Genomic DNA, 57,105 nt, shown 5'->3' with positions numbered 1-57,105 from the left:
AAGCTGGCCCTTTCCCCTGACGCCCCCTCCCCTGACGCCCCTCCCCCGTTGGCCATGCCATGATCTGAGTGCATGAAATAATGAGAGTAATCCGTGCACGGACATGGCAGGTAAGGAGGCATTCATGAAGCTGAAAATAAGGGTGGTACTGTTAAGGTGCATGTAGCTCAAAAATGTGTTTAATTACAGAAACTAAATTTTGTCACATTCACCAAGTTTGATGGCAATCCAACAATCTATACTCGGATGACCTTGACCATTATCGGCACCCGATGGTGGTCGCATCCACCAAGTTTGATGGCAATCCAACAATCTATACTGGGATGACCTTGACATGACCTTGACACCGACTGGTAGTCGCATCCACCAAGTTTGATGGCAACCCAGCAAACTATCAATTAATGGGAACATGCACCTTTAAACATTATAACTCCCAACATTTTAACTCCCACAGCTTCCTGAAAACTCTCTAATTCATAACTCCAAACTTTTCTGTCTTTTCTGTCATTTCTGTTTTCTGTCTTTTACAGCTGCCGGTGATCGTGCAGGCCACTCCACAGCATGAGCCATCCCAACCACGCTGTTTGCTATCCGTGGACAGAGTGAAAAACAGGTATAGGGTCTACTTTTATTCAAAAGGGCATAACTTCAAAAGTTGTGAGCCGATTGAAATAATTGTTTCGGTTTATTAAAGCTAACGATTAAAGGTTTCTTTACAGAACAAAATATATTTAATCAATTTGTCAGAAATAGGAGAAAAAGAGGGCGCAATGAGGGGCCTCTTTTTTTTTGGGACACCCTGTAGTTAAAATGTTATTTATATATTAAGCACTTGTTAATTGAGAACCCGGTATGTGGTAGAACTGCATTATTTTATTAAGCACTTGCTAATTGAGAACCCGGGATGTGGTAAAACTGCAGCTACATTACGTTTCATTGAGCATCTACTAATTGAGAACCCGAGATGTGATACAATTGCACTAGGCCTATGTAATATTAAGCACTAAATTTGCTAACTAAGAACCCGGGATGTGGTAAAATTCTTTTATGTTATATCAAGCACTTGCTATAACTGTAAACTCGCTGGGTGTGACAAAACTGCATTATCTTTTATTGAGCACTTGACTGAGGATCGACCCGGGATGTGGTAAAACTGCATTATGTTATATTTAGCACTTGCTAATTGAGAACCAGGGATGTGGTAAAACTGCATTATGTTATATTTAGCACTTGCTAATTGAGAACCCAGGATGTGGTAAAACTGCATTATGTTATGTTTAGCACTTGCTAATTAAGAACAAAGAATGTGGTAAAACTGCATTATGTTATGTTTAGCACTTGCTAATTGAGAACCCGGGATGTGGTAAAACTGCATTATGTATATTGAGCACTTGCTAATTGAGAACCCAGGATGTGGTAAAACTGCATTATGTAAAATTGAGTACTTGCTAATTGAGAACCCAGGATGTGGTAAAACTGCATTATGTTATATTTAGCACTTGCTTATTGAGAACCGGGATGTGGTAAAACTGCATTATGTTATATTTAGCACTTGCTAATTGAGAACCCGGGATGTGGTAAAACTGCATTATGTTATATTTAGCACTTGCTAATTGAGAACCAGGATGTGGTAAAACTGCGTTATGTTATATTTAGCACTTGCTAATTGAGAACCCGGGATGTGGTAAAACTGCATTATGTTATATTTAGCACTTGCTAATTGAGAACCCGGGATGTGGTAAAACTGCATTATGTTATATTTAGCACTTGCTAATTGAGAACCCGGGATGTGGTAAAACTGTATTACCGTATATAATTATTATTTTGAGCACTCTCTCCAGACGTAATTTTTAATTGATTTATTTTACTATTTTATTTATCTTATACTTAATTACTGGATTTGGTATAATGAGCTTTCCAAATCATGTGTCAATTCAGATGAACTAATGTACTTAGATCTGTAGTGTATATTATTTATTTATTTTATTTTATTTAAGTCTTTATTTACTTATTTAATTATCATAGATTCATTCATTTATTCATATATTCATTCATTCATTCGTTCATATATTCATTCATTCATTCATTCATTCATTTCTATAATTATTTCATTTTTCAGACACCCTCTGCTTTACTTTTTGAAACGGTGCCTCGTGCTCGTGCACGAAATATAAGCGCAGCTCCTGAGTGGCGTACCTTATTGCTTATTGCACATAGGCCTAAATAAAACGTGTCTTAAATAAATAAAACAACAACTGGATTTGAAAATTAGAATTAAAATAAGAATTGTCCATAGCTTTTGAGAGCATGATATTTTACTTCCTAGATTAATGTGTTCATATAACGTAACCATAGAGATTAGACTGTTGTATTTAAACACATGCAGAATCGTCGTCTGACTTGCCGAATGCCCGGGTTTTCGGCACGGCCGTGTACTTCTGAAATCCCGTACAAACGGCATGAGGCTCTTTTGGTGTAACATTATCTCCCACATAGTTGGATTTGACCTGGTTTGACCCACATTAATGACGCACATATGCGGGCACATAATGTAGCTGGTCTATCCTGACATTGCTCTTGTTGTAGGCCTATATTAAATTGAGTGAAATAAATTTGTAAACATAATAATTAATTGTCAAATAAATATAAGGGGTGGTGCAATAATTATGTGTAGCCCGGGGGGGGGGGTGAATTCTCAAAATGGTCTCCCAAAATCGCTTCCCCCCCCCCCCCCTTTGGCCGTGCCAAAAACCTTTGCCCCCCCCTTTCGACGTGCCAAAAAACCTTTGCCCCCCTTTTGACGTGCCAAAAAATCTTTGCCCCCCCCCCCTTACACATGCAAGATTTTGGGGAACCCGAATTTAAAACCTTAAATTGCCTTAACATATAGGTAGGCCTAATGCGAGCGCAGAGAGCAGGAAATTTTGCATATTTGAACGTGTTCGTAACGTTTTCCTACGCCTTTTAGGGCGTAATATAGAAACAGTGCCCAAAATATCTGTGCCAAAATTGCTTGCCCCCCTTTCGACCTGCCAAAAATCGCTTGACCCCCCTTTCGACCTGCCAAAAAATGCTTGCCCCCCCCCTTTTGGCCTGCCAAAAATCTTTGCCCCCCCCCTATAATTCACCCCCCGGGGGGTACACATAATTATTGCACCACCCCTAAGTAAGCCTATAAAACTTGCAGCTTAAAGTACGAGGGGCGTTCAATAAGTTCGTAGAACAAGGTAGGCCTACTTGAAAGAGTAGGCCTACTAGCCAATTTCTTTCAATCTATCCCTTGAGCATGGTCAATACATACCTTAATGTAGGCCTACCCGTCGCAATTTTTCTTGAAACCTTCTATGTCAACAAAATGGAAGTCTTCCGATAGCTCCTTGAGCCACTCTTCAGTGAAGGCTCACCAGCATTGATCACTAGCAAACCTGGTATTATGAAGGTAGGACTTAAAATTCTAAAATAGGTTTCACTAACTGAAGGCCATACCTGAACCACAATATGGTTAGTTTAATTAACTGACCCCTCTGTCGTGAATGGCAGCTTGACAAACTAAGAATAGCGTACAGGACACAATCCGAGAACAGCCACATTCCTACCATCAACCTTCTTCACACGATGGCTTGCCTCAATTTTGCTATAAAAATTGTATGATATATGCCTATAGTTGTACTTTCATTTGGCAAATGACCTGTCATCAAGACTATCCCTGGATCTCAGAAACAGCGATGAAGACCTTGCACTACGGTGACCGAGTGATGATCTTCTTAAGGGTGTGAGATCCAGGTGCTTCCACTAAATTCACCTATATTTCCAGTGATTAATGTATGCCTTATCACCTTTAGCCACATATAGATTAAACTTGCCTTGGTCCTCATTCTAAGTGTATAGAAGGTGTGGACCTGAATATGTCAACTGGTATCAATTTTGTACATGAAGATTCTGGGACCCCATCTAGAATACACCCTGGGATACCCAAATGTTAATGGATTAATATTGAAAACACATTCATCAGAGTTGTCATATTTTGTAGCTATCTCAACTTTCTTATTTGGCTCTTTATTCATTATCAATGCCACTGTACCAGCGCGTATATCATTAGTGGTGGCGTCAGCAAGTCTTTTGGACCTTGGATGATCTTCAAGGACGCTTATTCCATTCTTGAACTCTAAGAACCATTTCGTTGCTGTTGAATACCAAGGACTTCATTAACATTTACAAAAACTGTACATTGTTAAAGTTTATTTGAGTTTTCACCACCGTCGGGAGAAATTTCCATGATGACCCTGTATTCACTTCTGGTAGTAGGCCTACCTGTGAATTCATGGAGGTAGGCTTCCTCTGAAGAGCGTCCTGCTCATATACAGTGATGCAAAAATATAATATCTTTGTAGTCATGTTTTGAAGGAACAAGCTTTCAAATGAGACCAAATTCAATACCGTGCGACAAAGTAACATACCGAGTTCTACGAACTTTTTGACCGGCCCTCGTACGTGACTGCCGAGGTAAAATTATAAACAGACCTAGGCCTAGGCCTATATCTTCTTGGTTTAGTGGGCGATCCCCCGGCGATCGTTATTTACGACAGGGGAATGTGCATTTTGAGGGGGAACCCGAAATTTTGTAGGGTCTTGATGGGGAACGCGAATTTTTCGTTGAACCAGGAGGGGATTGTTAAGTTTTGAATGGAGAAATTCGGGAAAACAAGGGATTTTGTCGATATTTTTCCAAAACGCCCATTTCCCCCTGCCGTAAATAACGATCGGTCCCTTAGTTACGGAGTTTTCAGAAATACTTTAGGGACCGTTGCATATAACGCCCATGGGAGTGAGCTGGAGCATGGAGGGAGGTTTTAAGGGGAATCCGAATTTTTTTGGATCTTGAAGGGGGAATCTGAATATTTTTACTTAAAACATGAGGGGAAATGTTCCCGGGAAATGTTAAGTTTCAGGCCTAAATGGAGAAAATGGGGAAAACAAGAGGGGATTTCGAACATTTTGAGCGGACGCGAGGGGGGAGGGGCGAATTTTTGGTCAAAACTCCCGGTCGATCCTTCGTGTAATTATTTCGTGTTTCTGCAACAATTTTGTGAAATTTTGACAAAGTTTAGGCAATTTTTTGCAACTTTGGTCACTTTTTTGACAATCCAATTTCATCTATTTTTTGATATGTTACAAACAATAGTTACAAAATTACTTACACCTTAACTCTTTAAAGCTACAATGTAGATTAATGTGTTTAATTTTTGACTGTGATGTTATACACGTCCCAACTTATACTAAGGGGCTGTGCAATAATTATGAGCCCCAGAAATTTCAAAACGGCTCGCTAAAATCGCTTGCCCCACCCTCTCGGCCCGCCAAAAATCGCTTGCCCCCCCTTGCACATGCCAAATTTTTGGGATCCCAATTTGCCAACCTTAAATGGTCTATATACATGGTGCGAGCGCAGCGAGCAGGAAAATTTGCATATTTAAGTGTTTCCGTAAGATTTTCCTAAGCCTTTTTAGAGTGGTTTATTTAAAAGCCGCCCCAAGAATGTGTGCCAAAATCACTTGCCCCCCCCTCTCGGCTTGCCCCAAGAATGTGTGCCAATCCCTTGCCCCCCCCTTGCTTGCCAAAAATTGCCCCCCCTTTCGGCTCGCCAAAAATTTCTTGCCCCCTCCCCCATTTTACCCTCCCCTAGGGCTCATAATTATTGCACAGCACCTAAGAATCGGCCAAATTTGTTGAGCTGTTTGACACCAAGGATGGAAACAAGTGCACATGCCTGAAACTGCCAACATGACATGAAAATGTGTATTTCCCTATATAGGCCTACCTTTACACTAGTACAGAGCGCTATGGGTTTTGGATTTTATATTCCTATATTAATGGAACCAATGTTTTTTAGCATCTTTAAACCTGAAATGATAAAAATTTGTTTGGTTTCATTTTTTTTTCTATGCCCCCTGTGGTTCGCACGAGGGTCGAAGGTCAGAGTGGGGTAAAAACTTACAAATAGTCCCATCATGTTAGCTCATGTTGTAATGTATCTAAATTGTTCCTCTTATCACACGGAATAAAGCCAATTTCCGCACCCATGACATACCCGTACCCACAGCTCCGGATCCAAACCCGTACTCGCATCCTATTTTGAGCTCGGACCCGTACCCGTACTCATGGCTAGGGACCCGTACCCGTACCCATGGCCTGGGACCCGTACACGCACCCCTACCCATGGCCTGGGACCCGTACACGTACCCGTACCCATGCCCTGGGACCCGTACCCGTATCCCGGACCCGTATACCCGTACTCATGGCTCGGGACCCGTACCCGTACTCATGGCGAGTCCCAATACTATAAGTCTGCAAAAGAACAATGCGTTACGTAATCTATTGCATCTCCATGATTATTAAATCCTCCTTGATCGCCACTAAAACAACCGAGATAACATTCCAGCCTAATCCCATATGCATCAAACCCATTTGATTTTATTGAATAGGCCTATAACCATGATAACAACATATTTATACTGTGAAGTAGTTAATTATAGAAAGTGACAGATAGACCTATATACCTGGCTGCTATGGCACTTTGTTACGGGTAATCGATCAGCAACTCTATTGAATTTATTTAAATGAGGCGCCTAAGTTAAGGTGGGTGGGTAAACAATAATGTGCATTAACGGCAAAGTGTGCTTTTGTGTGCTGGCGAAGACTCAGTCACACCCGTGGGTTGTGTGAGAACAAAAGGTACCTCTCACTCAAGCGGGCGCTTTCACATGACAGTCTTTTGATCAGATCACGTATTGACAGTAGCCTCGCTGGTAAAGCATTAATACGCTGTCAGGTTAGTTACCGATTTAATGGCGGAACCCTTTTGTCCGGAATAATCTCGATGAATAGCTTGTCGGTAAATCAAATCGGCACAAAGGAACAATGCGTTACGTAATCTATTGCGCCTCCACGGATATGATAGCTCCATGCGTATAAGGATACTGTACACCAGTGCATCGTTAGTCAAGTTTGTTAGGTCTATATTTCAGAGTGTCGCATATTATAGCTATTTGTAGCACCTGGTGAGTCGTCTCGCGTTGTTCCTTGTCGAGTGGTTCATTGTATGTGCACAAGTTGAAGGTAGAAGATCCGATTGTTTTTCATAATGGTGGTTTGTACCTTACAGAGTTTGATGTTAAATTGCTCCAGTGCGTCAAGAGTGACTCACATTGTTATGGCTCATACCAGAAAGGTAGCATACTGGGTAAGGGTGCCGGCCGTACAACGCCATACTAGTACATCGGGATGAGGCTCCGCTGCAAAAACAGGTTAGCATTTAAACACTTTTCAAAACACATTCTTGCTTTCACTTTGTGATGTTTAGCGATTGAACAGAACTTGATACGTAATTTTTAGCTTCTAAACAAGTTTACAAAGTGAAGACAGGCATGTGTTCAAATTAAGGCTAAACACCGCAGTTTTTGATGTGTATCCCTTTTATCATAACAGATAAACGCCTAAACTTTGTTGGGCACAGATAGGAGTATAATTACATTTTACGTTTACAATAAACTTTTAACTTTCATTATCAATAATTACATCCCAGGAATTACATGCATTTACATTCCATCTGAAAATAAAACTTTAAAAATTAATTCACATACGATTATATTTTCAACAATATGAATGTTATTGGCCAACTGCACAATATACCTTTGTAACTGTTGTACATGTATGTACATCCGACCCCGAATTTTCCTGATGGTCAGTATTCAACTGTCTCAGAAAACCGTCATTGGGACGGTACGGTCTAATCTAAGCCTGAGTATACTCTAGTCTTATACAATTTATATAAAACTTTAGGATCATACATGCAGGGTGTGCGGGGATGCGTTGAAAACAACATTCAAAAAATTAAACAAAAACTGCCTCATTCATGCGAAATTGCCTCGATTTGTGACTAACAATGACCAAAAGTGCACCCTCGTACTTTTTGGCCCTCTTATACACATGTCCATATACTACACGTAGTAATGCTATAAGCCTTCATTATATTAAGGCAGCTTCCCACTCCCAGACAATCCACTTTTGGACCAAAAACTGTTCCCCCTTCTGATGCAAAAAAAAAAAAAAAAAATCAGCTTTTCCCCAAATCAACACCCCATAATTCCCTGAAGAATATAATGCCCTGAAGAATATACTTGTAGTCCATCATTAGTCGAGTTTGTTGGGTCTATATTTCAGAGTGTCGCATATTATACAAAATGCGTTGCAAGTTGTGAGTCGTCTCACGTTGTTCCTTGTATATACACAAGTTAAAGGTGGATGGCCCTATTGTTTTTCATAAAGGTGTTTTGAACCTTATGTCAGTTATTTCCGGTGGTTTAATTTCAAAACCAAAAGCGTGACGCACGACATACTGTAGTGATGGTACATTGTCATGGTAGATGAGGTACTATATCGCTTGTGTTTCAAATATGCTAAAAGAAACATATCTCCGGCCTAATGATATTTTGGGTAAAAATGTGCGTGTGGGGATGATGATTCTGTCGATGTGCTATTCTTTTAAAAGTCCAACGTCCCTTGTGGAAGAATTTGGAAATATTTTCCACGGGGATTGTGAATTTCAAATTGAATAATTTTGTACATAAAGCAGCTCCATTTGAATTTGATACAACCTATGAGAAATATTCAACCTGAATCTTCCACAGAGGGAGGGTGAGTTTCAGATAGAGACGGTTAACAGGCAGATTCTATTTGAAATTCATACTCCCCGTGTGGAAGTTATTTCCAAAATCTTCCACAGTGTGGACTTTAAATGGTTCAGCTCAATCTGGTAAGCCACCTTTAATCAATTTCAAAGGTTGCGTTTGTAACTCCTTCCAAGTCTCTTTCATTCTTCACAGGAAAGTTGCTTCCATTTTGCTCCTTCTGAGTTGGCGCATTCTGCCTTTGGAATTCTGTCACAAAATAGCCACTCATACCAACACCTATGAAACACGAGAGTATTAACATTTTTGTCCATGTACATAGGAAATTGCTGTAGGCAAATGACAGAGTGTAGCCTGCGGACTCCCACAATCGGTAGTTTGAAAAGGCTGGTTCTTGGTTGAACGGGAAGAGTACACCATAGTACGCTGAAACAGAACGAGAAGAATATTCTTATGTTAGTAAGTGTGTCTCACGCATGCAAATTAATACGTATGTTATGTTATCATGGTTAATATTTTGGGAATTTGCAGAAATTAAAGGGTGTCTCCGGCAATCACAATATTAAGCCTTATATGTTATAAAAATAATTATCAAGCACGAATCACATTTTTTAATTTAAAACAAACTCATATTGACCATAAAAATGAATAAAAACAGCCCGCTCTCAACATGCGATATTCAAAATTCCCGCGCCGAAATTATCTAAGTGCAATGACGTAATGGTAATTTGTGCTCAATTGTTGTCAGTCTTCATTGTATGACTGGGACGTCATTGTACTCGACAATTTCGGCGCCCGGGAATTTTGAATATTGCGTGTTGAGAGACCGATGTTTTTATTCGTTTTTATGGTCACAATAAGTTTGTTTTAAATCAAACCACGTGATATCGGGAGCGCTTAGCTCTTAGAAACCCTTTAAGTTTCTTGGAAACGGCTAGAGACCAACCTGATCAGATGACGTCAAACTAGCTGACGCCACCGAGTTGGAAATTTCTGTTCAGGTGTTTGATCAGGTTGTCCCACACATGAAATAGTTCCAATCCCGTGTTTCGGTTCGATGTAGGTGCTTGTTTACTAATCTGGATGGCTTCCAGGACCCTCGTGGGGAAGTCTTATCTTTCCTTAAACGTTTACGTTTACTTTACGAGACACATGCAGGATTGGATTTAGATCCTGTGTTTAAGTTTGTGTTTGGATATGCAATACATTATACAGACTAGAATTTTCTTAAAATAGGAATTGAATTCTTCTGTTCTCCAGAGTAAAAAACAATGGAATGACAATTATCTCGTTCACGAGGTTCAACATTTGTTATTGAGGTAATTGAGTTTTTCCAAAGAAAGTAATGTTTCTCTTAAATTTTCCGCACAACCATGATTTAAGTAAAATTGAGACATTGATCTTCGGGTTTTAACTAAAACTGTTTACGACGGAAGTATTGAGATATTAATATAAAACTGGTTTGGATTTACGTGGTAGAGCATCTGCCTTTTTCAGAGTCAACAATGACCAAGTCAACAGTATCGCTAAGATGTGTATAAGAAAACCACATTGTGAGCAGGATATCGTGGGAGTTCATCATCTACTGCTTCCCAGTGTCATTCGCTCAAAATCTTCAAGCTGTGGCTACACGCTCAAGAGATGGACGAACAGGCCTGCCGAAATGCGCCAACCCCTCTATTTTCGACAGAAAGAGAGATAACAAGGGCCTCCAACTGAAAGCTTTAACAACGCATTTCAAATGTATGCAGTTGGTGAAGTACCACATCATGAAATACTCTGTGGACGAGGAGACACAGTTCATCTACATGATCTATGGTCACATAGAGCAGAGACAGAGAGGAAAGGTAACAGTGTAATGGTGTAAAAGAGCTGCATGAAAGAGAAAGACATCTTTTTATCAACGAGCTACGCAGAGGGCAACATGGTCGCCAGGGCATGGGCTAATATCCAGGGTCAGAAACGTCAAGAGCAGATGTCAAAGCAAGAGCATAGGAGCACACTATCATCCATTACCAAAGATGTTTTAGAAGAGCACTTACTTGTCTCCTTATATGGAATGCCAAAACAAGGTCGCCTCCTCGGATGGGAAACAGCCATGCACATGGACACAAGATGAAATCGTCTCCTCTACTCCTGGTCACCTGAGATGCTGAAATTTTACCTCAACTCAATCCAAGACACACTACCCTCACGTACCAACAAACACCCACTAGGTCAGTGTACTCTTTGTGGCTACAACTGCGGCACAATGCTGCACATATTCAACTGCTGCCAGTACTCTCTTAGAACAGGCCGTTACAACTGGAGACATGACATGGTACTCCGAGAGATAGTCCACCAACTAGTTCCTGCTGTTTTGAAAGCTAGATGTGGGACAGTAGGCGACGGAGATGAACAGAATGTCACCGGCATTTCATTCAGAACTGAGACTGGAACGTACAGAAATGTATAGCACAGAATGGCTTCCAGCAGCTAGGTTTGTGGTTAATAACTATAAAAGAACCGAAGGTACCGTAACTAGCATTCTAAATGAGTTAAATTGGCCCACACTACAAGAACGGCGAAGAAATATCCGTCTTGCAACTATGTATAAAATTCAATCAGAGGATATAGCAATTCCAATTCCTGGTTATATTCACAGGCAAACCGTCACAAGCACCAGACAATATCATCCTCTGAAGTTCCGGTCCATGAAAGTATCATCAAATGTGTACAAATACAGTTTCTTTCCAAATACCATATCAGAATGGAATAACCTACCATCATCTGCTCTAGAGTCTTGTAGTATTCAATACTTCAAAACTGCACTATGTAATAATGTAATGTAACTTAATGTTTAATCTGTATTCTCGTAAAAGTATTTGTGTTTTCATCGTAGGCCATTTTGCTTCTCAATTAGATGTCGCTTTTGCGATTTTATTGAGTATTTGTTTAGATTTAGATTTAGATATAGAACCCAGAAAGACAACATCATCCAAAGCTGTGAGGACTGACAAGTAGTGTGGGATGAAGACAAAATTCCCAGCTATGTTCCCACCAGAGATAGTGAAAACATCGAAAAGGCCAGATATAACTATTTACTTACCATCAGACAAGCAATGCATCATAATTGAACTCACAGTACCTGCTGAGGAGAACTTAGCACAGGCCAACCTCAGAAAGAAAATGAAATATGAAGATCTAATCCAGGAAGGACAAGCAGCAGGATGGCAACTGAAATACCTCCCAGTAGAGGTGGGATCAAGAGGGTTCACAAACAACACACTTCGAACCTGCTTCAAGTTCTTTGGTCTTACAAACAAAGAAACCAAAAAGGCACTGGATACTGTGGTGAGAACAGCATTAAGAGCAACATACACTCTATGGCTTGCTCGCAACAACAGACCCTTTGGAAGCTGGGAATTGGTGAATCGTCCGTATATGCCACCGTTCGACCTACCTGAAGTTGGATAAATGACCAAGCTTTACTTCCCTACATAGGCCCAGGATCCTGTGACCAGCCTAATCTCTAATGGAACTTACACACATCAAGATGTTCCAGCAGTGCAAGTCATGCAGATCCATGACAAAGGGTTTACTTGGTATACTAAGGGATGGTGGCTTGGCAGGTTGGTTTCAACACCTTATACCAACAGTTCCTGGTCTCACGATTGTTTGAAGGGAACGTTTATAAGTTTTTCAAACAAAACATCATGTACAACCAAATGTTAGTCTTAAACAGCTAAATGTGATATCATGCTATTACTTTAATTTCCCCTCTTTTACAAAATTATTCAATTTTAAAGCATTTTTATAGCTTTTTCGGATATAAAATGACAAAATTGGTGGCGCTATTTAGTTACTGGAAATTACTCTTTTAAGCTTTTAATACATATGATTCCTTCTATTGTTTGATAAAATATGTATATAAAATTTCCTCGTTGCTTGTTTCCCCGTAAATATAGAAATATGATTTAGGATAAATAGCGCCATCTATAGTTTGCATTTAGTTAATAATGAAGCCAATTCTATATATATCAAACAACCGTGGTCTGCAAGAAGGGAGTAGCCACTACTGTAATGTGATTCCCTGATGTCAACAGTTGCTGCACTGGTGAGGGAGGGTTCCCGGGACCAAAGCGCTCAACCCACCACCGCCCGTCCCAAGTCGGGGGCAGTGCAGCAAGCTGCAGCAGAATGTTAGATTGATGGAACAGGATTAATAATATGTCTACCTGGGCTTGATACAGCAAACAACAACTTGCTTCATTTGTACACGTCCTTAAAAAACGTCGATCGTAGATCAAGCCAGGAAGCAGCCACTCCACGGCTATGGAATTTCACATTGTGAGGCCCATGTCACATGGGAAAACGGTGTAAATCGAACATTATTTTTGCTAAATTTATCGCTATCATGTAGATTTTAAGCTTTCTTAGCAGCGTTGGTCAAAATTTGAAACAATTTTGTAAAATTTACCTCAATTTGCTGCGGTTGATGAAAATTTAGCACGATTCGTACTGATCGGTCAGAATATAGCATAATTTTCGGCAATTTACTGTAACTTCCAGAAATTGGCCATTTCCCGTTAATTCCAATGTGACACGGGGCCTATTGTGGTTTAATATCATTAATACCTACCATTCAATTGTGTTTGCCATACGGCGTCTGCTAACCCCCAAAAAGCCGCAATGACAAAATACACCGGTAGGTCTTCAGTTGGCTTCCAAAATGTCATTGCAATCATGAGAGCGATATTGATTAGCGCTGCCATCGAGAATTGCGGTATTCTACCTGTCCATTTCTCAACACGACCTGATAGGTAGGATGAAGAGGCATCAACTACACCATAGCAGATCATGACGTAGCCCACCCACTGCACACCAATTTTACACGTCACAAACGACTGGTATAAAAGTAAAATACAAGAAAACCAAATCATTAAAAAGAACTATGTCTTAAAAGGTCGTACATCAAAGATATAGTGGGAATTATAACCTCACTTACATGTCATCACTATACACGTAGTACGTTAAAAGCCTAAAATGTTGTCATATTTTACCAAAAAATAACCCATTCAAGTATTGGGTAAAAAGACTCTCAGCATGGCAGCTGTTACTAACATAGTGCCATTACCCCGATATCTTCATGGCAGAAATCAAAAAGATTACAATGTTCTTTCAACACATATATTCAAGCGCAAGCCTTAGAATTGTTTTATAGAAACCAAGAATAACAGGAGATATTCATGATTCATGATTTTCTACCCCGGTATTCAAAGATCTATCATCTGAACTCTGAATATCAAATAACAGATACAACACTCTACGCCATGCCATGCACAACTCGGCTAGCCTAATTCCCCTAGCCCACCTAGAAAGTACAAAAGAGCGAATTGGAAAGGCAACTCTAACTGGCGATTAGTAGTATGATAGCAGATACACGTGATTTGATACAGGGCGTATTTCTATTGGTTAGTTTCCCGCCAGTACTAAAATAATTATTACTATGCTTCTACTTCTATTGGTATTCCGTAGTACCTGGTATAGCGCCTAGATTGTCCTATGTCCTATGGGACTAGACCTTTAAAGCCACACATAACAATAACAGGTGTGGAAATAAGAGTATAACCTGACCAGTTGATACCAGTATGATCAGAAGATCAATGCTTTCTTTTTGTTAAGCTTAAGAAAGACCCTACTAAGACCTACCAAAATACTGAAAGACGGAGGGTAATCTTTCAGATTACAAGTATTCTATGCTATACCCCTAATCATCCCATTTAAGGGCGGTGCACCGTATCAGAAGCGGAGTTGGTCCCCTTTCTCTTTTCGATTAGCTCGAACCTGGCTTAACGTGTACAAGGATGACTTTTCTGTACACGGGACCAACAGCTAATGTGAATTCCGATCTATGAGACGAGCTGCACATACCCAACCTATACATATTTTATATATTACAACAATTTTGCGGGATTGTAGTTTTTTTGCTTGTTAGGTTACCTTGGTAAAATCTCCTTGCATATAGGCTTGCTCCAGACCGCTGACCATTGTTATCGGAATAAGCAAGAGGAGCCGTTTATCCATCATGAGACGAATGGTGGCGCCAACTAATTCAAATGTGCTACTCGATTGATTTTTCTCGCTTGGTTGTATGGGAGTAAGCCCGAAGAGTATGATGCATACTGCACAAGCGCCACATGCTGTGTATATACCTGTAAATCGATAACGTTTTAGATTAGAAACGTAAAACAAACATAAAACATGAAGGACACTGCTCTAATTTTTGTCAAAAATTGAAGTATTGTATTTGGACACTTTTGCTACAAAAATTACGATAATGCAAAAAGTTATTGAGGAAGATAACTTAATCAGTATCTTTTTTAATCATCATTATTTGAGTGACCAATGGGAAAAAACCTTCTGAGCGCAGAATGTATTATAGCAACAAAGCATGTGGCTCGATTCAAGTCTGCAACGTTTTCCGGAATTCATTCCCTTTTCCACACAAGCACAAGGACTATCAAATCCGAGTCCACAATGGATAGCTGTCAACAAAATTCGAAATATGACAAATATGAGTTGGAATTACAGTATCTGTTGGAATTGTATTGCGCGAGGTCTATATTAGTGCGTATGCACCAATTTTATGTACATACTTGACATTTAATATGGACGGAGTCTGCATAGACCACACGGGCTATTGGGGTGTGTCGGGAGATGGTGTAAAATAATTGTTTGATAGAAAATGTGCTTTCGATATGTTAACATTATGGTGCTCGTAATGTAGCAAATCAAATTTGCCTAAAATGGCGGATTTGGGGATGCTGAATTTCAGCTTTGTGGGGGCCACAATTTCGGACTTTATGCAACGTGGTTCTGCTATTATTAAATTTAAAGGGGTTTGAGGTGATATTTCTTAAACTTCGTCAGCAACTGGCATTCATGATTCATCACAGCTGAAATACACTTTGCCAAGTTTTTGAACAGGGGAGGAGCTTAAAAATAGCGCTCTTAAAAGCTGTACGTACTCAGAAAGTTTGCATGGCCCCCTGGGTTCAAATGTTATAAACTTACGGTACAAAAACAACTGTGCGGATTCCTGGTTGTCCAATGAAATCACACTGTTTCTTTGTGTACAGTAAGTTGATAACATTTGGCCCTAAGGGACCATTCAAATTTTCTGAGTGCAAACCACTTTAGAGCCATATTTTTTAAAGCTCCTCCCACTTTCAAAACTGGTAGATCACAGGTGCATTTCAGTTCTGCCGAGCACTTATTGGTATTTAGGTTCAATAAAATTGCATCAAACCTCAATAAATTTGATAAATATCAGAATAATGTTGCTCAAATTCATTCTCCTTAAATCCGCCATTTTAGGCTAATTTACTACATTATGATGTAAAGCACATTTACTGTCAAACAATTACTTTTCACTATCTCCCGACACACCCCAATTAATATTTAGCCCGTGCCGTTTATACAGATCTCTACCAGACCAGTCATGGAATTTTGCGAAAAAGTATTCCATATTAAATATCAAGTCTGTATTTTATTGGTAGTTTCGGGTCCAGACTGCATATGTTTATCACGAACGACGAGTGTTGGGAACGACATTAACCGGCTGCGAAGGAGACTATAACTCTCAGGTTAAACGTTGACCCATGACCCACGAATTGAGGAATTTGAGTAGTGTAATATTTTTAAAACTTGCAAAACTTGCAAGGAAAATAAATAAATAAATAAATAAATAAATAAATAAATAAATAAATAAATAAATAAATAAATAAATAAATAAATAAATAAATAAATAAATTAATTAATTAATTAATTAATTAATTAATTAATTAATTAATTAATTAATTAATTAATTTCGTTAATTAATTAATCAATTAATTAATTAATTAATTATTTAATTAATTAATTTCGGTGTTTTATATAGCGCCTTTTCCGGATCTTAGAGGGATCAAAGCGTTGTAATTCCGCTCCCATGGTGGATCATCACAATCAGATCGCATCTACTAGGCTGGTTGCAGCCGAACTTGGCGCAAACCTATCCGCACTTAATAGATTGTAACATCCACCAATTATCTATGCAGCTCCTCAAATTCCATTGGGTGAAGGAAGTTTTTGATAGCCAAACAACTAATCACCGATTTTTCAAAGAAATTTGATGGATTATCCTTATTTATTGTCACTAGATATTGTACAGAAACAAGTGGTTTTTACTGTGCTTATGTTCGTGGGATTTACTTCTCACCCTGTCAAATAAAATCGTAAAACTGAAAGTAGTGTACCAAAATTGACCGTAACTTAAAACAATGCAAAAGCTTCAAAATCAGGTATGCACGTGTAGCGGCGATACTCATAATATTTTGCAAAGTTATTTTTTTTAGAAATAATGAAACAATCAATAAAACCCAAACAGTGTAAGAAAGTTAATGGAACATGCAAATTCAGTCGAAAATGAACAATAAATGGCAGCCAGCACATGAAATCTGTCAGTAATTAAGTGGAATAGTGTAGAACAAGACCTATTTCTTGAAGAAAGTGCATGAGAAGCAGAAATCAGCCCCGTTCCACACTATTCCACTTACTCTTTGGAAATTGTCATCTGTGTAAGGATCTTATACGCATTCTTACAGATTTCTTGTGCTGGGTGCCAATTATTAGGCTCTGAATGTTGTCCAGGAAGCTGTTCAATGTTGTGAAAAATTGAAGTTTCTTTTTTGGTTTAGTGTATAAGAAACGTTCCATACACACCTATAACAATGTTGGTCAGATGTTTTGGCGGTTTAGTTGCCTCGCATATACTTGTTGCATTAGCATCATCACCACCGTCTGTCAAGGAAATAAGCAAAATATAAAAGATGGTAATTTTTAGCAACTGAGATGTAATTATTACTGGTGTTAATTCATTATAATCGATTAATTAGGAAACATCTTCGGGACCGCTCATTATTTACAGGGGAGGGGGGGCCGGGAAAAATGTAGGGGGGGCTATGTGATTTTCACTTTAACAAACAGGGGGGGTTATGTGATTTTATTTTTCCTGATAGGGGGGGTCAGGTGAAATTTAATATTAAATTATTCACTATGATTACCGGTATGATTCACTACAATAGGCCTATTTACCTCATATTTGGCCATTTTAGCCACAAAAATGTAAATTTTTGCGCGCTTCGCGCGAATCTATTCCTGCACCATATTTTGAGTTTAGCTTCAATATGGCAACATTTTTGCCCTTCGCACGCATTTGTGTCATAAACTTATTCTCTCACCAAAAGGAGCTGGATTCACATAATACCCTTCAAGAAATTTTTCCAACCACCTCATGTCATAAAGAAATCTACGCCACTGTTTATCAGCACATTAGCCATGGCAGGGTGGCAAGTCAGTCCCCTCTCCTCCTCAGTCGACAGATGTATTGTGACAAAACTTATGCATCTTCCTTTTGGTCTATTTTAGACCCTAAATTAACCCCAGTTTTTTAGTATCAAAATGTCAAATTGCTGTCCAGGTAATGTTCTTTTAGTAGCAGATCAGTGGGACGATTTGGAAATTTTGCCACCCCCCGGCTCGGTGACTCTGATACATCTTTCTTTGAATTTTAGCATTGAAATAGCATATTTTCTGGGGACAGCTTGGAAAAAACTTGGATTACAATTGTGGGGAGAGGGGTGTCTTCTATACGAAGAGCCAGAGGTGGCAATCATGTTGCCATGCCCAGGGGCCATCAAAAGGTGAATCCGGCCATGGTATACCAGCAAAATGTATTTCTCGATGTGAGGGGGGAGGTTACGTATTTTTTTTGTCTGCAATAGGGGGTTATGTAATTTTAGATGCTGCTAATAGGGGGGGTTGTGTAACTTTATGAACTCAATTTTGAAATCCTCCCGGCCCCCCCTCCCCTATAAATAATGAACGGTCCCTTCAATTGTCTCAAGTTTATGGGGCTTTTAATTCTATCGGTATAATACGTTGAGGTGCAAATGGATAAAATTATAGTGTAGACCTTCCAGCTATGGATTCTCCGCGCAATAAATTGTTATCGACCATTACCATTCATGGTATCTGCGACGGTTGTCACCCAGGTGAGTGTTTGTTGAGGGATGGGGTGAATGGGTGGTGGTGGTGCAGGGGTGTGTAGGGGTGTGCGTGACGTGTGTATATTGTAGACTTTCTAGTTATTGGTTATTCAAGTAAGCATGGTAAAGTGCTACTTGTTGTCGACCATTCACAGTAATATGCGGAAGTTGTCGCTCATTGGTTATAGGCAGGGGTGTGCGGGGTGGGAGTAGGCCTACGTACGGTTTATGAGTTGAGATATCATGTGTAGGGTGAATGCTTGTTGTCGACCATTTACGGTACAATAGGCATGGCAAACATTTCAACACATGTGTGCATCAGTAGGGCCTATTGCCTTTCGAATTCTGGACAATTTGTAAACTCATTAGTTGATGCTATGACATTTATTATGACATATTTATACACTAACCCGAATAGCAGTACATTGAGCCACATGTGAAATCCGTTGACGTTGCATTAGTGTCATTAACTGAGAAAACCAGTGAAGATATCAGATTGCCCAGCACTTGACTGGCTTGAAAGAAAAGGAAAAAGATGCCAAAGAATCGACTCACGATGACCTCACGTTTTTCATTATGTATCACGGCATATCTCATACCTAAAACACATATAATGGCAAAACAATAGACATCAGTTGTACTGAAATAGAAATATGGTAATTCATACATTTTATTTTACAATTGATGTTTATTTTGAAAATTACACTATTATTGTTTTGGTCGATCAGTATGTAATGAGAGTTGATGAATTATTTTCATTGCATTTCTTTATGATCACATAAACACTGTACCCTTGTCTTTCAAACTACACATGTAAAAATTATATCACACACTGTACTTGGCAGCATTAGCATAAAGTCAATGGTCTGCAGTCACTGGGTGAAAATGAGGCGTTTTGGTTGAGGGAAATAAGAGGCTGGAATGAGATTTTGTTTTATATTTTAAATTTTCTCGGGAATTTAAAGTATGGAGAGTGCTATAGTACATTTTGGAACGGTAGTAGAACACAAACTTCCAGCTCATAAAACCATCTTTGTCGGGCCTGGAAATGTTTTAGTTTATTTATAATGTGTATAGTCAAATATGTGTTATTTTTGACAAAAACAAGGCTTTTTTTTCTATAAGAATTATTGATATTGCCAACAATAGCAAACGTTGAGTCAGGGTTTATAATTAATTATTGCACAGTTCCTTAGTTGAATAAATGTAGGCTTTTAAGACATCCAAATGCTTAGCCTTACCAGACTTGCACCTGCATTGCTGAAAAGTCACCCAGTTTTTTTTCTTAACCATATGTTCCTATGGGACAGAGAATTGTCGAAAGTCTCAGGGAAAATCTTCAAAAGTCACCCATTTGGGCTACCAAACCACGGGTTTGACAACCCTGAATAATGTGTCATTCAACACAAAAGCATCAAACACTTGAACTAATTCAATAAACAAACACTCTAATATTGATGATAGGTTCTCCATAAAAAACAGTCACCCTGTGAACACTGAATACATGCTAATGTCGATAAATTAGTTGAATAAACAATACATGTTAATGAGTTAATACTGTGTGATGTAATAGTTGATGCAATGGCCGGAGTATGAGACAAAAACGTAGTATGCGAGTGAAAAATATGAAAACCTTATTTTAGTCCGAAAGGCACTATCATTGCTTTTGAAACTATTTAACTTAATTTCCCCCAATCGACGTTTTATTGAAGTGCGCACGACCTTGTTCTTCGCATCGTATTCCGAAATAATGTAAACCGTAAAAATTTTTAGCCTTACCAATTCGCCAGTTTCAGTAATGTATTATAGATGCTATTACCTAATCAAAGTGTGTGATATAATGTTTACATGTGTTGTTTGCACTAAAAGACAAAGGTACAGTGCTTATGTGATCATAGAGAAATCCCATGAAAGTGATGGCGTCACAAGACTTAACTCTGAATACATACTTGCCGACCCGCGTAAATGTATTGCTTTTTAGAAATTGATGAAGCATCTCGTTTGGTAAACACATAAAAAAGACTACCAGAATGATAAAATGCAAAACCTTAGTAGCGCACAACTGTGAAAATAATCTGCACTCACTTATATCATTATTGTCGACATAATCAAACCAGAATTCATATAGCCCCACAATATTTTGAGGTCAAAACGTAAATTATACACTACATTATCCGTGATGTCAAAGTGCTTTACATTTCCGCCGCGCTGCTTTTATATTACATAATTTGGCATCCAACAGCTCCCCATTTTATACCTGGGTGAAGTGGGACAATCGAGATCACGTGTCTTGCCCAATGACATAAGATGTTGGCCCTGACGGGGTTCGAACCCTCAACCTCATGGTAATGAGTCGAACGCCCAAAAACCGTTAGGCCGACTGTGCCCGGCAACCGTGCATTGGAAGACATAAAGCCAATATATGCGAGACAATATTTTGGTTCACAACTTCACAATTTCTCTAGAGATAATTGATTTATAAACTTTCAATACCTACCAATGGTTGTTAAATAAGTGCACTTTGAAGACCACAATGGCGCTCCAGCAAGGCCCAGTATGACGGATGCTGGGATCAAGGTGTACCACGATGGGTAAAAATTGGCGGCAGAGTAAAGGGTATAACAGCACATAGCAGCCACAAGTGTATATTTGATACCGATGTGTTTGATAACAAATGATGGGATGAAAAGTGCAGAAAAGATGAGAGTAGCATAGATTGTAGCCAATGATGCCACGCCTAGACCTTGGTCACAGTTGATGCTGCTCTGGAGATTGGATAATCCCTGTGTTGTAAAACAACAACAAAAAATTGCTTGTGAAATCATCATAATCTATACAAAAAACTTTAACAATTAGCTTTTTATAATAAATAATTATGTATACCTATTTTTTTTTAATATAAAGGTTCACGTATACTACATGTATATATCTAGTCATATATTTCGCAAGGAATCATATTGACCATTTATTTTCTGCTTCATTTTAGCAGATGGGAACTCGGATAATTTTAAGGACTCTTCTTCAACAATATTCTACTGTGAATGTCTTGAACATACGGAATGTCAACATCACTCATTTAGATTTACAACATGTTGTTATTTATATTCTATCTTCTTGACTACAACGTTAGTAATTATTCATATAAAAACAACGGGTGTGTTTCAATGTGAGGTCAAAGGCAATATACGTGGATCATGCGTTTCAGTGTTCTCCAAAGTGAATTTAACCGAAATTCCTTCCCATCCCAAAATGCAATATGCATATTACAATAATTACAAAGTGACGAGACAGATTAACCGCCGATCTGTATCTATTATTAGGCAAACAAGAATTCCTGAAAAAAATTGGTGTCAGTTCCAGTTTACAATGTAATTATTATTTGAATGTAATGTTAAAGATGGAATTGCATGAGAAGTTTTGCACTGCAGCACTGACAGGAACATTTAGTGGTAGTTCATTTATCATTAAATAATTATACACTTACATACGTGTTTTGGCGCAGCGTCAGCCTTCTATTATTCTAGCTAAAAACGTTTTTAAAAATAAAAAAATATGCAAATGAGGTAGCTAATTTGCAAATTTTGCGACAAAAATCACATGGGATCTTCAGACTGCCCCTTACCACCATCCCACCAAGTTAAAATCTCTATACGCCTCACCAGTTCCATAAAATGGCAAAAAGCCTTTTAAAAATAAACAAATATGCAAATGAGGTGGCTAATTTGCGACAAAAATCACGTGGGATCTTAAGACTGCCCCTTTACCACCACCATACCAATTTACATCTATATACCCCCTACCAGTTCCAAAAAATGGCAAAAAAGGGGAAATGAGGTGGCTGATTTGCATATTTTGTGACAAAAATAGCATCTGATCTTAAGACTGCTCTTAATCATCACCACACCAAATTACATTTCTATATGCCTCACCAGTTCCGAAAAATGGCCAAAAGCATTCAACAAATAAAAAATAGGCAAATGTGGTGACTAATTTGCATATCTTGCGACAAAAATTGCATCGGATCTTACGACTGCCGCTTACCACAACCTCATCAAGTTACATCCCTATACGCCTCACCAGTTCTTCGAAATGGCAAAAAAAACCACCCAAAAACAATTTTAAAGTTAAATATGCAAATTAGCTACCTAATTTGCGCCAAAAATTGCATCAAGTCTTAGGGCAGCCATTACCACCACCCTACCAAGTTATACCCCAATACACCTCACCAGCTCCGAGAAACTGCCGCTTACCACAACCTCATCAAGTTACATCCCTATACGCCTCACCAGTTCTTCGAAATGGCAAAAAAAACCCAAAAAACATTTTTAATTTAAATATGCAAATTAGCTACCTAATTTGCATATTTTGCGCAAAAAAATGCATCAAGTCTTAGGGCAGCCACTTACCACCACCCTACCAAGTTACACTCAGATAAACCTCACCAGCTCCGAGAAACTAACCTGGAAGCCAAAGGCATTTAAAAACAAAGTTCACACAATACAAATGTATAAGACCCCATTATAGCATTATAAGGCAATTTATAAGTCATTTTAAATGATTTTAAATGTGACGTATAAAATTTGTCTTTAACACAGGGAGATATAAAAAGTAGGGTTTTGGGTACTTTTTGTTCAATTTTCACAGAAGTGAAGGGTTTTGACCTATGTTTTTGTTTGTCTGTTTGCCCCTGGGTCGCTGAAACAAAGAATTATATTAATTAAATCACCTAATTCGATCACCTAATTTATAATTAATAAAGGACAAAGAAAGCAAAAAGCAAAAGTATGCTTCATTTAGTTAAAACAATAGTACAAAAATATAACTCTATACGACAATTCAAATCAGGATCAATTCATGGACTAAGTACACAGGGAAATGTTGAGTATGTAAATTAAATGGAACAGCCAAAATGCCAATGAGTATGTAATTTAACTAGAACAGCCTTAAATTGATATCGATATTAATATTGACGTCACAGATTCGATTTGTCACGTGATCGTCAAACCTGTACTAAAGGTGTCAGTTCTGCAGGAACTGACACAAAAAAATATTGATGTACGTGTTGCCCTCAAGTTAGACCCTCCCTCGGGTCCATGGAGAGCGACCCGGAGAGCGACTAGTAATGTAGATTATATAACATTAAATAAACCCGATACATGGACCCTCCCAATCTGTAGGCAAGTTGCCTTCCAGTTCCCAGCATTTTGTGGGAATTCACTTTTACCGATCCTGGGTCAGACGAGTTTTCTATATTACGTCCGTGGTCTCACTGTCTTGCCGTTTGTGCGGGCGTTTGTGTAAGCGGCTACTTAATCTGACCAATCAATGTAGATCTCAGCAAGCAAGGCGATATTTGAAATGGGTTTTCATTGATAGTCTATTGATCATAACCACACCACTCCACGCCATACATAAATTCTGCCAGTCACATTTCCCCAATATGAAATATTTTAAAAGTAAAATTTTAATTTTAATTTTACTTCATTAAAGTTTGACGGAGGCGGGGTTCGAACTCACGGCGCATTACTTTGGACACCTATGAACCCAGCGCCTTAGACCACTCGGCCACTTGTCTTGTTGCAATCCATTTGAAACTTATTTGAAGATATAATCGCAATTTTCGCAACTTCAACATAGGCCTACCACGTGACAAGCAAAGGCAGAAAACGTACCATATTTTGGAATTTTATTTACCTAAAAACATTAATGTGCATTATTAGCGCTCAATTGTTGTTAACTGATGCGTGTTCTATAGGCCTATACAAAAAAATCCAACAATAAACATGATAAATGGGCGTCTATATGGACAATACATTATATCGATTTTGACACGTGCTCGTGTGTCAGTACATTTCCATGGTCAGTAAAATACTATAGAAGAACCTACCATTTTTCTTGTATAAACGTTCGATGTTTTGATCAAGTATGTGAATAATCGACATTAGACCCTTAATGTTTTTTCAGGAAATAAAAGATTAGATTACAATAAAAACGAAACAGTAATCTTTGGTTGGGTCTAATGTAATATTCACATAGAATTTTCAACGTTTTTTCTATCCTTATTCTTGCTCAATTAAAAAATATTTTGCCGTATATAAAATTGAAAAAAAATTCTCTGCCTCTTAAACGACATCAAATGTGCTACAATTGGGTATCACGAATCGTTATATATGATGTGCAGTTAATATTCATATTTTCTTTTATACAGAGGATGCTTCAGTTTTGACAGGAAAAATATTTTCTTGAAAACCCTCTCACTCGGTTATTTTAAAAAGGTTACCACGCTTCCCTAGAATGTGCAATAAATTAGCATTAAAATTTATCTTATTCTAACAGCAAGCGTTTCTAGAATGCAGTATGGCGAAATGTGGTGTAGATCATAACCAACGCGCGCGCAAAATGACCAATAGAACTGGTTCATGCATGTTATGTGCCTACCATATTTGACTTGACAATGGGGTGGGGCTATCATATTAAATTGACGCAACAGTCACGTTACATAGCTTGATAATTATTTGGAAGGGAGTTTACCATCAAAACGGAATAGTCTCGGATTAGGAGAGCTATTATTTAAAAAAACCAAGTTGGTCTGTAGATTAATTGAGTTTTCGTCGACACACAGTGCTCCAGGAGCACTATAACTTTGTTGCTGGTAGTTAGGGCTTAGTGGTGTGTTGGTATTAATATTTGGAGTGAAGGAGAAGGTGGTTTTAGCTCTAATTATTTACCCAGTGATGGAACCGAGACTGTGGGACAGTCTACCCTCAAGTGGGCAAAATGGGAAAGTTGGATGAAAAGAAGGGATTTTCAAATATACAGACTTGACATTTAATATGGAATACTTTTTCGCAATATTCCAAGACTGGTCTGTGGTTAGAGGTCTGCAAAAACGGCACGAGCTAAATATTAATTGGGATGTGTCGGAGATGGTGTAAAGTAATTGTTTGACAGAAAATGTGCTTTCCAATAGTTTACATTATGGCGCTCATGATGTAGTGAATTAGCCTAAAATGGCGGATTTAAGGAGACTGAATTTGATTTTTGTGGTGGTAAAATTTCTGAATTTGAGCAACATTATTCTGATATTATCAAATGAATTGAGGTTTGAGGCGATTTTACTGAACCTAAATACCAATAAGTGTTCGTCAGAACTGAAATACACATGTGACCTACCAGTTTTGAAAGTGGGAGGAGCTTTAAAAAATATGGCTCTTAAAAGTGGTACGCACTCAGAAAGTTTGAATGGTCCCCTGGAGCCAAATGTTATAAACTTACAAAGAAACAGTGTGAGTTCATTGGACAACCAGGAATCCGCACAGTTGCTTTTGTACCGTAAGTTTATAACATTTGACCCCAGGGAGGCCATTCGAACTTTCTGAGTACATACAGCTTTTAAGAACCCTATTTTAAGCCCCTTCCCTGTTCAAAAACTTGGTACATTGTAAGTGTATTTCAGCTGTGATGAATGCCAGTGAATGCTGACGAGGTTTAAGAAATATCACCTCAAACCCCTATATATTTGATAATAACAGAACTATGTTGCATAAAGTCCGAAATTGTATCCCCCACAAAGCTCAAATTCAGACTCCCTAAATCCGCCATTTTATGCAAATTCGCTACATTATGAGTACCATAATGTTAACATATGGAAAGCACATTTTCTATCAAACAATTATTTCACACCATCTCCCGACACACCCCAATTTATATTTAGCCCGTGTGGTCTATGCAGACTCCGTCCAAACCAGTCTTCGAATTTTGCGAAAAATATTCCATATTAAATGTCAAGTCTGCATATGAATAGAGAGGGCTTTTAATTGGCTAAATTTCAGTAATAAAAATAGAGAAGGCGTGTAGAAACTGTGCGGTGCTCCTAATGAAAGGAAGGGATCTTCAATTTGTTATGAATAGAGGGTGCGTACGCGTGACTGTGCGGTGCTCCCAATGAAAAGAAGGGATTTTTTATTTGTGGCGCTGCTATTGTAAAGGAGGGATCTACGTTATTGTAAAGTTTGACATAATAGATTAGAGAGGGCGTTTTGTTTGTACTGGGCGTCTCCATTTTGTGCGATTTTGTAATAAGAATAGCGAGAGCGTGTAGAAACTGTGTGGTGAATGAAAAGAAGGGATTTTTAATTTGTGGCACTGCTATTGTAAAGGAGGGGGATCTACGTTATTGTAAAGTTTGACATAATAGATAAGAGAGGGCGATTTTACCCCATGCGAGATTGTTGATGTAAACGGAATAGTCGACTGCTGATCCGTCGGATAACGCTTTTTCAATGGGAAATGAACTTTGCTGCTTAGATGATGTCACGATGAGGTTAGCATTTATATTGAAAAGCGTGTTCCGACGGATCTGCACTCGACCGGCCTCAAAGAAGCTGTGGTCAAATGAGACAGCCGGGGGTAAAATGGGACGCCATTGCATGATTTACTCTGGGATTTTTTTGTTGGGGCAAGATGGGACAGTGCGAGCGGGAGTGCGAGTTAGCACACAGTAAATCAATGGCGTCCCATTTTACCCCAATTTGGCACATTTCTAAAAGTAAACTTTTCTTATAATTTTCGAAGAAAAAAGTAACAATTTGTGTCTTATTTAATTGAACAGGTGGCTTAGAAGTTCATGAAGAATTAGGGGTTCATTCATAGGATTGAGGGCATGATCGCTGTTTATAAACAGCGATCATGCCGAAAACAGGCGAAAATAGTAACTTTTTGCACAAGATTTGCAATTTAAAGAGAACTGGCCATTGCTCATGATAATGACACTAGTATATCGACAATATAAGTGTGCTTTTTCATTTAATGACATAAAGTTTGAAAAATATTGTAAGGAACACTTGAGGTTTTGACTTTTAAAACCTACATTTTGGTCAAAAATGTGCTTGGATAGGTAGTTTTCAACAGATTTACCACATTCGCCTTGCTATAACATTGAATTGCTTTAATTGTTGACCTAGTGACGTAAAGTGTTTTTAGGGGAAAGTGTTAGCTTTTTTGATATATAAAAAATATTAAAAAAATTCTGATTGGATGAAGGGAACACTTGAGGTTTCGACAAAACCAATCAAAGAGGCCCATTTTTCAGCTAGAAGCTCCACAGCTCTTACGATGCTATGCACTCAACCGTGTAGTGTTATACAAATACAACATGTTTTATTGCGGGAAAGTAGTCAAAACTACTGGTCGCTCGGTGTTGGATGATTTGACTACTTCCCGACGCGTCAGCGGAGGGAAGTAGTCAAATCATCCAACACCGAGGGACCAGTAGTTTTGACTACTTTCCCGAAATAAAACATGTTGTATTTGTTTTACTATACCTCATAAATATTTTCACTATCACGGTAAAATCGTAAACAGAAGTCAAAACACACACCAGTCAACGTGCCGGCCAGCATGGTAAATAAGCTTATTATTTTACATACCTGATTTTATTGAAGGATTTCTGTTCAATCAATCTACATTTTGACCTATATTATTCGAATTTTCTTTTTAACATTCCATATATAACATTTTGTTTCATAAAACGTTAAATTTGCGAGTTATTATCCATCGGTAATCTCGGAAAAATACCTGCAGCAGACGCCATTTTCACGAAAAACGCATCTGCAGAATCGCCGATGTGTAGCATAATGCTACGTCAAAAGGAACGGTGACGCGTGGGGTCGATACACCGTGTGGTAGTAGGGTGCGGAAGTTGTTACTACTACCCGCGTGCGCGTAATTGCACAGGCGCGGAGAAGTAGTCAAAATACCGTACTCGGACGCTGGCGTTATTAACCAATAAGATGTATGGATTACCTAATAAATATTTATGAGGTATAGTAAAATCAAAGACGACATGTGTGGAGACAATTCACTGCTTGCTTGAGAGCTCTTGGACGAAGAGCAGTGTGCTCATGTGTATCGAGGTGGAACTATGCGCATGATAAGAGAATCGTTTTGTTTATATATAGAATCATTTCCATATGTTTCCGAAATCACTGTTCCAAATTACCCTGTGTCCCAATTTACCCCTAGTTACCCTACATGAGCACGCCCAGTATAATTATTAAAGAAGACGTGTTCGGTTTTGAGTATTCAGCTGCCCTTGTAAAGTCAACATTTAACCATTCATTCATTTCGAACTGAACGTCTTCATAATTTATGAAGAATAAGACAGCAGCGCGACAACTTCGGAATTTGTTCAAATGAAGAAAAACAAGGCAAGGGTAGAGTCATTACCAGATTACAGCGACTGCGTTTAGTTAATTTAATTACCAAATCATATAAAAGCTAAAAAAAACCACAAAAACACAAAACAAACAGCATATCTGGAAATAAACCACCAATATGATGAAGATATATTTTAGTTGGATCACAATAGCAGAGCATGAGTTTGAAACCGACCGGGAAACCATTTAAATAAACATTACTACTTACTACTACTACTATACTACTACTATACATTTGCTTGTAAATGTGGAAAAAAACGGAAGAATATAAAAGCAGCACAAATTCAAACGACGTATAGAATACTTGAAAATACCTTTGCACTCTTATACACGATACAGAAAATGACATTAGTATGCTAGAAGAAAACTACTCGCAATCGAAAATTTCCTCCGATAAACAAAGTAATATCATGAGAACAAAAGAGTAGCCTAGCCCTCTCCATCAAGTACACGATTATAACTTTCAAGCATATTTTTGTAACAGCGAACTTTGAATAATTATTATCTTGATCAAAAAGACGCAATTCAGAGATGCTGCGCAGAATTATCATATCAAATGACCTCAAGAAATATCAAAATGAAGACACCAAAACGGAATATATTCGATCATTGATGATGGTGCATGCACTCGCACTCGATGATGATGATGATGATGATGATGATGATGATGATGATGTGAATTTGTTAAGGGCTGGGGTATGAACGTTTGGACAGTATTTATTTTGGGACATTAGAGCACATCAGACATATCGAATTGCATTCTGAATACGAAGAATGTCATTCTGATATCAAATAATTTTAATTTTTGAAATTCGCAATTTAATACACATTTTATGGCAAATCATTAAAATTGATATTTTTGATATTTAACAGTACTTGAAGTAAACTTTATAAATCTGATGATTTATACTTAATGTGTATGTAGGTGGGATGAAAAGCCGACGATCAATTGATTCGTATTGAAGATATGGATTTTTTTTTCAATACACCAAAAAAAAATTAGGTCTTTTTGGGAAAAAAATCCATATCTTCCATATGAAAGGTCAAAATTTTCAATTGACCGTCGGCTTTTCCTCCTGCTACATACACTTTAAGAATATATCATTAGATTTATATAATTTACTTCGAGGACTGTTATATATCAAAATTTGAAAAATATCAAATTTTTATAATTTGTCATAAAATTTGTATTATATTGTGATTTTCAAAAATGAAAATTATTTGATATCAGAAAGACATGCTTCGTATTCAGAATGCAATTCGATAGGTCTGAGGTGCTCTCATTTCCACAAAAAATACTGTCGAAACGCAATAAATGCTCATTTTAGATCCCTTAAGGGGGTACTACACCCCTGATCAATTTTGTGCCTATTTTTGCATTTTTCTCAAAAATTATAGCACATTGGTGACAAGTAAGATATGTATCGGGGCAAGGACTACAACTACTGTACTGAAAATTCAGCAACTCAAAGCAAGTAGTTATTGATTTATTGACCAACTATAATTGGTTTTCCCTCATTTTTGACTGTAACTCCGCAACTGTTGTCTGTGCTGAAATAAAATTTCCAGTGCAGTAGTTGTAGTCCTTGCCTCTATAATATACATATCTTACTTGTCCCCCGGGCTTGTCCCTAATGCGCTATAATTTTTCAGAAAAATGCAAAAATAGGCACAAAATTGGGCAGGGGTGTAGTACCCCCTTAACATTATCTGAATTTGCATTGCCATAACTGTGGCAGAATAATTTGAACGAAGTACAACGCGGCGCGGTACTACGTTGAATCACTTCTGGTAATAATCAGTTTTTCTCACAGATAGCTATAGTACCAAATTTAGGCGTGTATGTTTACAGGCATTCCCGCAAGTGTCTATTTTTGATTACTTTGGAGTTTAGTTCCCTCCTTCAACAAAGAAAGTATCATTTTGTAGTCATAGTAGTAAAGATATAGTTGGTTGTGCCGTTATTTGACCCCATAAGGGAGGCATGAATCTTTTCATTTGACATTTTATATACGACCTTATGACAACAACAATAAGGATGAGTTGATGATTATTATTGATAAAAGTCTCGATAAACCTTCTCGTGTCAATAAATTGATATATGAATCAGATAAGAATTGTTCAAAGTCGTTTTATTATCTTTAATATCACCTCAAACCCATAATGACCTATAATGATTAGGCCGATTTATTTGAATGAACTTAACTATTTACGTGTATTTACATCATCGCATGGGAAATATGCTTATGTTAAATATCTCATTCCGAGATTGTCTGTCACATTTTGTGACATCCTATCCCGGGATCCTATCTTAGAAACGAACATAAAAATGTGTTTAAAATACATTTCACTAAATGACTGCTCACACTACGGCTAGCCCAATTTTGTCAAGTGGGTTTTACTATTTCGCCAGAAATTTTTCAGGTATCACCAGTTTCAGTGAAAAATTTAAATATCAAAGACTATAGAGGAAAATGCCATAATAATTAAAATCATAATAAATTATTGATCCTGCAACACCAATTTTTGAGTTGATCATAATGGTCACAGATCTTAGTTTTATAGTAAGTACCGTACATTTGCTCCAACTATAATACGTTTTAGGGCCTATAGAATTATCATTATTTTATTATTATTATTATTATTATTATTATTATTATTATTATTAGTGTTATTATTATTATTTTTATTATTATTTTTATTATTATTATTATTATTATTATTATTATTATTATTTATCATCATCATCAACGTCATCATCATCATTTTATTATCATTGTAACATAAACAATTTTTCTGATCATTATTATCTTAGAAATATCTTGGTTATAAATATATATATATAGAAACAGATACAGATACAGGCGTGTAATGAACTGTCTAAAGTTCACATTATCATGGCTGGGAAAAGCTGAACTAATGGACTATAATCGAGACAGGTCGCTAAAATCGCACAGCTTTTACTTTATTTCACTGAGTATAAAAATATCCACAATTTGGACTATACATTATAAAAAATAATTGTTACCCATCAATATTTATGTTAACTAGGAAGACAGCAAATTGGATGTACTTGAATCATAGGATGGCAAGCTGCTCATGCAAATTCGGATCATTTGAACCAACGCACTGCAGGGCTTATTATTCTATTGTGTCCGATTTGAGCGCTGACATATTGGAAAATGTTGCCAATCAATATTCATGAGAGTGTACATTCAACTCCCAGTTATCAAAATTGGGTGACTTGTGTTTGGCAGGTGTGAAATACATCTGGCTTGGTGGTTTAATTACGTAACGCATAAATGTTTGGGCATCATTGAATGGCTGCCTAGTGCTGTTATATATTTAGTTTCTATAATAATAAATATTATTTTCTTTATTCATTCCTTTCCTTTCCTTTATCTGCACTTATTATGCCTACACTATAGGGGTTGTCACTCCATCGCTCTCCTTCTCCTCCTCTCCCCTTCTCACCCTCTTCCTTTCTTTTCCTCCCCTCCCATCCAATATCGATCACCCATCCGCTTCTCCTCTTTTCACCCGTTGACCCCTCCCTCACTTGCCCCTGGCTTTTAAAGTGGATATTTGTGATATCAAGAAACCCATTAGACTTTATTGAATAGGCCTATAACAATGATAACAACATAATACTGCGAATAATTTAATTATAGAAAGTGACACAAATAGACATACCCGGCAGCAATGACACGTTGTTACGGGTAATCGATCAGCAACTCTATTGAATTTATTTAAATGAAGCGCCTAAATTAAGATGGGTGGTAAATAATTGTACATCGACGGTAAAGTGTGCTTTTGTGTGCATGCGACAACTATTAAATTATTTTTAAATGCATTTGCTCTGCACTATATAAGCAGAGTGCCCTCGTCACTTGTGTCTGGGTGCAATCATACTGCGCTCTTTTAAGAGATACTAATCCTACAGTGCAAGTGAAACATACCCTCATTTCAAATTATAAGTTTTGGTTTTTCTTTTGGTCAGAAACAAAAAATCAAGGGATTAAAAAGTGGAGCAGATCTGGTCTGCAAACATAACACTACCGGTATTGTGCTGGGAGTATATAATGGCCTATTGTGTGCTAACATAATTATTATCGGATATCTATCACCGCGGGCGGTAGTTGATGCTCTTTGAAATCTGATTTAGTCTTACTTCAGATAAGTCTGTCGTATATGGCATACTGTCATGTCACCGTATAATTACACCACGAGTTCTACACCTAGAAATCATGCAAATCAATAGAAAAAAAGAAATGAATACAAAGGACTAGTGAGCTGAAACATTCAAGCACATGATGGCTGACTTGCATAAGACTTGCAACGACCCATATGATTGTACTTCTAAATATTGATACCTTAAGGAATCGGATACCAACGTTTGCACAAGTATTTTTGTGGGATCTGGGGGAGCACATCGGACATATCGAATTGCATTTTGTATATACAAGGAATGTCCTTATCAAATACGAGTAGTTTTGATTTTTTGAAATTTGCGATATAAATTCGCTTGTAAAATACCTTGGCCAATGCTATCGGGGAAAATGTTTCTAGCTACTTTGAACATGAACATTAGTGTCATTGTTATTCCAAAATGCTTTTATCATTTATTATGACACCATTATTTGTTCTTAGCATACGGTTATATAAACTTGCTATTATTTTTAACAGTATACGGTATTGCAAAACAAGCTTACCATAAAAGCCGTAAACACAAGAAAGAAAGCAGAGCTGACAACAAGAAGGTTAAATAGCACCTTATTGCTACTCCAGTCATCTTCAGCATGATGAAAATCCCCTGTTCTACCTTCAACAGCCGGCTTGGGATGGGGCTTGGAGATTGTCGATACGATCGGCGAAGATTCCACCGGTCCATTTTTATGATCTTTATCCATATTGGAGTTTGTTCCGCTATTCTATGTCTTTGAATTACACTGCTGCAGGAGCTCAAAAAGTAAAAGTCATGAATTCTCGACTGCAAAAACAAAAACAATTTTGTTTTCAGCCAAAACAATTTTTTCAGCTAACAGTACGTCAATTTACAACAACGATTCGCATTTGCCGTAAAACATCCACAGTGAGCACTGAAATACTCTTAAGTGCAGTACATAGTCCGATCACGGCCAATAGGTCATTTTAGATACACTTAAATAATCCACAATCCCCCAGTAATCAGTATTTTGATTGGCGTCAGAGGTTCAATCACTCACCTCAATCTGGTAGCGATCCTTCAGGTTATCGTTTACAAGCATCAATGTATGATAGCATAACCGAATTAAATGGACATTAGCCCCAAAAACCAACATTTAAAACAGATTTGTCGTTCAGTGGACAGTAGCGATGAACTTTGTGTGTTGTTACTGATTAATTGATATTGCTTAGGAGTCGCCTTTTATTGAAACACCGGAAAATTTGGCACGATTTGCGGACTGTAATATTTAGACACAGTGAAGTGGAATTTGCGATAGGCATGAAAAAAGACCGTATATCTAGATGTTCGGACATGTTCCAAAGGTCGCACTACCACGATTGAGCACTGATAACTTAAACAACAAGAAGACGCTTATTTAGATAGTGAAAACTTGTACAATTATTAGTTTAGTACCAAACTTTGCATATCATATTCTAAGTGTTATTGCAGGATAAAATATGACACTCAAATAGAACTTATTCACGAAAGTAACAAAAGCGAATGCGTCACCAATGTGTGCACCAAGAAGTTCATTAAGGGCACTTGAACTCTACATGTGCCCTCCAGGTAATTCTGACAAACAAGACATACAAAATATATTCCTGAAATAGATCTCGATCTGCTGACCAATATTGTATTACAAGTCTTCATTCTTTTGCGATAGCTCGTTGATCTCCATAATCTTCTGCTTTAATTGCACGTATTGCAAACTTGTCCTTACACAGGTTAAATCCCGTTGCGCAGTTGTCTTCAGAATCTATTTTCACGGGGACAGGCGACAGACAGATTTCTTTGGCTTTGAGTAAAGCGTATTTAGCAAATCCAATGACGTAAATATTCACCGAGCGTCACAATTTACGAACTGATACACCAAGCAATCTAGATCCACAAGAATTCGGTTGACCAGCTTAGGATACACAGTTTAGAATGTTGTAGGATGCCACATAGAAAGATCCTCTATATTCAATACTAGGTTTGTTTTTTAAATTCCCACTAGACTTTTAGCTTCGTTGACTTAGTTTCTTCATAAAGCCGCACAATTTGTACTCGTAGTATTTGAGGCCATGTTGAGATGCCTATATCACTGCTTAAGATTACAGAACATACTAAACTTGAATGGCATGCGCGGGATGGATGTGTTCCAGCTGTTTAGAGGATGCAATGGACATAATGACGTCTTATAATGTATCACACAATACTTCACGTATGGTTTATAAATGTTTCTTGTGGTTATGTTATGTTAAATTGTTTCATCGTAAAGTAATTAACTTTTTGGAGGCTAAAGTAATGAAACAAGTTTGAAACAGAAATATGTCGGGTTTTTGTCTGCATGTTCTTTGTTTGTGTTAAGCTATATGCTTCTGTCCTGTTGTAACGGTATAGTGTTACCAGAAGCTGTGGTGTTATACTTGTCTCGGTCCCAGCCGGTTTGTGTTACTCCGTCAGTGATGAAGGGGCACAAATCGGCTGGGACCGAGACTATGGTGTTCCTTACCCTGGATGACTTACAGACGTTTATATGAGTGTTCAAAATGGCAACGCGGCCTTTCGGACACCCTAAACTGTATGTAGGCCTGTAGGCATTCTATGGTGACATTTCATCAGAAATGTATCACATGGGCGAAAGCCCCGGGATGAAAGCAAATAGTTCAACGGAACATCATAGCAGGATCCAGTGCCATATTCATAATCAGCACACATTAAAGTGCATTATTTGTAAGAATTTTCCTTAAAACAATTAAAAATAAAGCGAATTTTTCACTGGCAAATGGATTCTCTTAACTATATAGCTTTGACTTAAACGGCATTCCGTTAAATTTTCTCCTTTAAATTTAAAGGCCCTTGAATATTGGTTTGTGCATTTATCTGGAGCATGAATTTTCCATGGACCCAAACGGTAGACCTCCCTTTATGGACCAACCAAAGTAAGCAAACAAACAAACAAACGATACCCCCATGAAAATGTCAAGTGTCACTGTGACGTATATTGTATGATAATTGGTCGGTTGTTTTTATCATGAAGAAAGGGCGATCACGATAATTACAATGTCGCCAAGTCGATTTGAACAGTCTGAAGTATCTTGAATTGGGGGAATAATTATTATTCTGCAAGTCACTATATTATATATCCCAGTGTACGTCAATTAATGATATGTCACACACATGCCTTAAATGCTACATATATTTTGATAATGGTAATCGGTTTTAAAATTGTTTTGCCGTTTGCCAATTGTACATGTTGTTAGAAATGTTAAAAAAGCGAAACGTGTACACGGTGTGGTAGGGGTGTGTTTGGGGTGTGTTCAAAGCTTGACCTATAACAGCTTTGGCACTCTGTATGTAGTCTCTGTCCAAGTCACGTTATTTTTCCGGTGCGCAAGGAATATATGAATGAAGTATTAAGTATAACCGATATAATACACATGCTGTTATATAATATGCCCGGGTGTATGTCAACTATTTCCCTTCCGGGCTAATGAGGAAAATAGTATGCCAACTATAATTGATATCGCCAGTCGCCACGGACCCAAAATTTGAACCGCTCAAGGATATACAATGACAACCGATTCCTGGATCCGGCATTTTTTGGCCCACTTATAATTAATACAGGGGTTCAACTATCGTGTGATAGGGGATCTACAGGATCGATGTTTTATTGTATACCAACTACACTACTTTATGGCATTAATGTAGTTAGCCATTGCTCGGGTTGCATGGCTTCATAGAATTAATGTAGTTTTGCCAGGACTCGAGTCGGAGTTGTATTGCTTTATAGCATTAAGAATTACTACACCTGGCCAATTTTGTGCCTATTTTTTACATTTTTCTCAAAAATATAGCACATTGGTGACAAGTAAGATATGTATATTACAGGGGCAAGGACTACAAATACTGCACTGAAAATTCAGCAACTCAAAGCAAATAGTTATTGATTTATTGATCAAATATTTGTTTTCCCTCATTTTTGACTGTAACTCCACAATTGTTGTCTGTGCTGAAATAAAATTTGCAGTGCAGTAATTGTAGTCCTTGCCCCAATAATATATGTATCTTACTTGTTCCCAATGCGCTATAATTTTTGAGAAAAAAAAAAAAATAGGCACAAAATTGGGCAGGGGTGTAGTACCCCCTTAATAATGCAGTTTTACCAGTACTCAGGTTGCATTTTTTATAGCATTAATGTAGTTTATTAGGACTAGGGTTGCATTGCTTTATAGCATTAATGCAGTTTTACCAGTACTCGGGTTGTATTGTTTTATAGCATTAATGTAGACTATTAGGACTAGGGTCGCATTGCTTTATAGCATTAATGCAGTTTTACCAGTACTCGGGTTGCATTGCTTTATAGCATTAATGTAGACTATTAGGACTAGGGTCGCATTGCTTTATAGCATTAATGCAGTTTTACCAGTACTCGGGTTGCATTGCTTTATAGCATTAATATAGTTTTACCAGCATCCGGGTTTCTTAGCTTTATAACACTAATGTATTTTTACCAGGACTCGGGTTGCATTGCTTTATAGCATTAATGTAATTTTAACAGGACTCGGGTTACATTACTTTAGCATTAGTGTACTTTTACGTTACTTGAGTTACATTGCTTTATAGCATTAATGTAGTTTATTAGGACTAGGGTTGCATTGCTTTATAGCATTAATGTAGTTTATTAGGACTGAGGTTGTATTGCTTTATGTATTTTTGCCTAGACTTGAGGTGCATTGCTTTGTATTATTAATGTATTTTTACCAGGACTAGGGTTACATTGCTTTAGCATTAATGTAGTTTTACGTTACTTGAGTTGCATTGCTTTATAGCATTAATGTAGTTTTACCAGTACTCGGGTTGCATTGCTTTATAGCATTAATATAGTTTTTACCAGAACCCGGATTCCTTTGCTTTATAGCACTAATGTATTTTTTTTAAACAGGACTCGAGTTGCATTGCTTTAGCCATAATGTATTTTTTACCAAATTTATATCATTAATGTAGTTTTACCAGTACTCTGGTTACTTTGCTTGATATCATTAATGTATTTTTACCAGTACTGGGTTGCATTGGTTTATAGCATTAATGCAGTATCAGTACTCGGGTTGCATTGCTTTTTATATAGCCATAATTTAGTTTTACCAGTACTTGGGTTATCTCGCTTATATCATTAATGTAGTTTTGTTATTCTATTTGTTCGGCTCAAAATCAAAAGGGAACATATCTGATAGGGAAAACTAACATTTTGTGAAAAATTCAAATCTGTTTTTTTATGGAAATGTTACAATATGGCTTTAATGTCGTAATACGACTTTTGTGTCGACATTGCTCTGTTGATAAACTTTGCTGATTCCACTGAGGTGTAAGTTGGGACATGTGTAAACATTACAAGTATAGAAAAAAGTCCGGTTTGAAAGAAATTAACAAATTTCATATTATATGATTGTACACTATGGTTTTAATGTAATTTTATCAGGAGTCGGGTTACCGGGTTACATTGTTTTATATCATTAAGGGATCTGAAATGAGCGTTTATTGCGTTTCGACAGTATTTTTTGTGGGACATGAGAGCACCTCAGACCTATCGAATTGCATTCTGAATACGACGCATGTCTTTCTGATATCAAATAATTTTCATTTTTTGAAAATAACAATATAATACAAATTTTATGACAAATTATTAAAATTTGATATTTTTCAAATTTTTGATATATGTGTACATCCATATCAAAAGGATGCACTTGTCGGCTGCTACATGTGTCTCATTTCAAATAATAGCTAGGAATAAATACCAGACTCATATCAAGTGTAGGTCACTTCAAATCATCCCCAAGTCAAATTGTACATGGAATATTCTCTGTATTCAAAAACCATGTGACTTGGGATGATTTGGAGACCTCCATTTAGGAAATGAGTCTGATATTTATTCTAGCTATTATGTGAAATGAGACACATGTAGCAGCCGACAAGTGCATCGTTTTGATATGGATGTATTCTATAACAGTCCTGAAGTAAATTATATAAATCTAATGACATATTCTTAAAGTGTATGTAGCAGGAGGAAAAAAGCCGACGGTCAATTGAAAATTTTGACCTTTCATATTGAAGATATGGATTTTTTCCCAAAAAGACCTAATTTTTTTTGGTGTTTTGGGAAAAAAATCCATATCTTCAATACAAAAGGTCAAAATTTTCAATTGATCGTCGGCTTTTCATCCCACCTACATACACTTTAAGTATAAATCATCAGATTTATAAAGTTTACTTCAAGTACTGTTAAATATCAAAAATATCAATTTTTATGATTTGCCATAAAATGTGTATTAAATTGCGAATTTCAAAAAATCAAAATTATTTGATATAAGAATGACATTCTTCGTATTCAGAATGCAATTCGATATGTCTGATGTGCTCTAATGTCCCACAATAAATACTGTCCAAACGTTCATACCCCAGCCCTTAATGTAGTTTACCAGAACTCGGGTTGCATTGCTTTGTAGCATTAATGTAGTTTACCAGGACTAGGGTTGTATTGCTTTATTGCATTATTGTAATTCTACCAGTACCCGGGTTCCTTTGTTTTATAGCACTAATGTATTTTGACCAGGACTTAAGTTGCATTGCTTTAGCCTTAATGCAGTTTTACCAAATTTATAACATTAATGTAGTTTTACCGGTACTTTGGATATTTTGCTTTACATCATTAATGTAGTTTTACCAGTACTTGGGTTGCATTGCTTTAAAGCAGTAATTTAACAAGTACTCGGGCTGCTGTGCTTTATAGAATCAATGTAGTTTTACCAGTACTCGGGTTGCATTGCTTTATATCAATAATATAGTTTTACCAGTACTCGGGTTGCATTGCTTTAAAGCATTAATGTAGTTTCACCAGTACTCGTGTTGTCCTGCTTTACAGTATTGATGTAGTTTTACCAGGACTCGGATTGCATTGCTTTATAGCATTAATGTAGTTTTACCAGGACTCGGGCTGCTCTGCTTTATAGGATTGATATGGTTTTACCAGGACTCGGATTGCATTGCTTTATAGCACTTACGGCCAAAAAAAATTGTCGTGTTGCCCTCAAGTGGGAAAAATGGGAATGTTGGGGCGGTCGTCGATTTTTTTAAACCGTCAGTATAAAAATAAATCCAAATTTTACTACTGGTGGATACTTGTTAGATAATGTATTTAAGACTAGTCGTTCAATAAGTCGTATTTTTAGCATTTCTGTAAAAATAAAAATCGTCATTCAAATTAATGTTTATAGCATTAATGTAGGTTACCAGGTCTCGGATTGTATTCTTTTATTGCATTAATGTACGAAATGTACCAGGACTCGGGTTGTCTTTTTTGATAGCATTAATGTATTCTTACCAGAACTCGGTTTGCATTGCTTTATTTAGCATTAAAGTAGTTTTACCAGGAGCCGGGTTGACTTGATTTATAGTGTTAATGTAATTTTACCAGGACTTGGGTTGCATTGCTTTATAGCAGTAATGTAGTTTTACCAGGACTCGGGTTAACTTGTTTTATAGCTTTAATGTAGTTTTATCAGGACTCGGGTTACATTGTATAGTATTAAATGATGTTTTACCAGGACTCTGGTTGCATTGCTTTTTAGCATTTAATGAAGTTTTACTCGGATTCGGGTTGCATTACTTTATAGCTTTAATGTAGTTTTAACAGGACTCGGGTTACATTACTTTAGCATTAATGTAGTTTTACCAGGACTCTGGTTGCATTGCTTTATAGCATTTAATGAAGTTTTACCCGGATACGGGTTGCATTGCTTTATAGCATTAATGTAGTTTTACCAGGATTCGGGTTGCTTTGCTTTGCAGCATTAATGCAGTTGTACCAGCACCCTAGTTGCATAATTTTATATTATTAATGTAGTTTTACCAGGACTCGTGTTACATTGCTTTATCATGTTTATAGCATTAATGTAGTTTACCAGGTCTCCAGTTGCATTGTTTTATAGCATTAATGTACAAAATGTACCAGTACTCGGGGTGTCTTTCTTGATAGCATTAATGTATTCTTACCAGGACTCGGGTTACATTGTTTATATCATTAATGTATTCTTACCAGGACCCGGTTTGCATTGCTTTATGTAGTTTTACCAGGACTCGGGTTGACTTGCTTTGTAATATTAATGTAATTTTACCAGGACTCGGGTTGCATTGATTTATAGCATTAATGTAGTTTTACCAGGACTCGGGTTGACTTGCTTTATAGCATTAATGTAGTTTTAGCAGGACTCGGGTTACATTGTATATCATTAATGTAGACTATTAGGACTAGGGTTGCATTGCTTTATAGCATTAATGTAGTTTTACCAGGACTCGGGTTGACTTGCTTTATAGCATGAATGTAATTTTAGCAGGACAAGGGTTACTTGCTTTGTTTTATAGCATTAGTGCAGTTGTTCCAGGACTCGGGTTGCTTTGCATTGTAGCATTGTACCAGCACTCTAGTCGCGTTACATTGCTTTATCATATTTATATATAAACATGATAAAGCAATGTAACGCGACTGTAGTTTACCAGGTTTCTGGTTACATTGGTATTCGTGGTTCCGACATTGGTATTCGTGGTTCCGACACATTTTTTTTTATTCATTCATTCATTCATTCATTCATTCATCTTTATTTCATTCAAATATAAAATATAACAGCACAACAATTAAACACATACATTGAATGAGGACTTTCTCGGAAGGCCGGATGGCCTGTATTAAGAACCCCCTGTCCTAATCTAAAAAAAGTTTCAAAATAACAACAACAAAATATACCGCAAAATGTCAATACACAACCCACCCCCCTCATTTACCCTAACAAAAACACCCAAAAAGCCTGATTTGTGATCAAGAATATGCAAGAAATTACCGTGATAAATTCAATACTACATTAATATTACAGATAATACGATAGTCCGATACACAATTAAATTAAGTCATACAAGGAAAATGAGATAAAACACTAAATGTAATTATGAATAATATTATCTTTTACTTTGCTTTTGAAATGCTTGATCGTCTTTATGTTCTTTATATGTTTCTCAAGTGAATTCCACTTAATTGGGCCCGCTGTTCTTAAGGTTGTATGAGCGAAATTCGTTTTAGATTTAGAAACCTGGTAATCTTCATTGTTTCTCGTGTTGTACTTGTGTAGAGTAGACTGCCTTACAAAATACTTTTGAAATGCTTCTGGAAATTGATTGGTAAAATGTTTATACATAAAAAAGTACTGAGAGCAAGATCATAGGTATCGTAAATATTAAGTACTTTATAGTTCTGAAAGAGAGGAGCTGAATGACTTAGGTAATGACTATTTGATACAATTCAAAGTGCCCTTTTTTGCAGCTTGAAAAGTTTATCTAAGTATGTTTTACAAGTGCTGCCCCTTGCTATAATACCGTAATTAACATAAGGAAGTATCAGTGTAAAATATAATGAATAAAGAATATGCTCAGGTATATACGAAATGTTTAATTTTGTTAATGATTCTTATACCCTTAGACATGTTTTTTGCAATGTTATCGATATGATTTTTCCATGTCAGGTTCTCGTCAATTGTTACTCCAAGAAATTTTGTATTTTTAACTCTTTCCAAATTTGTTTTATTGCATTAATGAACAAAATGTACCAGGACTCGGGTTGTCTTTCTTGATAGCATTAATGTATTCTTACCAGGACTCGGGTTACATTGTTTATAGCATGAATGTAGTTTTACCAGGATTCGGGTTGACTTGCTTTATAGTATTAATGTAGTTTTACCGGGACCAGGGTTACTTTGCTTTATTGCATTAATGCAGTTATACCAGGACTCTGATTGCATTGGTTTATAGCACTAATGTAATTTTACCAGGACTCGGGTTGCATTGCTTTATAGCGGTAATATAGTGTTACCAGGACTCGGGTTAATTTGCTTTATAGCATTAATGTAGTTTTACCACGACTAGAGTTACTTTCTTTATAGCGTTGATGCAGTTGCAACAGGACTCGGGTTACATTGTTTTATAGCATAAATGTAGTTTTACCAGGACTCTGATTGCATTGCTTTATAGCATTAATGTATTTTTACCAGGACTCTGATTAGCACTAATGTAGTTTTACCAGGACTGGGATCGTCTTGCTTTATATTATATATTAGTGTTGTTTTCCCAGTTATATCCGGACTCAGGTTGCATTGATTTAGATCATTAATGTAGTTTTACCAGGACTCTGATTGCATTGGTTTATAGCACTAATGTAATTTTACCAGGACTCGGGTTGCATTGCTTTATAGCGTTAATGTAGTGTTACCAGGACTAGAGTTACTTTCTTTATAGCATTGATGCAGTTGCACCAGGACACGGGTTACATTGTTTTATATCATAAATGTAGTTTTACCAGGACTCTGATTAGCACTAATGTAGTTTTACCAGGACTGAGTCGTCTTGCTTTATATTATTAGTGTTGTTTTTCCAGTTGTATCTGGACTCGAGGTTGCATTGATTTATAGATCATTAATGTAGTTTTACCAGGATTCGGTTACATTGCTATCTTGAGTGTAGTTTCACCAGCCAGGACTCGGGTTAACTTCCTTTATAGCATTAATGTAGTTTTACCATGACTAGAGTTACTTTGCTTTATAGCATTGATGCAGTTGCTCCAGGACTCGGGTTACATTGTTTTATAGCATAAATGTAGTTTTACCAGGACTCGGGTTGCTTTGCTTTGTAGCGTTAATAAAGTTGTACCAGCACTTTGGTTGCATAGTTTTATATTTATAATGCAATTTTACCAGGTCTCGTATTACATTGCTTTATCATGTTTATAGCACGTAGTTTACCAGGTCTCGGATTGTATTGTTTTATTGCATTAATGTACGAAATGTACCAGGACTCGGGTTGTCTTTTTTGATAGCATTAATATTTTCTTACCAGGACTCGGTTTACATTGCTTTATTTAGCATTAAAGTAGTTTTACCAGGAGCCGGGTTGACTTGATTTATAGTGTTAAAGTAATTTTACCAGGACTCAGGTTGCATTACTTTATAGCAGTAATGTAGTTTTACAAGGACTCGGGTTGTTTTGCTTTATCATATGTTTATAGGATGAATGTAGTTTTACCCGGTCTCGGGTAAGGGTTCCTTTGCTTTGTAGCATTAATGCAGTTGTAACAGTATTCGGGTTACATTGCTTTTAATGTAATTTTACCAGGACACGGGTAGCATTGCTTTATAGCATAATGTAGTTTTACAATGACTCTATAGTTACATCACTTTATATTATTAAAGGAAGGTGACCTGATATATTTGGAAAATCGAATTCTTTAAAACTTACCTATAACATAAAATGTTGTCCCTTTCAAAAGAACACATCAATGTTCCTTGTAAATGTGACTAATTCCTTATGGAATTACTGACATTTTATACAGCGTGATTTTGGTAGTCTACAGTGTTTTTACTAACAATAATCATCATGATCATGTATTAAATTGGTATCAAATCAGAGATCCTGTTTTTCTCATTAACATACTGAAATTAGGTGTTCCAAATTGCCGAAGATATGATCGAAAAAATGTTGAATTAGTCTTAAATGTGGTATACCACATTTGAGACTAATTCGACAGTTAAATTTCAAATTATGTTGTTCAAGTCCAAAGATTTACTCACGTTTTAGACGTTTCATCTTCCGTGCGGAAGATTTCATCAGTAATGCGCCGATACAGCAGCTGCACCACCTCTGGTCCTCCTACTCTCATCCCCAGGGTGTGTAGTTGTTTGCAGTAGCTGATCGTATACATGACTCAAATAATAAGTTCTGGCGCATATCGGCGTATTACTGATGAAATCTTCCGCACGGAAGATGAAACGTCTAAAACGTGAGTAAATCTTTGGACTTGAACAACATAATCTGATATTTAATTTAATTATATCAGTCCTGATGAACTTATTCAAAAAAAAAAAATAATTCGACGGTTTTTTTTGAGGATACCGATTTGGAACGCCCAATTTCAATATGTTAATGAGAAAAATATGAGCTTTCACCTGACATCAAAATCTGATGGGGTAAAGTGGGGGGATGAGGTTGTCAATCAGGTTACCCACCTTTAATGTAGTTTTACCAGGATTCGGATTGTCTTGCTTTATCATGCTTATAGCATTAATGTGGTTTAACCAGTATACTCGTGTTATTGCTCTATAGCATTAATGTAATTTTATACAAATTGTACCAGGACTCGGGTTGTCTTTCTTGAGAGCATTGATGTATTCTTACCAGGACTCGGTGTTCATTGCTTTATAGCATGAATGTAGTTTTACCAGGACTCGGTTTGCATTGCTTTATAGCATTAATGTAATTTTACCAGGACTCGGTTTGCATTGTTTTATAGCATTAATGTATTCTTACAAGGACTCGGTTTGTATTGCTTTATAGTATTAACGTTGTTTTACCAGGACTCGGGTTGCAATGCTTCATAGCATTCATGTAGTTGTTCCAGGACTCGGGTTGCTTTGCTTTGTTGCATTAATACAGTTGCACCAGCACTCTGGTTGCATAGTTTTATATTATTAATGCAGTTTTACCAGGATTCGTGTTACGTTGCTGTATCATTATAGCATTAATGTAGTTTACCAGGTCTCGGGTTGCATTGTTTTATTGCATTAATGTACAAAATGTACCAGGACTCGGGTTGTCTTTCTTGATAGCATTAATGTATTCTTACCAGGACTCGGGTTACATTGTTTATAGCATGAATGTAGTTTTACCAGGATTCGGGTTGACTTGCTTTATAGAATTAATGCAGTTGTACCAGGACTCAGGTTACATTGTTTTATATCATTAATGTAGTTTTACCAGGTCTCGGGTTGCATTGCTATATGGCATTAATATAGTTTTACCAGTACTCGAATGGCATGCTTTAAAGCATTTATATAGTCTTACCAGGACTCGGGTTGTCTTGCTTTATCATGTTTATAGCATTAATGTAGTTTTACCAGTATTCTGGTTACATTGCTTTTAATGTAATTTTACCAGGACACGGGTAGCATTGCTTCATAGCATAATGTAATTTTACAAGGACTCTGTTACATACGACTCGGGTTGTCTTTTACCAAGCTTTAAAGCATTAATGCATTAATGTAGTCTTACCAGGACTCGGGTTGTCTTGCTTTATCATATGTTTATAGGATGAATATAGTTTTACCAGGACCCGGTTTGACATGCTTGATAGCATTGATGTAATTTTACCAGGACTCGGGTTGCATTATTTATAGCATTCATGTAGTTTTACCAGGACTCGGGTTGCATTGTTTATAGCATTCGTGTAGTTTTACCAGGACTCGTGTTGCATTGCTTGATAGCATTAATGTAGTTTTACCAGGACTAGGGTTGCATTGCTTTAAAGCATTTATGTAGTCTTACCAGGACTCGGGTTGTCTTGCTTTATCATATGTTTATAGGATGAATGTAGTTTTACCCGATCTCGTGTAAGGGTTCCTTTGCTTTGTAGCATTAAGGATACAATACATGATTTACCGACAAGTGACTCATTTCGGAATGCGATCATGAATTTTGAAGAAAAAAAAAGTTTCCACAGGCTTCGTTGGGACTCGAACCAGCGATTCTAAACTTCCTTCGATTACGCGTCTAGCGCTTTACCGCTGGCAGTTGAGCGGATGAGTGTAATGATAAAAGATAAATCTCATAATGCCATCTTTAGCCTTTGGTTTACTAAAAAAAGACGCGTTTTGTAAAGATAGATTAGCCGTTTTATGCATAAATAGCACGAACGTTTGGGAAAGGTTTCAAACAAATAATAAAGACACTGATGTGATGATGAAATTGCGTAAGTCGGGAATTATCTGCGTCACAATGTTTTGTTTTGGTTTTAGGAATTTGACCTTAAAATTTACGACTTCACGACATTATCATTCGAAATCAACAAAAGATATTTCAACACTATATGTCCTCATTCTTTCTCTAGAATGTTTTGTACATGTATGTGAAATAGCTTCAACAATGGTTCGCTGCATAATGGTAAAAATAGCCTTGACCTAAAAAAGGGCGAGAGGTACCATATTTACAGATTCAGGCTAAATTTAAAATTGATATAAAACGTTTGTTTTTTGATCGATTACAAAAATTAATTTTTGTCGTATAAAGAAATTGTATCTGGCGTGAATTACACAACAGTTTTTATTCCTAGGGCTCTTTGACTTCTTCAAATAATTTTTTTAATGATAATGCGAAGTGTTAAGAGTTACTAATAAAAGGAAAAATATCATCAATGCTAAATATAACATCCATGGGTCTTCACTACGCATCGTCGATGAAGCAAAGTATCTTGGAGTCACGATTCAGAGTAACCTCAATTGGAAACCACATGTAAATAACATCACCAAGAAGTCAAATAGCACCCTGGGCTTTCTACGCAGAAACCTACGGAAATTCCCACCCAAAGTAAAGGAACAGGCTTACAAGACGTATGTTCGACCAACGCTTGAGTTCGCCTCCTCCGTATGGGATCCTCACACCAAGGACATGGTTTCTCAATTAGACATGGTGCAAAGACGTGCTGCTAGATTCGTTGAGTCCGACTACCATCCTAGACATAGTGTGACCCAGATGCTTGAAAATCTCCAATGGCAGTCATTAAACGAACGCCGAGCACATAACAAAGTCACCATGTTATACCGGATTGTTCATGGCCTAGTCGCCATTCCAAGTGGTCCACCCTACTTCATTCCAGCTACAAACACAACCAGAGGCCACCACCTGCAATTTAGACAACAACACTGCAGGATCCAGTCCTACCAGTTCTCATTCTTCCCGAGCGTCATTTGCCTGTGGAACACACTACCAGCTTCAGTCGTATCTTCCCCGTCTTTGGAGACTTTCCGAAGCCGGCTGAGTCCACTGTCGCTTCGTTAGACTGGAAGAGGACTTTTTTACTCGCACATCAGCACCACTTCACCTGCACTCAGCGAATCCGTGTTTCCGCTCGCACCCTTTGCACCGCACACAGTACGACTATACTCGGGAGTGAAAACTTCTAAGAGGACTGTACTTATTGGAAGAAGAAGAAGAATCCCCTGGCCCTCTATAATTACGCACAAGAGACCGATTAATGCAGTTGTACCAGTATTCGGGTTACATTGCTTTTACCAGGACACGGGTAGCATTGATTTATAGCATAATGTAGTTTTACAATGACTCTATAGTTACATTACTTTACCAAGACTCGGGTTACATTGCTTTATAGCATTCATATAGTTTTACTAGGACTCGTGTTGTCTTGCTTTATCATGTTTATAGCATTAATGAAGTTTTACCAGGTCTCGAATTGCATTGCTTTATGGGATTATTATATTTTAACCAGTACTCGGGTGGCATGCTTTAAAGCATTTATGTGGTCTTACCAGGACTCGGGTCGTCTTGCTTTATCATCGGGTTACATTGCTTTTAATGTAATTTTACCAGGACACGGGTAGCATTGCTTTATAGCATAATTTAGTTTCACAAGGACTCTATAGTTACATTACTTTATATTATTAATGTAGTTTTAACAGGACTAATCAGATTATCTTGCGTTATCATGTTTATAGCATTAATGTAGTTTTACAAGGTCTCGGGTTGTAATGCTTTATAGCATTAATGTGGTTGTTCCAGGACTCGGGTTGCTTTGCATTGTAGCATTAATACAGTTGTACCAGCATTCTAGTTGCATAATTTTATATTATTAATGCAGTTTTACCAGGACTCGGGTTACATAGCTTTATTATGTTTATAGCATTAATGTAGTTTACCAGGTGTCGGGTTGCATTGCTTTATAGCATTAATGTACAAAATGTATCAGGACTCGGGTTGTCTTTCTTGATAGCATTAATGTATTCTTACCAGGACTCGGGTTACATTATTTATAGCATTAATGTAGTTTTACCAGGATTCGGGTTGACTTGCTTTATAGTATTAATGCAATTGTACCAGGACTCAGGTTACATTGTTTTATATCATTAATGTAGTTTTACCAGGTCTCGGGTTGCATTGCTTTATGGCATTAATATAGTTTTACCAGTACTCGGGTGGCATGCTTTATGGCATTAATGTAGGTCTTACCAGGACTCGGGTTGTCTTGTTTTATCATATGTTTATAGGATGAATGTAGTTTTATGATTATTTTTGGAAACATATTTCAATACGTAATAAAAACCGGGTCTCTAAGTTAATTGGACAGACAGTAGTGTTTGCCCAAATGACCCAAAACAGACGAAAATCATGGACGGCAACGTTCACGCGAACTATGGTGCAGTATGATGTTTCAAATGAACTTATTTATTAATCTTCTATTGACATGATCAAAACACTTTATATCTTTAATTTCAAGCAAATAGAAAACGTGTACAGATATATGCATTGAAACACCAACGAAAAAATTTGAACGAAAGAAATACAGCGTTGACTTATTTAAGTCATACATAAACACAATAAGGTACTTTTGAATAAAATAAAATAAAATAAAAAAACAACAGAAAAAAACAACACTTCAGTGAGTAACTTAGTAATATATACAATATTTTATTATTATCAGTTGCATTCTTTGTTATCATGTCGCATGTCGATGGCAATAATTAGAATATTCTCTCAGAGAAAAAATATATTCAGCACAAAAAAATCAGCTGAATAATTGTTTAATTTCAAGCAAAATATTTCAGTAACTCAATCACGTGATTTATTATTTACAAAATAGATACAAGATTATTTACAACATAATCCTAAACCTGAATTTATACTCGATCGCTTTTGCAGAAAAGCGAATGGCACGCATGCTCAGTAGGCAAAAACGGTGCTGAATGCGGGGCTGAATGTGCAAACTGCGCATCGTTTTTGCATATATTGAGCATGCGTGTGATTAACTTTTCTGCAAAAACGATCGAGTATCAATTGCAATTGCCCTTTTCGGTAAATCCCATATCCTTGCAGTTATAATCGATATGTCGTCATTTGATGTCACGCCGATGCGCACATCATTTAGCGAACATTGTTACTGCGCATTGCAAGTCGGCGTGACGTCAAATGACGACATCTCGGGTATAACTGCAAGGAATTGTTGGATTTACCGAAAAGGTATTATCATTTATACACTGTATATCCATTCTGCCACAAATACAGACGACAATACAAAGCCAGTAACAATGTCAGTCAATCGACACTTGCTTCTTATAAAAACTTCACAGATAAATACATAATTCCTTGAAGAGCATTCCTTACTCATTTCATTTTAGACAATACTTTCAAGAATTTCGGAGAAAATAAGAATACTGACACAAGCACGACAAGTAACATTTAGGCTAAATATATTTGGTGCATTGTATTGCTACCCTGAAATATTGGTCATAAAAAGGGCTCTCCACTGGGCTCCTTGACAACAAAACAGGCAAATAGGCACGGACAATTGAAAAACACAACAATATTGCAATTAAGATTACAATATTTGTGTGTCTTTATAACTTTTAGTAAGACATTTTAAGCAACATTTTCAGTACACACAAAAAACAGCTGAGTTCAGCTGAACCAGAATTTGACAAAACCGTCCCACAATGCATCACAAATTTAATGCTGATGTTGCTTATTTTTGAACTGCTTAGGCAATAAAATATTATGTGCAATTCAAGAAAATGTTCAAGGGACGAAAATTTCATCAAAACAAAGATCAAAAGATATAGATAATATTCTATACCGCACTATTATACTGCGAAGTGTCTTTGGAATAATCGGCAAGCAATAATGTTTGTATTTATCGACATTGCACTAATTTGTACCGTCGTCCATACAGTGACATTCACTACTACCCTCTGTATTTATACAAACTATATCATTACATCGCATTGGACTATTCCAGTTGAAACCCATACACCACCTATGGAAAACATGACCTAAAACCTCCCACACAGGGGGTGTTGATTTTAAAAGGAGACATCCATTCAGGTAACCCGCGTGTGGAAGATTAAGGTATAATTGAAGACCGAATTAAAAAGACTAGTTTGCGTATGACGTCCTGTCAATCAGACCAAAAATGCCATACTGCGCAGGTCAGCAACCAATCACGGCGCGCCTTTGTCATGATGTCAGACGCAAATTAGTCTTTTTAATTCGGTCTTTAATTATAATGTCTTCCACAGGGGGTGTATGGATTTCAATTGGAATAGCCCATTTATATAGCTCCAGCACGGTGGTTAACCGGAGCTCGGCCTTACGTTCTATCTATCTTGCGGACGCATCCGAGAAAGAGTTTACGATTCTTTTCCAGGAATCTCTATCAGCCATCAGATTTGGGAGGTCATTAATTTCTTGATTGACGTCCCTTGCCACACAGTCGATGTAGTTGAATGGTCTTCTTCCTCTACATGTTCGTGGAAGCCTCATACAGATGACATCTGAAATTATTTGGTCTTTTGCACGGTAGCAGTGGCCTGCAAATCTGGCTCGCCGTTGAGCAACGATGGAGGACACCTGTGGAACACCATCATAGATCTCTGCTTTGGTTTTATGTTCACGCCAGGATATATTTCGAACCCTCATCAACAGCCGGGTGTAGGTACCATCAAGACGGTCCTGAAGATCTTTCTTCATTGTCCAGGTCTCACTTCCATATAAGAGGATACTCTCTATGCAGGCTCTAAAGAAGGCAAGCTTGGTATTTCTTGATATGTTGGACTGCCAGATGGTGTGCAGTTTGTTGCAAGCTTTCCATGCTTGAGCTTTGCGAGTCAGAAAGTCTTTCTTGCTGTCGGCAACAAATGAACCAAGATATTTAAAGTCCGACACCTCCTTGAGTTGTGTGCCATCCCGAGAAAGGATTGGAGTTGGGTTCTTATCTCCATTAATACACATATATTCTGTCTTCTTGGAATTGAGAAAGAGGCCAACTTTGGCGGAAGCATCTTCTAAAGATGACAGAAGATCTTGGGCATCTTGTGATAACGTAGCTGTTAAAGCGATGTCGTCTGCGTAGTCAAGATCGGTTAAATACTTGTTCTTCTCTCTGCTCGTCTTATTGGGCATGATGTCAATCCCTTTGGACTTGTCAGTGTCTATCGACTGTCTGAGGAGATAGTCTACCACTATCACAAAAAGGTAAGGGGCCAAGGTGTCGCCCTGCAGGATTCCAGCAGTAGAGAGAAACTCTTCAGTTGGTCCATCACCTGTTTGTACAAAACTTGAAGGATTATCATACATTATTGCAATAGCATTCACAATCTCCTGAGGGATCCCATAATTACGAAGAATATGCAGCATGGCCTTCCGGTTAACACTGTCGAAAGCTTTTGAGAAGTCAACAAACACAATATATGCCTGCTTCTTTGAGATTTTAAGCTCTTCTATTATCCTTCTAAGGGCTAGAATCTGTGGTGTGGTTGATCTACCCTTGCGAAAACCATTTTGGTTACGTCTGAGAATAGGATCTAGATGAGGAGAAATCCTGTTGAGCAGCATAGTGTTATACAGCTTGGCAGCAAGTGCTGACAGTGTGATACCTCTATAATTTGATGGTTGTGAAAGATCCCCTTTCTTCGGGAGAGGTATAATTGTGGATCTTGACAAGGCTTTTGGCTTATTTCCCTTCATGGTTTCATTACAGAAATCAAGCAGTGGGTTTTTCCAAACAATGGCTGGTATGTTGTCAGGACCAGGTGTTTTTGACTTGTTGAGCTTGCTCAGACCTTTTGCAGTTCCTCCATAGTAAATGGACCAGTGTGTATTGGGAGATCGTCAGAGACATTGCTGTTAAAGAACGTATCTTCAAGGTTTACGTCTTGCTCTGGTTTCCCTAGTAAGTTGGAAAAGTGTAGAAACCAGTTGTCACGACGCTCTTCAGATGTATTGCCTTTCACTCTAACCACAGGAGCAGATTTGGTGTCAGTTATCTCCCGGAGGAGTTCCCAAGAAGCTGCATGTTTATATTCATGATGGAGGTTGTCAAGTTCCTCTGTCTTCTTTTTTGAATAGAGGACTCCAGAGTTTCTGTGTAGGCTTTATCAAGAGTAACTTTGGCCGATTCGAGGAGCTTTTGTGATGCTCGGGTGGATCTAGCATTGTGTTTCATAGATGCACTCTTTAAGACATCTCTTGCCTCAGTGACTTTGTCTGATGCAGCAATGTTGTAGGACTGCTTTGATTTTTTAGGGAGCATCTCCAGTGCAACTTCCTCATTAGCCGCAACTAAGGTATCATAAGTGGTGCTAATATTGGGTTCTTGTAGCTCATCGTGTAGAGAACTGAAGCGGTTATAGACTGCTACCACAAACTGCTCACCCAGGATGGTGTCTCTGGTAACCTTCTTCCAGTCAATACGTTTCATTGGGTCTTTCATGGAAGTTCTGCATTTCCGGTAGCTGATTTGACATTTGCATGAAACAATCCTATGGTCCGAGTTCACACCCTCGAAGGAGCTGTATGCACGTGAATTCTTGATTGAGTTGATCCACTTCTTTCTTACCAGGACAAAGTCTAGTTGAACTAGTTGGCCATTAGGACGCCTATGTGTCCATAATCTGTTGATGCGGTTTTGAAACCTTGTGTTTGTGGCTATGAGGTTATGTTCCTGCAGGAAGTCTTTCATGTGGTTGCCATTTCTATTGGTTTCTTTAGCAGGTGTGAAGAGAGCATCCAATGGCCCAAGCTGAGCATTAAAGTCTCCTCCAATTATAAGTAAGTTATGAGCTGGGATGGCATTAACTGTAGAAGAGAGTTCTTGGTAGAAGGAGATAACAGCTTCTTCAGGTTGTTCGTTATGTGGACTGTAGCAGCAGAGAACTGTGGATGTTGGATTGCCCAGCAGAGAAATTTCCATAATCCGTTCAGTGGCGTAGTAAAGGGGGTCCACGGGGTGGAACATCTTGCATCTTGCCCCCCCCCGTTGTTGTATACTGACCGCCGGTAATATTTAAGGCCTTTTAGACCATTTTGACAATTATTATTTTACAATTTTCGTCAAATTTCCCCCCTCCCTAAAAGTCACCATTCCCCATTTCTCCCTGCCCCTGGAAATAACCCTGCCTACGCCACCGCTTACGTTCCATATAAATTATATCCTATGATGAGCGTAAAAGCTATGTATCGTATCAAGCCAAGCACAGCAAAAGAATCATCACGAAAACGGAACGCGTATTTACGCTCAACGCAAGTATGCGACTCGTGCATTGAAAAACGGCAAAAAGTTATGTCATTTAACATAATTATAAATATAACTCTGCATTTATGCTATAGGCTACTGTCAGAGGTAGCACCCACATCACATACATATACAAAGAATTCGCCAGATATATAGAATCCAATAGTCAGGCATCAAACTGTTCCCTCTTACATTTGTTTCAACATTTCTACACACTTTTTTAAAATCACAAGAAGAAAAAGTATGTTACATAGTCATTTGTCCTATAAGGATAAATACCACAAATTGAAAGATTTGAGCCGGTTAACCAACTTGATGTGGAGACTAAGACAAAGACCAAGAAAGATAAAAACTAATGCAGTTTGCAAACCATAGAAGTGTAGGCCTACTTTGTTAACTGTTGTTAACGTTACATTACTATTGCTATGTTAGTACACTTTCATGGTTTGCATACTGCATATAGCTTACTTTTGTATATCTTTCTTGTCTTTGTCTTGTTCCCCACGTCAAGTTGGAATACCTGGCTTAAATCATAGACCCTTTATATAAAGAATAGGGTCTGTGCTCAAATCTTTCAGTTTATATTCTAGGAATCCTCTTATATCAATCTTTGATCCTTGGGGTGTTTTGTACCTCGTCCGTTATAGTATACACTATAGTACCACTAATTGCCTATTACAAAATTGTTACATTTATCACAAATCTTTCAATTTAGAGTGATACATTGAGGCATAAACATATACTTTTTGAATTTACCAATTCTAAAAGTTGTAAGTCTGTTTCAAACTTTACTTTATATATCAGTATATATTTAAACAAATACAGGGAGAACTTCAGAAGCTGCTGTACCTGTAAAGCGCTAAATATTATACACATGATACATGCATGTACTATTTTAATTACCTTGATATTATACATCTTTGGAACCATTGCTAAATACATTTGGTAAGCATGTGACACGATATAACGTGACTTTAGCATGTTTGGAACAATAACTTGAACAGTTCTTTGAACATGTTGAAAAAGCAGCTAATTCATATAGTATTTATTATGCAATGCATAAAATGATAACTGCAGAACGTGTATACTTTTAGCAAACTTCCTCAAAAACTTCAGATATTGTAATTTTCTTTGCGAATTAGGAACAATTCAATATACCGGTATTTGAGTAACAGCAGAATATAATAAACCTTCAAATGTCAGCAATTACTCAGAAGTTCATTAAAAATTTATATTGAATGCCCATAATTTATGATATAGTTTCGCGGAATCGTGAAATTATTATGGATTTTAAGGTAAAAGAAGTTAAAGAACGGCTAACGAATGCACGCTCCACGATGAGATCAGTGTTTCTAAAGGTTCTATTAAAGTTGTTAGTTTACCGAGATCCAAGATAACTTACAATTATACTGCAAAAACAGTGTTTAGAAATTTAACACTTATTCTTTTCTAAACACAATTTTGCCTTCACTTTGTAAACACGTTTAGAAGCTAAACATCATGTGTCAAATTTCTGAACATTGGTCAGTGATGGTGTTCAATTTCTAAACATCCATATTATAAACATAACTTTTCTAAGCACTTTCTTGCCTCCACTTTCTAAACACTGTTTTCACAGTGTATAGTCAAACTTCTATAAGCACCCGTCTGAGGACCTCACAAGCCACTATTAAAAATAACTGGGCGAGTGCAGATTCCAATTTTCTCCCTATTTTCTTGCTGTGCTCATTGATTTATCATATGAAGCAGGCTAACAGTTACAATTATGTACGTAAAACAAACGTCAGCATAACAATTTGGTAGACATAAATGATTAGGATCAGGGTTTGGTCCAAACACATCCTTAAATTTACTTAACCATATCCTAATGTTGAACAATCATGTACTTTTACATCCTCATAATGACAACAGAACAACTTCCTTTGAATTAAAGTGTTTTCACTCTAACACCTGCAGACTTTAGAGTTTGCTATGGGTCCAATGATATTACTCAGTTAGAACTAAACACCTATAGCGTTTAAATAGACATTTGGTTCATAAGCAGAATGTTTGTTTTTCAGAGCAAATGCATATCCAAATACTTTGTGTGTTTATCTGCAAGTGTATAATTTAGTGTTCAAATTTGTCAATTTAGTGTTTATTTAGCATTCTTTTTAAAGGTATTACAAAGTAAACATATTAAAGTGTTTAAATATAAGTTTAAAACCTAAACATCACAGGCCTATCTAAAATTACGTCACATGGGATCGTTAGATCGAAGTATTCTAGAATACTTTGGTTAGATGAGCACGAAGACGTACGAAATATAAACCTGCCAATTGTCTTCTTCTACCAAGAAATCCAGAATTCCCCAAAGTTTCCACACGATTCCGCGCAACCATGACTCAGTATGAAAGCAAACTACAATATTGCACACAAGTTTACTAACATAAACTAGGTTCAATTGAGATTGTTGAATACGTTAAATAGTATACTCCACTTCTGGTATTGGATTATATACAGTGTCTCTCCGTTAAAAATCACATGGATCAATTAATTTCACAGACATAATCATTATAAGAAAGGTAGATTCAGTAGATACATTGTCATAAAAACTAGACAAATTTTTAGGATACAAAAGGCAGTACTGAAAAAAATATACACGGCCATTTATTTTACATGAGAATATAAGGTGGCGATTATATAGCACAACTATAAATTTTTGACTGACACATCATCAGTATATTTTAACCCATATAATACAACCACCCTGATTCAAGAGTTGCATTGATCACGCTGATTA

General features: G+C 37.3%; 3 protein-coding genes across 3 annotated transcripts; 1 reads left to right on the top strand and 2 right to left on the bottom strand.

Annotated features, from left to right (window-relative positions):
* Positions 1 to 7,677: 7,677 nt before the first annotated feature.
* On the bottom strand, positions 7,678 to 35,252 carry LOC140154185 (protein unc-93 homolog A-like). Its single transcript, XM_072176794.1, has 7 exons — positions 33,684 to 35,252; positions 21,252 to 21,537; positions 19,165 to 19,353; positions 17,430 to 17,507; positions 14,670 to 14,881; positions 13,309 to 13,573; positions 7,678 to 9,113 (listed from the first exon to the last, which is right to left on the bottom strand). The coding sequence occupies exons 1-7, from the start codon at positions 33,879 to 33,881 to the stop codon at positions 8,824 to 8,826; spliced, it is 1,518 nt and encodes a 505-aa protein (XP_072032895.1). The 5' UTR covers positions 33,882 to 35,252; the 3' UTR covers positions 7,678 to 8,823.
* Positions 35,253 to 47,710: 12,458 nt separating this feature from the next.
* LOC140154184 (uncharacterized) lies at positions 47,711 to 48,082 on the top strand. Its single transcript, XM_072176793.1, has one exon. It carries the CDS (start codon positions 47,711 to 47,713, stop codon positions 48,080 to 48,082), a length of 372 nt encoding a protein of 123 aa, XP_072032894.1.
* Positions 48,083 to 50,281: 2,199 nt separating this feature from the next.
* LOC140154183 (craniofacial development protein 2-like) lies at positions 50,282 to 54,002 on the bottom strand. The gene is made up of 2 exons (XM_072176792.1): positions 53,283 to 54,002; positions 50,282 to 50,305 (listed from the first exon to the last, which is right to left on the bottom strand). The coding sequence occupies exons 1-2, from the start codon at positions 54,000 to 54,002 to the stop codon at positions 50,282 to 50,284; spliced, it is 744 nt and encodes a 247-aa protein (XP_072032893.1).
* Between the last annotated feature and the right edge of the window lie 3,103 nt (positions 54,003 to 57,105).

Source organism: Amphiura filiformis, chromosome 6 (assembly GCF_039555335.1).
Source record: "Amphiura filiformis chromosome 6, Afil_fr2py, whole genome shotgun sequence".
Lineage (NCBI taxonomy): Eukaryota > Metazoa > Echinodermata > Ophiuroidea > Amphilepidida > Amphiuridae > Amphiura > Amphiura filiformis.
Note: the sequence above shows the minus strand (reverse complement) of the source record. Positions and strands in the feature narration are given on the sequence as shown.

Coding starts and splice junctions, on each gene's coding strand:
- LOC140154185 (XM_072176794.1), bottom strand. CDS start 33,881: ATGGATAAAGATCATAAAAATGGACCGGTGGAATCTTCGCCGATCGTA. Junction 17,508..19,164: donor CTCAATGTACTGCTATTCGG/GTTAGTGTATAA, acceptor TTTCCTTGACAG/ACGGTGGTGATGATGCTAAT. Junction 14,882..17,429: donor TCTGACCAACATTGTTATAG/GTGTGTATGGAA, acceptor ATCGATTTACAG/GTATATACACAGCATGTGGC.
- LOC140154184 (XM_072176793.1), top strand. CDS start 47,711: ATGGTGCAAAGACGTGCTGCTAGATTCGTTGAGTCCGACTACCATCCT.
- LOC140154183 (XM_072176792.1), bottom strand. CDS start 54,002: ATGGAAATTTCTCTGCTGGGCAATCCAACATCCACAGTTCTCTGCTGC. Junction 50,306..53,282: donor CATCAGACAAAGTCACTGAG/GCAAGAGATGTC, acceptor TATTTGTGGCAG/AATGGATATACAGTGTATAA.